Raw genomic sequence first — 72089 nt, 5'->3', positions numbered from 1 at the left:
AAACTGGCTGGTTCGTTCTGTCAGGGATTCTGAAACTTAGGACCCAGATGCAGGGTGAACAATGAAGACTTTATTAACACGACTCTAGACAGGGCACAACAAGGAAGTGACAAGGTGTGAGTTCAAACAGCAGGGCAGGGGACAGACACCACGATGACAGGCAGGGAGGACAACCACTGAGACCAGTCCAGGGAGACCATGAGCTTGCGGATGGCTTTGGAAGCAACACCAGGCAGGGCGATGGTGGGAAAACCCGGACAGGAACGCCAGGAACCTGAGACTTGATGTCCTCTCCCAGAATCAGCTCCAGTCTTGACTGCCCGGGATAAAGCGACAATGGCCAAGGGAGACTCAGGACACAGGGCAGGAACCAACACAAGACACACACACACGACAAGACAACAAAAGATAAACAAGAGCGAAAAATAAAACCTAAGAATAGGGAAACTGCAACTAAGTATCAGAAATCTAAAAAGGAAAACAAAAGAGATATAATAAACTATAACAAACAAGAGGAGCTAGATAAATACTAGAAATGAAAGACTGGAACTAGAATCAAAGAAAAGTAAAAAACCAAACAGCAACTATGCAGGAAACTAGAGAAAGAAAAATAAGATCACTAAACTAGAGAGAAAACAAAACCAAAGCTAGAGAAAACCAAAAAGTAAGGCTAGGGGAAAACAAAGCTAATAACTATAACTATGGCAAGAGTAACAGCAATCACAAGGACAAGATAAGCCAGACAACGAATGCACACAAACGCAACGAACCAGCAAGGACATGAGGGAAAGTAGCACAATATAAAGGGACCAGAGCACATGAGGATCAGGTGAGCACAATTAGTGAAACAAGGACTAGACAATGACTAAACAAGGGGGCGTGGTAAAGGGAAACAAGGAGGCAGGACGAGAGGAACACACAAACAAAGACACAGCCATGTGCTCAAGCACAAGACAAACAAAGAAACACTAAACAAGGACAAAACAGACAAGACTGTCAGGGCAGGATCCTGACATCTTCCACCTGTCAAACAGCAAAAACACAAATATTAAACATTATATATTATTTAAAGACTAAGCAGGGCTAAACATTAACGCTTGTCCGGGACAAGTGGATTTTTTGAAGGGGCAAGTGAAAGAGAATTAACATACACAGTTAAAATGACAAATTATGGAGTTTTGTATTTATATGATACAGTTAAGCAACATCACATGACCAAGAGTGCTGTTTTCCTGAATACCATCACGACTGAAAATGACACTGATTAATTTGACAGTTCCATAAACAATTAATGAACATTAAGTCACTTACATTTTAGATGTAATATTGACTGTTTTTGTTCTGTTTTAGCAGCGAAAATAGTTCCAAACAAAGATCACAGCAGAACCATAGCGCATCTCACAGCAACAGTGAAAGATATGCAGATTTAAATATGTCAAAGCTGATTGAACACTGTTGAGAATATTGCTTCAGAATAAATTTACAACACACAAAAAAACTATTTTTTACTCAGACAAGTGAATGACAAGCACGTGAATAGGCTTAATGTCGAGCCCTGCTAAGAATACATTCATTATGGTGAAAACAAATGTGAAAAGAATGGTTAACCTTCATTGCCATCACTTGTTCCAGAAGTCTATCTTCAGGAATTTCCACATTGGCCTTCTCAGATGATGTTAGTGATTTGTGTACCTTCTCCCACTCTGTGTTGTAGACCACATTTGAGTTCCTGGTTTGTGGCCCAATCCAGGGTGCCCATTTATTGTAGTCAGGCTGTACACTAAACAAGTTTGTTTCCTGATCTGTAAGTACGTAGGTAAAATAAAATAACATTAAATCAAAGTATACATTAATATTGTATGAAATCATGTTAAGTAATTTATGCCTTACTGAAGGTTTCTCTAAGTCCATCAGAAATGATTTCTGAAGAGACTGAAGTCCACAATTCTTCCATATCTACCATCCCAGTGTACTCTTATGGAGCAGGGATTTCACTTACTGTGAAAGACAGTTGCACCAAGTGTATAAATATACTATGATGATAATTCTTTCAGTAACACCTAAAATTAGTATGTAAAAAAATAATCCTCACCTGGCAGGTTGAAAACTCCCTTCTTATGCAGATCCATTACAACAATGGCTGGATTGGAGCCACATTTTACACACGAGTATGTGTATTCGTGTTCTGTCAAAGCTTCGAAATGCATGTATCCCCGCAGTATACGGCTGTGCGGCGGTAACTTCACATCTAATGCCAGTTCCATGGTCTCAAAAACCCTTCCTGCTGCTGTGTGAGTCTATAAAAGTAAAACATTAAAGATAATTGTCATATTAATAACATTGTTCTATTTATTAATTAAAATGTTTTAACAATATTTAATTAAAATGGACATAAAGATGATTTATGAAACAAGTTATATCACTGAATTGCAAAATTCAGAAATACTTAAAATTTTATTACAAGCAAGGACTACATAGTCCTACAACCTAACCTGGAGAGACGCCCGTAAATACAGACAGAAGAGAAGGCTAAGAATGACATGGTCATCATAGTTGTGTACACCATCAGCCCACTCTTGATATCGGTATATCATTCCACAATAGAAGCACTTTTTGTAGTATGTTGATATGCCTGGATATTTGATACAAATACATTATAAGAAAAAAGGATTATAGTTAAAATGTGTTTTTAATGCATGAATATTATAACAAGGAATTTGTTCTGTGCAGCTTTTTCCACTTAACTTCAAAGATACGCGTTAGTGTTACAAGTTTTGCACATTTTGATAAGAGAATGGGGTCACTAAGGACTCTTTGTCCACTGCATTCAGTGCAAAACATTTCAGATGGTATGAATTCTTTTGGGGGGTGTTGCTCAAATGATGGTGTCAATACATCCTTGGGAAGCTTGGCTGGCAACTTCTTGCATTTCTGGATGTATGTGAGAGTCCTTAACAGCTCTTTTCCAAGTGGATACTGTTGGCTATCACATGAAATCTCACCCTCTTCCAGATGATTGCCTGTGGTTTCCTCTGCTTGTTCTGTAGATTTCACAGATTTGAACAGATGCTGTTTGTTTTGGAACAAAAACCATTTGGCAATGTACTTATGTATACAGGATGCCCGTGGTTTAGCACAAGGACAATGCCAGCTGTTGAGTTGTAGGCCACCATCACTCGCCCTACACGACTATAGTACGACAGTTTTCGCTCTAAAACAGAAATATAGTGGATTGTGTCAGGTCCAATGTTGACAGACACAGCAAGTGGAGCAGAGCCAGCATTCTTAAGCCGTTCTAACCACATAGCTTTTTTTTCTACACCAAACCAATGTGCAGCTACCATTTCGTTCAATGTGTTTTCTTCCAGAGTGCAATAACTAGAAGGCACAGAACAGTAATCTAGTGAGCGCAGGTGGCAACATCGAAATGTCTGGTGTCCACTTCTGCCAGCAACTTCAGAGTACAGGCAACACTCTTCAAGCTCACACTCGATGTGCTGTTTTGGCCCCTGAATACTATGCTGGACATGAACAGGAACAGGAGGTCCACGAAATGCCTTTGCCACTGCATAAATGCCTAATTGTGGGTCTATAGGCTGACTCAGTAAGTGGTGTTCTTTTGTGATATCTGGGAACTTTGATGAATGCCTTCTTTGCATATGGCGCTTCAGATTTTTTAAATGCAATGACATATTGCAGTGAGGACAGTCCACAATTGTTGGACTTGATTTAATAGCTCTAACAGGCCGCCGGGTCACATATTCACAATTAATATTACCAGGCTGGTCCTTTACAAAGTGATGGCTGAAGAGGCTGCTGGGGCTCAACACAGAGAGGCTGCTGGGGCATGACATGGAGAGGCTGCTGGGGCTCAACACAGAGAGGCTGCTGGGGCATGACGTGGAGAGGCTGCTGGGGCTCAACACAGAGAGGCTGCTGGGGCATGACGTGGAGAGGCTGCTGGGGCTCAACACAGAGAGGCTGCTGGGGCATGACATGGAGAGGCTGCTGGGGCTCAACACAGAGAGGCTGCTGGGGCATGACGTGGAGAGGCTGCTGGGGCTCAACACAGAGAGGCTGCTGGGGCTCAACACAGAGAGGCTGCTGGGGCATGACGTGGAGAGGCTGCTGGGGCTCAACACAGAGAGGCTGCTGGGGCATGACGTGGAGAGGCTGCTGGGGCTCAACACAGAGAGGCTGCTGGGGCATGACATGGAGAGGCTGCTGGGGCTCAACACAGAGAGGCTGCTGGGGCATGACGTGGAGACACTGCTGGGGCTCAACACAGAGAGGCTGCTGGGGCATGACATGGAGAGGCTGCTGGGGCTCAACACAGAGAGGCTGCTGGGGCATGACGTGGAGACACTGCTGGGGCTCAACACAGAGAGGCTGCTGGGGCATGACGTGGAGAGGCTGCTGGGGCTCAACACAGAGAGGCTGCTGGGGCATGACATGGAGAGGCTGCTGGGGCATGACGTGGAGAGGCTGCTGGGGCTCAACACAGAGAGGCTGCTGGGGCATGACGTGGAGACATTGCTTTGGCTCGTCGTGAAGACGTTGCTGGGGCTCAGTGTGGAGGCAATGCCAGAGCAGTTTGGTAAATGACTTAAAAAATCTTTTCTCCTTATCCTTGTGTCTATACAGCCTGGGCAATGGAAATGGGGCGATACCCTGCAGTGTTGGTGGCATTTGTATATTCTGAAACCTAAAAAGTATTTTTACATAATAAAATAACATAATTAGTAGTACTTGTGGTGGTAATGATGTTTAAGGTTAAGTTTAATTGTCAACTAAAACATAAGAGTTTTGATATACTGTTGAATTTGTTCAATTGTCAAATGAGCTCTTACCTGTATAGTCCAAAAATGTATTTAAATGCACAATAATATGTGCTTTTCCCTCAGACTCAAGTCCTGTCTGGAAACGACAGACAGGACAGTGGAAGGATCCATGCTTATACTGTACGGAAAGTGTCTGCCCAGATGAAATGATTGATCCATGTACCTAATATAAAAATCAACATTAACACACACTAAATTATCACACTAATTAATCACTCACTATTAACAACACAAACTGCATACTGTACATTTCTTAAGCGTTAAAAGTTGAGGAAAAAACATGATAGAAACTCCATGAATCATGCTGTCTAAGAATCGTCGTTAGGATTCTATCTTTCCCTTAATATCAATGTCAACTACACACCAGAAAACAACGTTACGCTTACATTTGTCATTAAAACGAAAAAAATACATAAACTTTCAAACTAACGTTATATCAAACGATCTCGTATCGCATGATCGACTTACCTTCGGTGTCATTTTCTTTAGCGTAATCATGAATCATGCTATCTAAGAATAGTCGCTATCATTCTATATTTCCTTTAATATCAATGTCAACTACACACAAGAAAACAACATTACACTTACATTTGTCATTAAAACAAACAAAAATTACGTTAAAAATAACGTTATTTCAAACAATCTCGACTTACCTTCAGTGTCATTCTTTAGCGCGCTTTGAGTGTCGTATTTTCCTGTCAGTGGGAAGCCACGCCCCCTTTTGGAGCTCCCGCCCCGTTTTGGAGTTCCCGCCCCCATTTGGAGTTCTCCAAGCTGCAGACATACCTACTTGGAATTTTCAGCATCATTACACCAGTCTTCGGTGTCATATGATCCTTCAGAAATCATTATAATATGAGGATTTGCTGCTCAAGAAACATTTATGATTATTATAAATGTTGAAAACAGTTGTGCTGCTTAAAAATGTTGTGGAAGGTTTCTGTCCCCCTCACTTATGAAAAGACGGCTACGCCCCTGCAGGTGGCAACCATTACTTCCTGCTTACGGGAAATGTATAGAGAGAGAAAAATAGGAGGGGGGGAAAAAAACAAGGCAAAAACAAATATATCCTTGGACGTAACAGTGGAATTATGTTTGAATAAATCATTTGGAAGATTAATTTGTTCCTGGTTCGCCCTCAAACCCTTTTTTTGGATTTGAGGGCAAATCTTTTTTTTTTTACATTTAATTTTTCCAGCCTTTGAAAAAATCCTCTTCAAATTAGCAGGTACATACAAATGAAGGAAAATTACTGCTCTCTCTTTCCAATGAATTAATGGATCATGCGTTCTGGGCAAAAATGCATCTTTGAGGTACTTTTTCACTTCTATATCTCACCTATGAATCTATATCTATATAATTGTATATCTCTAATTTATGCTGTGCTATCTGTCACTATCTAACTTAGCCTATATGAATGTGTCACTATATCTATCCTAACTATCGGTCACTGTCTATACCTGTCAGTCAATATATCTAAATCTAGCCTAAATATAACTAACCAAAGCACACTATAAATCTCTCTTATATCACAAAATCTCTCTTCCTTCACAAAAACCCACAAGGTGAAGATTGATTAACTTCACTTTTAAACTGTGGGGACTTAGTTTCATACAGATGTGTGACTGTGTAGTTTATTCCCGCCCCTTTCAATCAAACGCAGTTTCGACAGGCGCCACCTGATGAAACACTTGAAGCTTCATTTAGCCATAGTCACGTGACATGGGTGTTTCGAATCACTGTTCGGAGCAGTGTTTCGAAACATCTGCGCTTCGGGATCTCGACAAAGCGTCGAAACATCAGTTTCGCGTCAACCATCCCTACTGTTTGTATAACTCCACTTGTGCTTGTGTCTTTCCAAGAACATAAGCGTTCCAGAGATTGACCATAGAAAAAATTATTTTTTAGATAAAAATGAGAAGCAAACCGTGAAGTCTCAGGCACTGCATCTATGTTGACGAGTACTGTTCTGAGCTGAATAGGACTGGCAGACCAGATGGGCTAGTGTTTGAACATCAGGTATGTGGAGTTCCACCTTGTTTCAACAAGTTCAATAAGTTTCAACAAGTTTATACTCCAGAATCTTAATATCCCACTGATCATTTAAAAGCATCTTCCTACGAACACAGCTGCTCTTAAAATGTCCAATGATTCTCCTCACCTTCCCTTACAAAACTAAAATATATTGCAGTATATTGGAAAATATCATGTAATAATTAGGCAATATATTCCCATATATGGGATTTAATATTTATAATTTCCAATATATTGCAATATGATATGATTTTTACCCAGCTGATACTGACAAGACATAATTTGTGGAATGTCGAACAACCACAAGAAGCCTACTAATGGATGCCCGTCGAACATGCTGTTGTTCTACAGTTAGCAGGCAAGTCGCTCTTTACACATGCTCACACTTATTTTACTTATTTCCTAACAGTTATTGTATTAGCAAATACAGCTACAGAATGTCTTGTTCTGTTTATCTGTCAAAATGTGTATCCCATATTTGACAATGGCTAATTTGCTCTCATTGTGTAACTACATCCCATGATGTTTGTATGTTTTACAATGGCAAGCATTACCCAAAGCTGCTTAGATAGTTTTTAACTAACTAACCCCCCCCCCCCATAACATGATCTTTGGGTATTAAAGGTAGGGTATTTGATTATTGTTTGGAAAGTTAAAACACTATATTCTGATAGTAATAATTGATAGAGTGTTTGTTCAGTAACATGACAGTAACATGAGTCTCCATGTCTCTCCAGCTCTATAATAAACATAAAATACTTCTTCAGGTTGGTGACTGTTACGACCCGCTCGTTTGAAGTCGCAACATAAAAGGGGGATCAGACAACAAAGTCTAATGAAAAGTGAAAAGTGTTTTATTAAATTGAAATAACATAACAAGGAATAATGAAAGATAAAGAGAAGTCTAGGGATAATAAGGGAATAAGTAAACGTACCACAAATAATGTATGTTACACAACATAAGAAATGCAAACAGAAGCAAATGAGAAATAAATCAGTAGAATATTACATACTGCTGGAGACACCTCTGGGAATGACTATCACAGAGAGAGTGCCTGCCTCAAATGATACACACCACTCTTATATACACTCTAATTAATCATCAATTAACAGAAGAACCAATCAGAAACTTCCTCCATCCTGCCCAATAGAAAAAACAGGAAGACTCAGGGTTGTCACAGTGACAAATGTCAGCCAATCAGGAAAGGGTACCCATTTATTAGCTTCAATTTTCTAATGTTTCAGTTCTAATTTTGTCAGCTCAATTCTTTGTGTCATCAATTCCAATTTAAATAGTTGAATCTGTATCCTGTGTAAATTCTCTCTCCTGGTTGGACAAAATTGGATATGAAACTAAACTGAAAATGTATTTTCTGTTTAATAAAGATCTAGAGAGACATGGAGACTCCTGTTACTGAACAAACACTCTAATGAACTCTAATGAACTAATAGAGCTATTTAACAATTATTTTAACAAAAGAAAATCACTTGCCCTACCTTCAATATTATGTACAAATAAGTTTGACTCATGAGCAAGATTGGTCTGTTTGGTCCCTCATTACATGTTATACCTAAACTAAGGTTAAAGGGATAGGTGTTACACCAGGATTACGGACTGTTCTTTTGGCAGTTTATTTCTTTGCTTTTCCACGGTTCCCAAAGCTCCTTGAAAGTTTATTATTTATTTATTCATTATTATTTGTGCATTTTGTTTATAAATATTTTATTTATATTTTATAACACAACTGCTGAAACTTTGAAATAGACATTGGTCATTGAAATTGCTTTAATTTATAATTTTTTATTTTGTATATTTTCTGTTCAATGGCATTCTTTAAAAAATTTGCACTGTTAAGAAATGTAATGTAGTGTCAATCACATTTCCTTTGTCTGGCCATATGCAAGGCCACTTGTGGTTTTTATAGGCCTGTGTGGCTCTCTACCTTAAATTAGGGTTTAGTATCTGTGCCTGATTAAAAGAAAATAAAGGTGGCTTTTGATAAATTAACCATTAGTCTGTGTTAATATGTGGTATAAAGGTTTGCACGTATATTGCAGGTTGCAATCGTTCTCGTCTCCTCGTTCTCGTCTCCTGTCTCCCTGGCTCCTGTGTTCCGTCCTCCTGGTTCTCTGGTTCTTATCTGCATAATCCTGCCATTCATCTCTCTGACTGCTCACCTGATCCACTCTGCCCTCTGGTCACTCAATAAACTGTTTATATCTTCATCTCCTGTTCTCCGTGTATCTGTATTGTAACATATACTGTATATATCACCATATATTTACATACATTGTATGTGCATGTTATGTATGTACACATATATTGTGCATGCATTATTACATGCATTTAAAATGTATTCCACAATATATTGAACATGTGACACTATATCTGCACATATATTAATACATTTTCCCATATAAATCGGAATACAATATGGCGGATATTTATAAATATAAAATTGCATATATTTTGAGATATATAAACACATATTTTTTTTTATTTATGTTCAATATATTGCAATTTAATGAAAGCGGCAATCATTTGTATATTTTACAATATATTACATGAATATATAATATATGTACCATCAATATATTATTCCATGTATTTCCAATATATAATATATTGGAAGATTATATATTACAATTTTGTATTGCTCATAATTTCAAGAGGAAAGGCAGATTCTTCTTCAAGAAAATGAGCATTTCTGCCCTCTCCTCCTAGCCTGTTCCTTCTTGCATCAACAATGTTGGACGCTGCACTGAACAGTCTCTCACTGTCAACACTGGTACAAGGAGCACAGAGAAACTTTGCAGCAGTGGAAGCCAGGGTGGGAAACCGAATTTGGTTGACTCCCCAGTACTGGAATTGGTTGTCTGAGCGTGGGACCGTTTGCTTTGTCAAATATGTCTGTATTTGAACTTGTGTGCTTGTGCTACTTGCCCCACGTTCCTCATCATGCTCCTGCAGGATTTCCTCAAACGGGCATTTCAAGCTGCTCTTTCTGCTGCTGCTGTCTGGCTGTGCTTCCATACGTGGGGCTTTATGGGGGCTTCCTGGCACGGTCTCTGGTCCCTCTGGTGTGGTCCTGCCCAGTAACGCCTCCATCTTCTCCACCTCTCGGGTCAGAGCATCCTTGGCGTGCTTGATGCTGTCTGCTCCTGTGAAGTATCTAAAAACAGCCTCTGGAAAGCTGAGGATGGCGATGATGACTGCTATAGACCAGAGAATTCCCTGGGAGAGAGAGCCCAAAATGGTGAGTCGACCACTGAGAAGTCAAGTGGCCAATCACGTCCGTCTGCATGGAATCCCCCTGTGAATCTGGACCATCTCACAAAAGCCCAGCAGGATGCTGTGAGAAAAGTATTGAGGGATGAGTGTCAGGCTTTTTCTTACAACGACAATGACATTGGTCGCATTCCATCCTTGAAGATGCACATCACACTTCATGACAAAAGGCCTGTGCAGAAAATGTACATGTCTGTCCCAAAGCCCTTGCATGAGGAGATCAAAGAGTATTTGCAAGATTTGCTGAACAGAGGTTGGGTGACTCCTTCCAGGTCGGCATACTCGTCTCCAGTAGTCTGTGTGAGGAAAAAAGACGGCAGTCTTCGATTATGCTGTGACTACCGGGAGTTAAATCAGAAGTCAGTGCCTGACCGCCACCCAATCCCTAGGATATGCTGAATGCATTGAGTGGAAGCACTTGGTTTTCGGTTTTGGACCAAGGGAAGGCCTATCTTCAGGGCTTCCTGGATGAGGAGAGTCAGCATTTATAACCCCATGGTGCTGTATCAATGGACACGCATCCCATTTGGGCTGAAGTCGGCACCAGCCGAGTTTCAAAGAAGTATGGAGAGCTGTTTGTTGGGCCTTAGGGACACAATATGTCATACCTACCTAGATGACAACTTGGTCCATAGCAACAGTTTCGAGGATCATTTGGCCCATGTGCGGCTGGTGCTACAGCGCTACCAAGAGCATGGTGTAAAGCTCACCCCGAAAAAATGTGAGCTATTCAAAAATAAAGTGAGGTTCCTGGGGAAGATGGTATCTGGTGAAGGATATACGATGGACCCAGCGGAGAATAGGAGGATGGTAGTAATAGCTTACGGGTCCAGAACACTGAGTGCCCCAGAGAAAAATTACCACATGCATTCTGGTAAGCTTGAATTTCTGGCGTTGAAGTGGGCTGTTTGTGAACGTTTTCGCCATTACTTGTACTATGCACCATCCTTTGTTGTCTACACGGATAACAATCCTCTTACCTATGTGCTTACCACCGCCAAACTGAACGCCACTGGGCACAGATGGGTTGCACAGCTTGCCGACTTTAACTTTTCCATAAAATATCGGCCGGGGAAAAGTATTGCATCGAAGACCGCTTCAAAAGTTGCAGCCTGTGGGAAAGCTCACCATGATCAGAAGACTCAGGGGAGAGATCTTCAGCCTGGTGACCGGGTTCTGATCCATAATTTGACTCCTAGGGGAGGTCCAGGAAAATACGGTCATACTGGGAAGATCAGGTGCATGTGGTCAAGGAGAGGAAACACGCTGAAAGTCCTGTATATGAGGTGAGACCTGAAAGCGGAAAGGGGAAAAGCCGTGTCCTTCACCGAAACCCTCTTCTGCTATGTGACTTTCTGCCCCTGGAAATGGAGAAACCTGATCGACCTCGCTCATGTAACACTCGGAGAATACCTAAAGAGGATAAGATGGACAGAGACAGCGAGAGACAGTTCCCTGTGAGTTCTTAGAGTGACTCAGAGGAGGAGTATGTACTGACCTGTCAGTGGAAAGAGCAGGATCGCATGCCTCTCAACCCAAAGCACCACCTTTCAAGCCTTGAGATGGAGCCCTTCAGAGAGAAGAGGATTTGCCCCTTCAAAATGGTGCGGTAGGAGAGGATTTGCCTCTTAACCGTGAAAAGAATGCGGGTCACGTCTCAAATAATGACAATGACATTGACAGTGACAATGCTAGGTCAGAAAGCGAGAGTGAGATGGATCCTTCAGAACCTCTGACTCGTTATCCAAAAAGACAGAGCCAGAAATCAGTGGTGTTCACTTATGATATGTTAGGCCAACCTTCTCTGGTTCAAAGGGACTGCTCGGTAGAATTAAAACAGTTACCTACCTCTAACGGTCATTTTTGGAGACCATGGAGCATTATGGAGAGTTGTTAAAGACTCCTGGTGAGAAACTAGCAAATATGTTAGTTGAAATGTCAGGAGACATTTGATTTTGTGGGGGAGAGTGTGGCACTATGTAAATTTATTGTCAAATTAGACATGAAAACAGTAGACCCCCATTTAAACGTTCTAAAACTGATACATTTAGTAATCTATCCAGAGTGTTTGTGTTCCATGATTTTGATAAGAGGTGAGCAGTAATAAGGCATTAATTTGTGTATAGAGCGTCATAATAGAGCCAGACCTAGGGGGAGCTCTCGCCAAGATCTGCTCGAATGTATGTAACGTTAGAGTTCGTGCAGAAATGACTAGAGAAATACGAAAACTGAGACGCTCCATTTATAATTGACACTATCTTTCATTCTTCTTTTCAGGTAAGATAAATCCTCCTATATTGCAAGTTAAAGAGTTCATGAACACTTTTCAGTGATGTTTTGAGTAGTTCTTGAGTATTAAAAGAGTGTTTTGACTCCCGTGAATGTAACGCAAGTGTAATGGAGAATGACTGTCGTGAGAGTTCACGCAGAGAACGGAGATCGCTATACTGTGTACTGTTTATACTGTGAATTGAGAGGAGTATATGTTGTAAAGAGAGTTAATTTGTTGCCCGTATAATGGTTACACGAATCAGTGACGAGTAATATGAGTTAAGTGAAGCACATGGAGTTCACTATTGTCTGCCATTTTGTGTGAATTGTGTCAGAAGACCGTAATGGAGTTAAGTGCAAATGAGTTACTATTCTTGTGTATGGGACAATAAGAGTGACAAATGCATCATGTGAGAACATGATAATTATCAGAACTGATTCAAAGAATGTCATTTATGCTTTAACTGAAAGTTTAATAGGCAAAATAATTGTTCAAGAGTACAAACTAAGTTACATTTTGTTACTTTTGTGTTTATTGAGCAAGTGGATGTTTATTGTGACACTGATTATAAGACATGTTTAAAGAAATGAGAGTTTGTGCAGAAATGACTAGAGAAATACGAAAACTGAGACGCTCCATTTATAATTGACACTGTATCTTTCATTCTTCTTTTCAGAAAAGAAACATTCTTCTTTTAAATGTGTTGCACTGGAAAGACGCCTGTTTCTTTGCAGACCTGTAACAGAAACACGCTCCGAACCAATAAGTGCCCATCACTAATGCACAGTCTATTGCTGTCCTAACACTTTTTTATTGTCTTTGTAATAAAAACTTACAACTTGAGTAAAACATGCAAATTTAAGGCAGTCTCTTTCCTCAAGATTTCTATGTAAACTCAACTAATTACGTTTAATTTACAGTGTATAACAGTAAATATATTGTATATTTATATTTAAGATATGGAAATAATTCAATTCTTTATGTATTATTCAATATAAAATATTAATGCAATATATTATTTCATTTATTTTTCAATATATTTAAACCATTTAATATACTGATCCTAAATATTAAATATGTTTTCTTTCCGTAAGGGTTAGCGCAACCCATCATGATTAATCCCAACATTCCCTTCTTAACTCCCTCTACATTTCAAGTCTCATCCATTCCTTAACCCTTTCATGCATGAATTATGGAAAACATTATCTAGATTTTTTTAAGATTATTTTTATTACTTTAATATGATGCTAAAATTGAAATCCATTTAAATTTTTACAAAATTCAGTTTTATTTAAAAATTATTTAACTGTCCACGTATGTGGACACCATGCAACAAAGCCGTAAAATGGGACAAAAAGCCACAGATGACAATATGGAATATTGTGCTTTTACTATATCATTTTATGCTATGCATAACAGCTCAGATATTTAAAACATTAATATTACAATATAACAACGATAAAACACATAGTGTAGGAACTATAATGCTAGTTACATATATGCGGAAACCTAATAGCAATATGGGCTGGGCTTTGCTGGCACACACTCCTCATCAGTACGGTCACTGTCACACACACTGGCCCTCATTTATCAATCTTGCATAGAAACGGACGTATATGTTGGCGTAAGATTATGCTTACACTCCTCTCACCGCCTGATTTATGAAGCTGTGCGCACCTCTGAAATCCAGGTGTACGCAAAACCTGCCCTTGATAAATGCTGCGGCTAAAAACGATCGTCATTAGAATAACACGCCCCTATATATTCAAGTCTCTGCCTCCCCCACGCCCTCATTTTACACCATGGACACTCGGAAGACGGCAAAGAAGCTAAACTTCTCTGACGTGGAGATCGAGACCATCACCAGGGAAGTGGAAAAAAAAACAAAATTGTTTTATTTGGGAGTTTAAAGAGTGGGATTAAAGGCGCCCACAAAAAGGTGTACGGTGGAAATCGAGTTTAAATAGCTGTTTGGATGAGAAATTACCTATCACAATTAATTATTTTACAGCATGTGTTTTGAAATAATTAGCATTTAATTTCGTATCACGTCACATGTATTGGGGTGTATAATAGTGATGATGATGTGATGTGGAGTACCATTCATTCACATTAATGATTGCATGACAATTTGTAAGATTCTTCTTCTAATTATTATGATTTGTATTATTAATGACGCTTATTGTTATTTAGAAGAAGAATGTCGTTATTATTATTATTTATTTTATTATTATTTATGATTATACTTTCACTTTAGAATGAGCGCCAATTTCAGAGTAAATTGCTTGAATGGTGTGATTAATATTATTCTTAATGAAAAACACAAAAACAGAACAGTACAATGACAACTCGTTTAAATGGGCGCTTTTACATTTAGCTTTGAAACTGAATCTTCCGCCGTATAGCCTATTGTTATTATTGCTCAGTTACGTTTTTAATTGCGTCTGTTCTCTAACTGAACGAAATTATTTTTATTACTATAAAACAATCAAAATGATATCGATACGATTGTTTATAATTTCATACAGCTATTTATAACGAAAAAACATTTTCAAGTCTTGACATCATATCTGGGAGATAAGTCAGTAAATTCAAGTAAAATCGCAGCTTATCCCGTGCGAATGCGCCACGCAAAATTCAGATGTGGGGGGAGTAATTTCTAAAACACACAAGGTCCCCAGATAATAGCCTACTTATCCCGTGCCAATAGGGCTTTAGTTGTTGTTGTTGTTGTTGTTGTTGTTGTTATTTTTCACAGTGGGTCATAATATAGCATATCTTTGTCAGTGCGTTTTGTGGTGTTAGGAATTGTTTTTCTGCGCATTTTCGCACTAACTCAAAACGTGCGTACACCACCTCCTGAGCTGGTGTAGGATTTGAGCGTGCCGTATGCCAATGTCCATATTGATAAATCTCAAAGTCACCATGTTTTGGGTGTACGCCAGGTGGACGCTAGAAATTTGGTGTACGCACTTTTGATAAATGAGGGCCACTGTCCTCTGGGATATTCTCTGTTATTCTGAACTGAGTGCTTGACCTGTGCTGTCCCTGTTTGGTAGGCAAAATGCAAATTTGTCTCGGTATGTATGTGTAAAGTTGCTATAGATATATTTGTTAAATGTCTGTTTTATTACAATATAAGACAATTCAAAACATATTTGCAAAAACAGAACAGATATACTAGCAGGGTACAGAAAGCAGACTTTATACAATCTGACTCCACTGTTGCATGATGTCCACATACGTGGACAGTTAGTATTTGGTGTATAAAAACAACATTTTACTCTAAAATTTAGTTTTTAAAATACTAACATATTCATCATACTTTACATACTTTTTTAGCTCAATTGACCTTATGTAAAAGTTTTTCACAGATATGCCTGGGGCATTTGGCACATGGCTATCGCTGTCAGCCATCTTGGATTAATGATGTCATCAAGCAATGAATATTTGGAATACAAGACAGAAGCCACTGTTAAAATATTGCTGTCAATCTACTGACACTGCCCTCAAGTGGTTTGGAGAGAATTACCAAGATAAATGAACCCTAAATGGAGTTAAATTAACTGTCCCCAAATGTGGACACCATGCATGAAAGGTTCTGATTATTGACTTCTGTTGTAAAAATAAAACAAAACCCAAACAGAAAATGTGCAAATGCAGTTCTAAAAAAGTACATTTTGCCGAGCGATGTTGCTGTGAGCACTTTCCCATTCAAAATGGGCAACACATTTATATCTGGATATTCAGACTTTCTTGCCCATTCTCAGTAGGAAAGTGCTCATAGCAACATTGCTCAAAAAGTTGCGCCATGTATCATCACCTTTAGGGTTATTAATATTGCATTTTAAAAGCAGAAATCCTGTGGAAGATGGCATTTCATATTTCTATGGTATGTCTTTCAAATCTGAGTCAGTTTTTTGTTTGTTTGTGAAATCTGAAAAAAACATTTAGAACACATTTTTTATACTTATTGTTTTGTTTATTAAGATATGTTGTAACAAAAATTACATATTCTGCATGAGGCATATGAACATTTAAAGTAATGGATCCTTACAGAAGAAACAGCTTTCTGAGCTCGACAAATAAAAATATAACAATAATAACAAATGCATAACTTTACAACTAGACAACTATGATTCAATACAGTGTAAATTCATTTATTTCCCTTCACCAGTTACACATTAAATAGTTTTTAGGATATTATTTTTAATAAAAAATTAAATCTTTATGATTATTCAGAGGAATCTGTAAAAAAAATATTTTTAAAAAGTTTTAAAAAAGACTAAATAAAATAGGTGTTACATCGAAAGTATTAACAGCTATAAAATAATATAACATGTTTTTACAAAGGAATGATCACCTAATATGTATGGCTTTCTGAGCTTGACAAAATAAAATATAATAATAATACATGCCTCCTATTTAAAAATTTTACTTTTATGCTACTATACAATAAAAAAATTCCATTTACCATGTAGGCATGGCAAGTACTTTTTATTTTTTGTTTTTTGAAAGCAATTATTCCATATTCTGATTTTATATTCAGTAAACAAAAACTATTAGAGTTTAGCCTGCAAACATAATTTTTCCCTCCACCAAAGAAAATAAATTGAGTGCTTAAATGAGTTATTTAATTTACATCAGTAGTATTACCAGCTGTAATATTAAGAAACGTATAACATGTTTTTATATTATTCGCAGAAAGAAGCTTAGACTGTAGGCCAATTCACACTGAAACAACAGATGACGACAGCAACTTTGTCGAGTTTGTCGGATCCGTGTGTTGCTCCTGTGGGCATTGGTCAGCTCTTGTTGTCACCAATTGTACCACCAAATGCTGCAGGGTGAATTGGCCATATGATATTTAACATCCAAAAACAATGATTCTGTTATTTCATATATCACCTAAATACCAATGGTCATTTTTATTTCCTGAACCACAGAATGCATAAAGGAGGTCAAATCAGCCCTGCATAAAAGAGGTCAAACTGACCCGTATTCATTTCCTGTGGAATTGTGACGCAACACAGTATTTTTTAGAATAAAGTTTTTTCAATAATAATATTTATTTTCTAGAAACTTTGGATTACTTAAAAACCTGTGGTGACTTCTTTGCTTAGACACCAACCCTGTGTGTGAATACACATATCTCCTTACTTTATAAATGAGTAATATGTACTGTATATGTCTGAATTCACAGTATTCATATAACATTAGACCAAAAACTAAAGTACCCAGATGACCTACAACTTCTACCAAGATTTTGGAATAGATATCCAATAGATATTTTACTATTCATATACAAGAAGGGAAACCACACAACACACCTTATAGCTCACATGATAATGATAAAATGGCATTCAAGAACCATTCATTTTTACCTTTCTTTATGCATCTGTGTATATATTTTGGTCCATGCGTTCTAGGTTTAACGTGATGTTGCAATGTTTTTCTTGGGACACTTTTGATGTTGTTGGGTTTGAGTCCACAGCAGAGACATCCGAAGCACTTCCTGTATTGCTTCTTGACCTGGACAAGAATGAGAAATTGAGGACTTCATGACATCAATTTAACCTCTGAAACTCATGAACCACACAGGAATTTGTTTATAAGAAACAGGTAAAAAAAAAAAAAAAAAAAAAAAAAAATGGGTGTTTTAAAATTGTGTGTGAAATTGTTGTCCTATAATAAAATGGCCAAAATCATTACTGAGGACAAAATTAAGAAAATATTTTAACATTTTATTGTGACAGCTGGGCCTAAAAGTTTAAGGAAGTTTTAAAAGCTTAGAGTTGGAAAGGACTTCAAAAACATGTTGTCTTGTTTGAATTTTTGACTTATTGAATTATTAGGAAATTATATGATTTTACTGAGAAGACATTACCTAATGAGACGTTTTTATAGCCTATCTGACGTCTCCCTTTATATTCTTAAAATGCATATTCACTGCATGAAAACGCTGAAATCCGGCAATATCCATCAAAATTTACTACCGACTGTTTATTACAGTAACAACTGTTTACTTATGCATTTTGCACTACCATACCGTAACTGGATTATGCTCATTTGCACTGCCGACTGTTTTTACAGTACCTACTGTTTACATTTGTATTTTGCACCGTACTTCTAACTGTAATATGCTATCACTTCCACTGCACTTTTACACTTTTTTTTCGGATAGCTTCTGTCCATAATTTATTGCACTACCTTAATCCACTGCCATATTCCTCATTTTAGCCTAACATATCATTGTATACCTCTATCTGTAAAATTCTGTTTATAGTAATAGCCATCTGTATATTATATTATATTCATAGTACATATCCACCTGTAAATTCTGTTTATAGTAAAAGCCATCTGTATATTATATTCATAGTACATATTCACCTGTAAATTCTGTTTATAGTAAAAGCCATCTGTATATTATATTCATAGTACATATTCACCTGTAAATTCTGTTTATAGTAATAGCCATCTGTATATTATATTATATTCATAGTACATATCCACCTGTAAATTCTGTTTATAGTATTAACCATCTGTATATTATTCACTGTACATATTCACCTGTAAATTCTGTTTATAGTAATAACCATCTCTCTATTTATAGATATATTTATATATACTCAGTACATATCCATGTCCTGCACTTATGCAAACGTTGTATATCCTGCACTTGCTGCTATTGCACTTCTGGTTAGACCTAAACTGCATTTCGTTGCCTTGTACTTGTACTTGTGTAATGACAATAAAGTTGAATCTAATCTAATCTAATCTAATATCCGGGCATGGTATACTCCTGTGTAATTTGATGTTTACCGGATGTATGTGGGAAAAAGCGGATCAGAGTAACACAGAACAGTATATTTCCAGAAAAACCCGGAAACCTCACATATGCGGACGTATACAGGAATCATTTCACGGACATATACAGCTGAAACACTGCTGGGTGTGCTAGGACTGAAGACTGTTAGGTGTAAAGAAGACCTTTCATATGTTAATGACTGACACTTGTGCTGGCTGTTCTCAGAGGGAGGGGTGGAAGGAATGAGAATTATCTCTGGTCTACTGTAGGCTACAGCAAACAAGCTTTTTGTACAGAAAAGTAAATTATTAAGGCCCTGAAACACTAAACCGAACTAGCAATGACTAAAGCCGACTGTGGGGTTGGTTCACGTTCATCAGAATGGTGTGTCAGGGCCTTAAAACCACTGCATGAAAAGAGTCTCTTAATCAAATATTTTTTTTATAAAAACAGTACAAAATAAACACCCTGTCTGAACTTATACGTTCACAAAAAAAATCTGAATATGTAATGAAATAAACAAAGGAATTTAATGGAATAAACAAAGGAAAATTAACCAAACATTTCAGACTATCCCCAAAAAATGAATGCAAAAGAATATAAAGTTTAATGTAATGTAATGTAAAGTTTGTTTTAAAAACACCAAAAACTGATATGCTCAAAATAAAAATATGGAATAAAAAAGAGGGGCGGGGGATTCACTTGCACACCACTTAGCAGAAACACAAGCAGATCTTTCAGCACTGCAACTATTAACAAAAAGTGTCACTCCAAAATTCTTAACTTTAACACGATGCAAAAAAAGCCAAATAAAAAACCAATAAGGTTACACTGTAAAACATAAAAAAACCCACCTAATTTTACGGAAAAAAACTCCTGTAAATTGTACATTTTATACAGTGTGGGTTTTGAATTATGTTTAAAACTATGTAAAATTGCTAAAAATATCTGCAAGTAAACAACTTGACTGTTATTTTAAGGATTATAGCCTATCATTAATGACAAATTAGCCTACAGTAATTCTATAGTAGTTTTTTTTATACAGGAACATCACTGTAGTATTTATACAATATTTTTCTGTTTTCATAAATAACATACAAATACATGTAAAATTACAAACAATATCTGTCAATTAAGAACTTTTATTAACAAATGTTATCATTAATGACAAATTACAGTAATTTTCTTTTTTTTTTATACAGGGAAATTACCCTATTATTTATACAGGATTTGTTATATTTTCATAAATTACATATAAATGTATGTAAAGTGACAGAAATAATCTGTGATAAAACATTTAGCTCATTAAAGCTGTATTAAAGGTTTATGTCCATAACATTATTCTTTGTAATTTTAAAGTAAATCTTATTAGTTTTATATTTACACTGTAAAAATAATAACCTAAAAAAATGGTCAAATGACTGGCAGCCAAACTGCTGCCAAACAAAAACCGTAAAATTAAAGTAAAATAAAGTTCAAAAACTTCACAGAAATTTACATTAAAAGTTTTAGAGAAAACACTGTTAGTTTACAGATTTTTTTTGTTTTACAGTGTAGTTGTATTTTTACATTCAAACTGTAAATCTGGATACAAATATAACAAACTATATTATAAACTATATAGCAAACTAAATATCCAACAATGATTGTTTTTAAAGAGCACAAATCTGCACTGCTCTCCAGGTTGAAACTTTCAGGCCTCTGCTCAAACCACAAAACACCATTTGACTAGAGATGTTCCGATACCCTTTTTCCCTTCCCGATACCGATACCGATACCTGGGCTCAGGGTATCGGCCGATACCGAGTACTGATCCGATACCTGGGTGTGTATCTGTATATACAGCTGTATAAACTACTAGCCCTGTATGAATTGCTAGAATTATTTTATGGTGTGCTTCAGACTTATCCCTTAATAAAACATGAACAAATACATACAGTGAACTACATTCATTACAGTATTTTCATTATCTGACATGCATTTGACAGTAATATTATTTATTTTTCTTAAGCGAAAAAGAACTTAAAATGCAGTCACAAATCTAGCACTGCAAACTGAAAAAGGTATTTTAGTTGTACAATATCACTGTATAAAAAACAGTGCAACAAATAAATGTAGGAATATAAAAATATATATTAATCAGAAAATAATCTCTTTACAACAAAACAAGTGAAAAATAAGCAACCATCTAGGCATTATTATTATTAGTAGAGACGTATTATTATTACATGGAGACGTAGCTAAATCTACTGTACAGTAGTAGCCTAATATATTCTGTCAATTTAAAATGTTTTAAACCGAACTTCTATTTTGACGGGTAGCCGTGAAGATATTTCAGTGTCTGTGTTCCTTATATGACAGTTTTCACAAATGAAACGGTAAATTCTCATGAAGTGACAGTTTTTGCGTTCGTGTCCTCATATAGTGACCATAGACTGTGAATATGGACGTAGACAAACTGGTGGAGTTTGATAGTGATAGTGACACACGGCAGAGATTATAAAGACAGTGGGCGAGTGTCACACGCGTGTGTGTGTGTGCGCTCGCGGGCGCCCGCCATCCACACAGAGACGAAATACTGCTAAACAGCCAGTAAACAGCGGACATAGCCTACTGCTAACACGTTTTCATTTCTTCTTCTTCGCTGCTCTAAACAGTAGTTCTTTGTGGCAACACAGCACAACTTCCTGTGTTTGCAATGCATTCTGAGCACCGAAGAAGAACCGCGCAGTGGTTAGGCAAAGCTCGCGGTCATAAATAGGTCTTGTTTATGAAAATGGTATCGGATCGGTACATGGGTTCAAGTACTCGCCGATACCGATGCCAGAATTTTTTGTGGTATCGGTGATATTTCCGATACTAGTATCGGAATCGGAACAACTCTACATTTGACCAATTAAATATAACAGCAAATAAAAATAAATATACACATTTGCTAAGTGTAGTTTAAAACAAGTTATTTCTATAGTTGCAAGGCTATTTGCTGTCTTTCCGTGTTCTTTTGAGTGTGATTGGTCAATCTGAACGTCATCCAGAAATCTGGCCAATGACAACTGTGCGCGCCTTCTACCAATCAAGTTTGAATATCGTGCCGTTGGAGTGGCTCGCGGGCACGGCTTCTAGTTCTAATCTGCAACAGGACTGCTTCGTCGGTCCATTAATGGCATTATATGGATCCTTTTACATCTGTTAAAATCTTATTTTGGACGAATTTTGATTGTGGGATGTCGACTGAGAACGAAAAAACATGAATACGAACAGACTAAGTTACCAATGGCGGACAACAGACGGCAGAAGGTAACGTTAAATCCCTTTATATTTTTTCTACTGTCACATCGAGATATAACGTTAGTGCATTAAAGTCATATGCTAATCGCGATTAATTTACATATTCTGTTTCTGTGTTTTGTTATGTTGTAATACTGTTAAGCTAGGGCTGGGTGCTATGACGATCATACTGACTATTGTTAGCGATTTTGCAGTAAACGTTACCTTTTTATATCGCGGAATGTGAATATATATATACTGAATATATACTGTATTACTATACTACTTAAAGTTTTTGACATTTTGACAAAGAAACATGCATGAATGTAGAATAATGAGTGGGACATGCATGTGTTAAAATAATCCGCCTCTCTCAGACAGCATGCGATCCCAAAATCAATTATCTTTCTGTAAAATGCACACAATTATCTCAGAATCCCTGTCATGTGATGTATTCACTTGATTACAACAGTCAGTTATGTCTGAAGTGGAGTTAAGCAGTTTTATTTTGTAGTATTTTAATAAAATATCTATCAAAATAAAATAAATATATTGTTATTGTGAAATAAAATTTCTCATGTATGTAGAATAATATGGTCATAATGCCCATCCTTACTGTCAGCTAGTTTTAAGATCATAAAAAGTAAAGGAGCTTTGGAATGAGTAATCTGAGATCATGTTCACTCATTCAGCAGAGAGGACAGGAAACCACCATCCATGTTTTGCAAGTCCATGTCTCTGTCAGTACCAGGCACGTGCAGAGGGGGGGGCTTTGGGTGCTCGAGCCCCTGCCCTTTTTCAAAATGAATCAAAAGTGCCCCTCTCAGACAAATATCAATGATAATATCGTGGTCAATAAAACTAAATAAATGTGATTTATTATAACATGACAATGTATACAATAGTAACGAACGGCTCAAAAGTCGGACAATTTCTGTTGAGGCGTTGCTATCGGTCACGTGCGTTTTGATTGACTGCTGATTTTCCACTGCTCGGAAACGGCTCGCGAGACAAATATGGTCCTTTCAGAGAGTGTGTGGCCTTACGGGAAAAAAGTAAACCAATATTTTTTTTTTTTCATCCATAATCAGAGCTAATGTGTTGATTTAATTACAAATCTATACATTATATATTTTAAAGTATTACACAATTCACCAATGCCCGTTTGTCATGTATATACACCAACCAATCGTGATCTGGCAAAGCAAGTTCAAAAATTCCATTGGGCGACGTGAAGTGGAGCGGTAATTTTCTGTTCTTATTCATAAATCTTTTGGAAATTACATGGACAGACGAACTAACGTTTGTGGAACGATTTCCTGCGGTTTGTCTCATTTAATAAATTGCATCACTAACTAAATGGATTTTAACTGACAACAAACAAATCACTGCACAAAACCACAGCAGCAGCAAAAGTCGCATTAATGGTAAGTGTTAAATTCACTTGTATTTATGTATATTGATACATCATTTACTATTTCATGAAACTATCAAAGTTAACAAAACCCAAGTGCTACCGGCTCCTACAGGCCTATTATATGAAGTGTAGGCTGGCGAAATGGTTACGTGAAAGGACTTTATTATATTAACTTACCATTTTTGAATATTATGCAGCATTATGAAAGAAGTCTCTTATGTTCATCACGCCTGCATTTATTTGATAAAAAACAGCAATATTGTGAAATATTATTAAAATAATGGTTTTCTATTTTCTATTTTTTTTAAATATAATTTATTCCTGTGATCACAGCTGGATTTTCAGCATCATTACTCCACTCTTCAGTGTCACATGATCATTCAGAAATCATTCTAATATGAGGATTTTATGTCAATGATGGAAACTGTGATACTCTTTTCAAGATTCTTTGATTAATGAAAAGTTAAAAAGAACATAATGTAATAATATTTCACAATATTAGGCTACTGTTTTTTTCTGTATTTTTGATTTCATAAATGCAGGCTTGATGAGCATAAGGATATATATATATATATTTACATAGTGCCCCTTTTTTACATTTGAGCCCCTGCCCCTGAAGAACTCTCTGCACGGCCCTGGTCAGTACACTGTAAAAAATGATTGATTTTAACGGTATTTTACTGTAAAAATGCTACGGTGAAAAACAGTTAATTGGTTAACAGAAAGTTTCATTACTATATACGGTGAATAACTGTAATAGATCTAACCTTACATTTAATTTAATTTTATAGTAAAATACCGTCAAATTTACAGTTTTTGAATGTGAAAAAGAACAAGTAATTGTGTAATTTACAGTGAAAACCTGTAAATTGACATTCCCAGAATTCCCTGCGTGACACTTCGCCTTTGATGTATTTTCATTGCAATACCTATGTTTCTTCTTTGTTTTTTTCTAATCACTTATGTACATTAGGGTTTTATGTTACATCTGATGTTGTTAAATTAATGTTTATTGCATTTTTTAATCCAAAGTTTTGTGTATTACCATGATGGTGTTTAGTGTTTGTGTGAATGACACAGAGCACCTACTATATATTAGTATTGTCCTCCTAAAAGCTGCTTGTGATGATCTTTGATTCATCACGTGATTCTCATCACCACTGTGATTGGTGGTTGTCCGTATATTAAAGGTACATAACCGATATTAGTATTTCAATAGGTTGGTAAATTAACATTATTTCAGTTAATGAAATATGTTTTTTTACCGTAAATTGATTACAGTGTAAACATAATCATTACAATATAAACCTTTAAATTATATGGTGCTGTCCCTAAAAACCTAAAACGTTACTGCCGTATTTTCTACGTGTAAAGTTCTGGCAACCACAGCTGCTGGTTTTTTACCGTAAATTTTACGGGGATTTTTTTTACAGTGTAAGTTGATAATTAATATGAATTTGGGTGTGTGTGTGTGTGTGTGTGTGTATGTGCACATGTTTCTTCCCCCCTCATGATCCAGAAGTTTTGGGATCCATGATCCTGAAGAATTAAGGACAACCTTTACAGAATGTGTAAAGGGTAATCTTAAAAATGTTGTAATTATTTTAATGTCCTCTGTTTTACTTTCTTTAATTGGCATTGCATATATTATTCATGATTTATTTGGCAGGTTGCAAGATGTATTTTGTGAGAAAGTTTGCTTTGCTGAGGAAGTATTCTTTGGCTCAGTCTGAAAAGGCCCAGAAAAGAAACACTATGAAGAACATCACACAGAACCGTCAGAGAAAGAGACGGGTAAGTTAAGAAACCGGTTAAGCAGTTTTCCCCCCAGAATGTTACTATACTCCTCTCCGAGTTTTAGTGGTTAAATTACTGTCATGTTTTGCAGTTGCTGGAGACCAGGTCCAGGGTTGCACAAACCAACACAGAACCTGTGGAAGACTGCAACTATAGACCTGATGTCTGATGAAGATGATGCTGTTGTTAATGGATGGACAGTGTGGATGGTTAGGCTAGGTACTACAAACCAGACTAGGCTGACCCACGCTACGCATCACATCACCAGCCCATCACAGCAGTTTGAAAAAAATTTCAAAACTCAATCAACATTGTGTTAGAGTTGGTCACAATTCCTTTATATTTCTAATTATAATTTTAATATTCAATTATTCCATTTTATATTTTCTTTATTCATATGTTTATATTCTTATACTTTTATTGGTTCCCATATATAGAATATTTACATATATTTTATATACAGTGGCATGAAAAAGTATGTGAACCGCTTGCAGAATCTGTGAAAATGGGAATTATTTTAACTAAATAAGAGGGATCATACAAAATGCATGTTATTTTTTATTTAGTACTGTCCTGAATAAGATATTTTGCATAAAAAATGTTTACAATAGTCCACAAGACAAAAAAAATAGCTGAATTTATTAAAATAATATAATATAAGCAACCAAGTAAAGTCAGCGTATCTTACAGTGGCATCTGCTGGTGAAAATAAAACAAACGGGACTGTCCCCGGAAAACATGTGGTGAAACACCGCCTCAACAGAAGAATAAGTATGCCTGATTCTGTAGCCCCGCCCACCGACTCGTGGAGCTAAACGGATCGCGCTACCGAGTAATAAACATGCAGAATATTGCGCTGTGCCTGGAACACAGTTGCTGCATAAGCTTTCTTCGGATTCTAATATTAGGAATGTGTGGTTGAACTTTATTTTTAATGAAGATCCAGATCACGTGGGGAAGACGTTGCACGTTTGTTTGCTTCATTTCACCACGGAATCGTTTGTAAACAAGACAGGTCGAGACTGTATTTGCAGACATATTGAGATTATAACAATGCTGTGCCTTCTATATTGGATCCGACAGGAATGGTGCAACACTTATGTGAGTACATTGACAGTATTGCATTGTTACAGATCGTTTGATATCTATTGATTATGTTGCGGAAGTTTTGAACATGTTGATTTGTGTGCAGTGAAGCTTTGCTGATGCACCTACTTGGCTTGTGTGTGTGTGTGTGTGTGTGTGTGTGTGTGTGTGTGTGTGTGTGTGTGTGTGTGTGTGTGTGTGTGTGTGTGTGTGTGTGTGTGTGTGTGTGTGTGTGTGTGAGATGCATTGTTCGCGCTTATATCCACCGATCGGGTGGGCCAAGTAATAAAAAAACAACATTCATATTAGCGGTTGCCGTTTCTCCACATTGGAAGTTTTCAAAACAATTCCCTACATGCACTGACGGGGGAGCCAAAACTCATTATTATGCAAAACTGTTATCCAATCATTGCAGTGGGCGTTTACTTCCATTCCAGGTCTTCAATGCGGCACGCCCATAAAAACAGAGCATTTCAGGAGAGAGGCTCAAAACCAGGAGAGAAAATAGTCTATTACTTATTCATTATGATGTTTTTAATGTAAAAAAACACGCAAACGTAATACGTTGACCTCAGACAACTGTATACAAAATTTAAAAAGCCAGTTCATGACCCCTTTAATAGAATATAGTGCAATTTAAGTAACAGAGGCTTGCATATTTAATATTATTTAATAATATGTATTGTATATTTGAATCTATTTCTGCAACTAAACCCGCATACAGGTGCTGGTCATATAATTAGAATATCATCAAAAAGTTGATTGATTTCACTAATTCCATTCAAAAAGTGAAACTCATTATAAACTTATATATAAATTATATATTATATTAATTCATTACACACAGACTGATATATTTCAAATGTTTATTTATTTTAATTTTGATGATTAGAACTGACAACTAAGGAAAATCCCAAATTCAGTATCTCAGAAAATTAGAATATTGTGAAAAGGTTGAATATTGAAGACACCTGGTGCCACACTCTAATCAGCTAATTAACTCAAAACACCTGCAAAGGCCTTTAAATGGTCTCAGTCTAGTTCTGTAGGCTACACAATCATGGGGAAGACTGCTGACTTGACAGTTGTCCAATAGACGACCACTGACACCTTGCACAAGGAGGGCAAGACACAAAAGGTCATTGCAAAAGAGGCTGGCTGTTCACAGAGCTGTGTGTCCAAGCACATTAATAGAGAGGCGAAGGGAAGGAAGAGATTTGTTAGAAAAAAAGTGTACAAGCAATAGGGATAACCGCACCCTGGAGAGGATTGTAAAACAAAACCCATTCAAAAATGTGGGGGAGATTCACAAAGAGTGGTCTGCAGCTGGAGTCAGTGCTTCAAGAACCACTACGCACAGACGTATGCAAGACATGGGTTTCAGCTGTCGCATTCCTTGTGTAAAGCCACTCTTGAACAACAAACAGCGTCAGAAGCGTCTCGCCTGGGCTAAAGACAAAAAGGACTGGACTGCTGCTGAGTGGTCCAAAGTTATGTTTGTTGATGAAAGTAAATTTTGCATTTCCTTTGGAAAGCAGGGTCCCAGATTCTAGAGGAAGAGAGGAGAGGCACACAATCCACGTTGCTTGAGGTCCAGTGTAAAGTTTCCACAGTCAGTGATGGTTTGGGGTGCCATGTCATCTGCTGGTGTTGGGCCGCTGTGTTTTCTGAGGTCAACGCAGCCGTATACCAGGAAGTTTTAGAGCACTTCATGCTTCCTGCTGCTGACCAACTTTATGGAGATGCAGATTTAATTTTCCAACAGGACTTGGCACCTGCACACTGTGCCAAAGCAACCAGTAGCTGGTTTAAGGACCATGGTATCTCTGTTCTTAATTGGCCAGCAAACTCGCCTGACCTTAACCCCGTAGAAAATATATGTGGTATTGTGAAGAGGAAGATGCGATATGCCAGACCCAACAATGCAGAAGAGCTGAAGGCCCCTATCAGAGCAACCTGGGCTCTCATAACACCTGAGCAGTGCCAGAGACTGATCTCCTTATGCCACGCCGCATTGCTGCAGTAATTCAGGCAAAAGGAGCCCCAACTAAGTATTGAGTGCTGTACATGCTCATACTTTTCATGTTCATACTTTTCAGTTGGCCAAGATTTATAAAAATCCTTTCTTTGTGTTGGTCTTAAGTAATATTCTAATTTTATGAGATACTGATTTTGGGATTTTCCTTTGTTGTCAGTTATAATCATCAAAATTAAAAGAAATAAACATTTGAAATATATCAGTCTATGTGTAATGAATGAATGTAATATACAAGTTTCACTTTTTGAATGGAATTAGTGAAATAAATCAACTTTCTGATGATATTCTAATTATATGACCAGCACCTGTATTTACATGTTTAATATTTCCTGCAAAATTACGTACATAAAAGCAATATATTTTTATGTTTAGTCATTTACCTGTGTCAGCAGTGTGCAGCAGACACACCCACATTAACGATTTCAATATATGACTTATCCTCTCTGAAAAGGCCATTAACATTACAGATAAACTGTAGTACAGTCAGATGAAGTAACAATTAATTCACATACATATATACATTACAACTAGTCCTGTAAGACCGAGACGCTGCAAATCGGGTGATTTTAGGTCAATGTTTTGGCTGTAAGTCAATGATGCCCTCTGCTGGTAGGGAATAGTAAGATGGCCGCTCGAACACTTACAGTGGCTTCACTGCCTGGTGGCAGTTTAGAACGCAATGCACAATCCAGTAAATACATTGCATCTTTATCAGACAGCAGAAATAGCCTGAAGCTGTTTTATCTCCTTTTAAACACATTTAAAACAATGAATAAATAAATACAACTTAAACAAATTACTCACAGTTCCCTGACATAGCCTTCAGGAACCAGCCTGACACCAGAGTGCCCACATATCCAATCGCGCTTACGACTCCACCAACAAAGGGCAAAGATCAACAGGGCCACACTGAAGAACACCACTCCCACGATCACAAACACCAAAGTCAACTTGTCCAGCGGTGGATTTCTCTGAGAAAACATGTCAGAGTACATAAGGGCCAAATCTGTGCTGTTCTTGAATGGCCACTATGAATGTTGACCATCCACTGTAGATTGCATTTGAATTCTGCTAGTCTGTTCAATGCTTAAATCTTTAAAGGAGGTTTAACTTGTTCTCTTTCGTACCTCGGATGGGCGGCTTCTAGTTTGTATGAGAGCGAATGTCGACAGATGAACACAGGAACACACAGTGTATCCGCTGTTGGTCTTTAAAACAGAACATCCATCTACAATCCACTCGCTGACATTCCAGTACACACAGGAGAGAGATCCGCTGGGGTCGAACTCCTGCAAAAAGAAGAAAGAACATGCAGAAAGTATTACAACACTGAATATTAGATGTTTTCAGATGTTCATCAGATCACAGGTTGGTCTCTCACTCTGATGTGTTTGAGGGTGAAGTTGACTGGTTTGGTGAGTTTAGTGTTGGTGGTTCTGGGAAGAGTAGCTGAGATCACAGTGGACATCATGGTTTTATTCGTGTCATTTGATGTGTTGAAGAAGTCGGGCTTAAGTAGATTCTCCATTGTGGTATAACTCATGAAAGCCACAGCAGCTGATCCTGTGTGACAGAAACAGTAGCTTCCATGTCAAGTCAAGTCAACTTTATTTATATAGCTCTTTTAACAATGCAGATTGTTTCAAAGCAGCTTTACAGTGTTAAACAGGAAAATAATGCAACAGAATTGTATTCAGCCATATAGCCATTCCGGAGAAAATGGTGATGTCATCAGTTAATTTCAATTATCAAACAGTGACAGTGTGGGCTTTAGATCAGTAATTAGATCAGTAATTTAGTTTATATGGTTAATTTAGTTTAATAATTAGATTTATTTGGATATTTAGTTGAACATTTTTTAATACGGTGTTAAAACAACAACAATGTAAAAAGTAAGTAAATGAGGTTTAGTGGTAATGGTATGACATCTCTTTACACATTTTTTTTATTTAATCAAACTAAAATATTTCACATACTTTTATTGTTGTTTTGGGCGATCCCAATGAGATCGATGTCCACAGAAGAACTTGTCGTGACAAGTCGAGGGATTTTATCCAAGGTGACATTTGGTCCAACCATAAAGATTTGTCCCTCTGATTATAAACAAACAAGCAGTTATGGGCTATACTAATTTATTTGCAACATTAATTTTTTTAAAGTCCAATTTACAGATAATGACAAACAAATATAATAATTATTCACTATTGTTGGGATTTCATTTCTGATGTTGTTTGAACTAAAATGTCCTTAAAATCAAACCATGTAATTGATTATTACTATAAAGTGATCAGTCAGGCATGTTCAACGTTACGTCAGAACTGAACTGACTAATTATTATCCCTACAAAAACGTCACTATTTCTGCACTCCTAGCGAGCGAGTGAGAGTGGTGGGAACCTTGGGTATCAGGGCTGGAGTCTCAGGATTATGTGAGAGTTGACCGGTCCGAACTCCAGGTACGATTCGTTGACCGAAAATGATTGCTGGTCCCCTACCCTCTTAATGGAAACCAGTGCATTCAGAAGCGCCATCTTAACCCCTAGGAGTCTGAGCTGTTCTGGGACCCTTTAGAAGTTGACATGCTCTGACATTTGTGCTTTTTTCAGTTGCTTATTAAACATATTAATGGCAAAAGTGCAATTACACTGTATTTAGCACAAACTGGGCTACCATAATATGTGAGCAACATGTATGTACATGCTTGTATTTTTGAGAGAAACGTTTATGCATGTTTTTTGAAAAAAAAAAAAAAAAAAAATTTAAATTAAGGCCTCAAAACACACAATAGATAGGTGTCCACAAGACTTTTGACTAATGGGTGTTGTTGCCTAGAGTTTTTGCTTTAAGCTGATGTGAAAATGAGCCTACTCATTCACATAAAACAATACACTGATTTAAGATTTGTAAGAGTTTTTTTTCACAAAGACAGTATGCGAGGAGGCGTGATAGCTAATGAATAATGATGGGTATCACCTGAGAGGACAAAATAACATAATACCCAGCTTAATGACATGGTATGTGACTGAGAGCAAAAATGCTCTTCTTATTTAGGTGAAATTGTACTTATCTAGTAAATGCATCTTGATTTAAGAATGTTTAAATATTTAGACTAGAAACAAGACAAATTATTAAGAAGACATTTTTTGTACTATTTTTTATGTTTTTGAAAGTAGTCTCATGCTATAAAAATTAAATAATAAATAATTAAAATTAAGATACAATTTATACAAAACGAAATTCACTTTTTAAAGAATGAAATTCACTTTCTACAAAAAAAAAAATCACTTTCTACAAAACAAAATTCAAGAATCATTTATTTAGAATGTAGTCAACAAAGGCCTATTATATTTTAAATGATCAAAAGATTTGACTACACTTAAAAAAATGCTCTTCTTATTTCGTTGAAAACTGTACTTATCTAGTAAATGCCTCTTGATTTAAGAATGTTTAAATATTTAGACTAGAAACAAGACAAAAATTACTAAGAGCATTTTTTTCTAAATTCTTTGTTTTTAAAAAGTAGTCTCAGGCAAAAAAAATTAATAATAATTAAAATGAAGTACAATTTATACAAAATGAAATTAATTTAAATAAAGCAATTCACTTTCTACAAAACAAAACTCCAGAATCATTTCTGACTAACTTTGATATTAAAAAATAAATAAATAAATAAATAAACATTAGGATATAATATTTAAACATCAATAAACACTGGTGCTATATTTATCCCATCTGAGCAGACATTTGTGAATAAAAGCTTTATTGATTTGACATAGGCTCTTTTACAATAAACACGTTATAATCTGTCCAAAACAGGCCAAATAAATCTTGTCTAAACAGTCTTGCGTGTATGGCATTTTATATTGCAGCAGGATTCATATTTAAACGGTCTTTTTGCGTTTAATATTCACAAATGCTAACAGAATAAATTTAGCCTACCACAATCAGCCCTGAAACCTTTGCTCTCAGAAATGAACAGCTTTTCATGAGGTGAATTATTCCTCAACACGTCTCAAAACGATGTAGCTGAAGTAACGTTACAGCGCTTCACTAGATGTGTTTGTATGAGTTGATGTGTGGGCGTCGACTCTGGATCGTCAGTATTTGAATCTGAAAGAGCGCGCTCCGTGGGTGTGGTCGCATTACCGGATGATGAAGTGGCTCGCGGGTGACTGACATGCATCTCTTTTCAAACAGATAACATACACAGCAAATTTGTTTTTTCGATTTGGTTTACAATATTTAAAACCTGACATTTCAGCGTTTCTTTAGACACATGTCTCATGTTTGGGAGACAAGTATTCACTAAGCTAGAGTTCCTTTTTTGAAGACTATCTGAATGAATGTCTTTGAGAGAGAGGCTGCAGATCGCGCATCGTGTGTTTTCTTTATTTTGCAAAAAGCAAAACATTGTTTTTATTGTGACTGTCCACAAAAGAAGTTGAAACTTAACAGATTACAATGATGTATAACACTTGCCTGAATGATAAAAAATGACAAGATAAGAAAAATAGAGAGCCGGCGCGACGTCTGACTCGAGGGGGTTAAGAGACTGAAGTGAAGGGAAACAGCCTTCACTCCAGCCCTTCTTGCAGGAAGGAAAGCAGAGCTCTGATTGGTCATCTCTTCCTAAGTAGGAAGAGTTGAGATAGTAATTCATGCTTTTATTTCATCACGGCTTGATTACTGCAATTCGCTGTATCACGGGCTGCCTGTTTCTTCAACTGGTCTAAAATGCTGCTGTCGAGCGGGCAGTCGAAAAAGGGACCACATTACGCCTATTTTACATTCATTGCACTGGCTACCAATCAATATTGTATTGAATTTAAAATGTTATTGTTTGTCTACACAGCCTTACAATCTCGCTCCTCAGTACCTGTCAGAGTTGTTTACTGCGCATAATCCACTCAGAGCACTCAGATCACAGACTAGTCACCTATTACGGGTACCCAGATATAGACTGCGATGCAGGGGGGAAGGAGCCCTGGCTGTAGCTGGCCCAAAGTTGTGGAACAAACTGCCTTTATCTATCAAAATTGCACCCACAGTGTCCGAGTTCAAAAGTCTGTTGATCTGTTTTCCTGTGCGTTTAATGTCTTGTGAATGTCTATTTAAAATTTTTGGTGATGGACATAGGTAACTTTGTACAGCACTTTGGTCAACCAAGGTTGTTTTTAAATGTGCTTTATAAATAAAATAAAATTGAAACTTGAACGCTACTCTCCCCAAAGAGGCAATGCAGACAGGCTTCACCCACGGAAGACTCTAGCTCTAGCTAGAACCATGAGAAGGACCAGCAATCTCATCTGGAAGCTCCACAGCTTGTGATGCACTAGAGCAGTGGTTCCCAACCACGTTCCAGAAGGACCCCCAACAGTTCACATTTTGGATGTGTCCTTTGTCTGACACACCCACATCAGGTCTTGGAGTAGCTACTAATGAGCTGATAACCTGAATCAGGTGTGTTTGATTGAGGAGACATGCAAAATGTGCACTGTTGGGGGTGTTCCCCCACAAGCCGACACAGACCGGGCACTGAAGGAACTGTATAGGTCAGTGAGTGAGCAGGAAACCGTGCATCCTGAGGCTGCGTTTATTGTGACCGGGGACTTTAACAAAGCCAACTTCAAGCGCATCGCACCCAAATACCACCAACATGTTAGCTTCAACACACGAGGGAACCGAGTTCTGGATCATTGTTACTCTCCCTTCAAGGATGGTTACAAATCACTCCCGCGCCCACCATTTGGCAAATCGGATCACGCTTCCATCATCCTTCTGCCCGCTTACAGGCAGAGACTGAAACAGGAAGCACCCGCCCTCAGAACCATCCAGTGCTGGTCGGACCAATCGCACTCTATGCTACAAGACTGTTTTGATCACGCGGACTGGGAGATGTTCCGGTCGGCCTCTGATGACGACATCGAGGTCTACGCCGATAGCGTAACGTGTTTCATCAGGAAGTGCGTAGAAGACGTTGTTCCGACCAAAACAATACGGCTGTACCCCAATCAGAAGCCGTGGCTAAATGTGGATGTTCGCGCGGCACTCAATGCGCGGACCTTCGCCTTTAACTCCGGTAATGCGGAGGAGCATAAACAAGCAAGTTATGCCCTCCGGAAAACCATCAGAGCAGCAAAAACGCCAGTACAGGGACAAGATTGAAGGACAGTTCAACACCACCGACTCCAGAAGCATGTGGAGGGGAATTAACACCATCACGGACTACAAAGGGAACACAAACTCCACCGTGAACACCGCTGCCTCTCTCCCGGACGAGCTAAACACCTTCTATGCTCGCTTTGAGGGAACTAACACCGCCCTCGCGGAGAGAGAGCTCGTGGCTGAAGATACAGAGGTTAGTGCACTCTCCGTATCTGTAGCGGATGTTACCCGATCCTTCCGGCGGGTGAACGTCCGTAAAGCCGCGGGTCCAGACGGCATTCCGGGCCGCGTCATCAGAGCGTGCGCGCGCCAACTGGCTGGAGTTTTCACGGACATTTTTAACCTGTCCCTCTCCCTGTCTGTGGTCCCCACATGCTTCAAAACGTCCACCATTGTTCCTGTACCGAAGCAAGCAAAAACCACCTGCTTAAACGACTGGCGTCCTGTTGCTCTGACCCCCATCATCAGCAAATGCTTTGAGAGACTAGTCAGAAACCACATCTGCTCTGTTCTCCCCCCCTCACTGGACCCACTGCAGTTTGCATACCGCAAAAACCGCTCCACTGATGATGCCATTTCATCCACTATTCACACTGCTCTCTCCCACCTGGAAAAGAGGAACACATATGTGAGAATGCTGTTTGTAGACTACAGCTCAGCATTCAACACCATTGTGCCCTCCATACTTGACATGAAACTCCGGGCTCTCGGCTTAAACAGCCTGTTATGCAGCTGGATCCTGGACTTCCTGTCAAACAGACGCCAGGTGGTCAGAATGGGCAGTAACATCTCCTCACCACTGACTCTCAACACTGGAGCCCCTCAGGGCTGTGTTCTCAGCCCACTCCTGTACTCTTTGTACACACACGACTGTGTGGCAACCCACAGCTCCAACACCATCATCAAGTTTGCTGACGATACGACGGTGGTAGGTCTCATCACTGACAATGATGAAACGGCCTACAGAGAGGAGGTGCACACTCTGACACGGTGGTGTCAGGAGCACAACCTCTCCCTCAACGTCAGCAAGACCAAGGAGCTGGTGGTCGACTTCAGGAGGAATGAGAGAGAACACCGCCCCATCACCATCGATGGAGCACCGGTGGAGAGAGTCAGCAGCTTCAAGTTCCTCGGTGTCCACATCACAGAGGAACTCTCATGGTCCGTCCACACCGAGGCCGTTGTGAAGAAGGCTCATCAGCGCTTTTTCTTCCTGCGACGGCTGAGGAGGTTTGGAATGAACCGCCACATCCTCACACGGTTCTACACCAGCACTACAGATAGCCTGCTGACTGGCTGCATCACCACCTGGTACGGCAACAGTACCGCCCGCAGCCGCAAAGCCCTGCAAAGGGTAGTGCGCACGGCCAGCTGCATCATCGGAGGTGAGCTTCCCTCCCTCCAGGACATTTACGCCAGGCGATGTGTGAAGAGAGCTCAGAGGATCATCAGAGACTCTAGCCACCCGAGCCATGGGCTGCTCTCACTGCTGCCATCAGGCAGACGGTACCGCAGCATCAGAACACGCACCAGCCGACTCCAGAACAGCTTCTTCCCACAAGCAATTAGACTCCTGAACTCTTGATCCATCAGGATCATAACACACACTGGACAGAATATCACTCAGCACAACCCACTGTCGATACACACACATTATATACACATTTATATAATTTATTATTTATCATATAGCACCTATTGCACATTGGATCTCTACTGTGAATAATAATGTATACTGTACATTGTATACTATTATTATTATTATTATAGCGTAATGTATATTGTTTAATGTATATTGTTTAATGTATGTTTTAGTGTGTATATTGTTTAAAGTATATTGTTTAAAGTATATTGTTTAAAGTATATGTATATTGTAAGTATGTGTATATTGGTTAAAGCTGTGAGAACCACACTCACATTGTGTAAATTATTTATTGTTTATTGTAGAGTTTACTGTGCTGTGAGTAATTGTGGGCGCATCAGTGTAATCTGATGCTGCTCTAAATGTTGTACATGTCATGTCGTGACTACTATGTTGCTCGGAACTGCACCAAGAATTTCACCTGCTGTTGCACTTGTGTACATGGCTGTGTGACAATAAAGTGATTTGATTGATTTGATTTGATTTCCTCCAGGAACGTGGTTGGGAACCACTGAACTAGAGGAGTGGGGGGATGCCCCCACTGTGTTCCTCAGGTCACCCTGGCTATTCACCGAAGTAGCTAGATTGGGGAATAACAGAGGGGACTCTTTGGTTATATTGGAATTGCAACCGCAGCAACACAATGGTCATCTTCCCGCAGTGGGTACTTCTGTTTTAACTACAGACATGTGAGGCAACGATTGTGACAGTCAGACGAAGACAGGAATAGACCGCATCCAGAAACACACTTAGATGCACTGCAGTAAGCAGTAGGGGTGTAACAGTACACGTATTCGTATCGAACCATTTCAGTACAGGGCTTTCGGTTCGGTCCACTCATGTACCGAACGGTTCCGAATGCAATCTTTAACCGTAAACTTGTTTTAAGCGCGGAACACACTTCAATCCGAGTTCCCACACAAACATATTAAGTATTCAGTCCATTTTATCACGAAATTCAAAGGATAAATGCCATTTTGATGCTCTTTAATGTGACGTGACTGTATAGACGCATCAGTTCAACTTCAAGCGGTGCGCGAGTGAACGCGATCATCTCTTCCTAAAGAATAAGCATAAATGAATATCTCTTAAGGTATGCCGAGGATACATTACAACTTACTGAAATGTATCATATGTTGTGTAATCACTCAATCGGTGTTTCAACCGCAGAAAGACAATAAAACAGCTTGTAAACAATGTCACGTAGCATCACATTTAACGGTTACCTCAGAAGTCATTCAGTGTCCACCGCTGTTAGTTCACTAGAGAGATAGATATATCTCTATGCACTATATTAGCCTATATATTCATTATATTCTACTTAACCTGTTAGTGATGTCTTGTTTATTTAATGTATGTTTAAATAAATATGTCATTAAAATGACAGCCACTGTGTATAAATGATTCTACTTCATTAACAAATTGTAGAAAAATTATATAATTAGATTTAGTTAATGCTAAAACTGCCTTATGTGAAGCTTATGATGATGTGTTGATTATTATTACTAAATCTAAAAATAAATAGCAACTGAATTTAGGCTAATAGATTGGGTTCTGTTAGCCTGGATGCCAGCCGAATTTAGCCCCGCCCACAAAATGTTTTGCTCGGGCAATTCGGTCTGGACTCGCTCCATAGAGTAGGAATTATGCCCGAACAGAAACTGTTCGGACCAATGAAATTGTCAGGGCGGGCTTTAGACGATGATGGACAGATGATCAACAGTAACGTAATCATCCACGTCATCGAAGGCTCTTGGGTTGAATTTGCTCTTATCCTCAACGGAGAACTTGTTCGTATATGCATTCACCTTCACTATTTCTCTCAGAAACGATGATCGTGTTGGCAAGTACTCTGTGTATTCTTAAATTATTTTATTACTGGCAAAGATCGTTTACACTCATTTTTTTCTTGTAACGTTATTTAATCCAGCGTGCGTGCAGACAGGGTTTCCAAGTGTTTTTGCAATGTCGCGCACAATTGCTACCCAAAACTATAGCCCAAAACTATAACTTTCCGGGGGGTTCTCCAGAAAAAAATGGCGTTTGGTTGGCAAAATATGTTATTTTGGCAAGGTTGCCTGCTAAAATTCGCATTCCTGGGTTTATATAATCACATAATTGGGGTCGCTTCAACCCGCGGACATGGAGAAAAACACGGACTTGGTTACAGTGCAGTTGAGTTCTGTTGACATTTGACAACTAACGTTACGCGTCGCTCCGTTGCTCTGATTGGTTGTGGGTCTATCCAATTGAGGTCTTTCCTGGCTCGGTTGAAACACGCCCCATAATCAAAGCTCAATGGAGCGGTACCAGACTCATATTCTGACTAGAATTGAGTATGGCCACGCCAGGCTAGGGTTCTGTTGTAAACCTTTAATATTTTATTGTGCAAGTAAGGGCTCCCTATATAGTTTACAGAATTATCTTTAAGAAACTTATTTTTAGTTATAATTGAATTAAAGCATAGACAAATTGTTTTCAGTAAAACACTGTTGAATACTAATAAATAAAAAGCAATTTTGTAAGACTGCTGTACCGAACCGTGACTTCAAAAACGAGGTACGTACCGAACCGTCAGTTTTGTGTACCGTTACACCCCTAGTAAGCAGTAGAAAACAAACTTTAGATCGCGATCACCACTGGCATGCTATCACAACAACACTGCTTGAAGAGTTGCACACTATTTTGTGATTGCAGAGCAGAAACAACAAGGCGCAGCTGGGATTGCACACATGCTTCCTTATATACTCACTTTGCAGGGCGTGGCACTTTATGCAATCTCGTGTATTGTGCATTGGCTTATTTAGTTTACACTCAAAGGTGATTGGGCTCTGAGGCAAGATTCCAATTCATCAGTTCAGTTCTGAGGTAATGTTGAACGTGACTGAAAGGCAATCTCAGTTTCATCTTCAATAAGAACTGGTTCTCACTTACCTACAGTAGCAAGAGTAAAACTGATATAGTCACTCGTGTTTGTTGACTTCACCAAGGTAGATATGAGTTTCTCTGTAGTTTGTAACACACGGTTTCCATAGGAGGCTAGTTCAGTTGGGCTGACTGATGATGAGGACTCTAAAATCCTCTCCGAAGCATTTAAGGCCATACTCAAAATTCTGATCACAGCCTAATTTATTGATCAGAGAAATACAGTTATTGTACTTGTAAATGTTAAGAAAGGCAATAAGACAGAACTATCAATCATTATATAACTGACATAGATTTAATTATTATCTTATTTTCAAAAGACTTACATGCAAAGGAAGCTCTTGAGCTGTAATGTTCTCCATCTGGTCAAGAGGATTTTGAAAACATCCTCCAGAGTTCTGAAATCACAACTGAGCTTTATGGCATAAACTGTGCACTGTGTAAATATTCTGTCACGAATGGTATGGTGAAGATGAGGACTCAATGCAGGAGAACATGAATTTATTAACAAAAGAAACAAACACAAAGCAAAAACACACAAGGGGGGGGGGGGGGGGGGGGACAAACAATCAAACATTAAACCGAGACAGACCAGGATTAGGGACTGGAATCAGGAACAGGTAACATCCACACATAACCGCACAAGACTGAAAACAGAAGGAGACTAAATAGTAGACAAATAAGACAGGTAACAAGGGACAAGAGGTGGGGGAAATTAACTAATAATCAGATAACAAGAGGGGTGGGGCCAAGACAGAAGACAGGAGCACACATGACACAGAAACACCACGTGTGCTAACACAGACCAGACAGATGTGTGACATATTCAGCTTACGTTGCATTGATCTGACAGTATGTTTATCAGACCTGTAATGAGAGAATTATATAAATAAATCAAAATCAAACACTAGATTTCAGTCTAGAAACATGCTTACCTGTAGTAGTTGGAGTGAGTGTGGTTGGAGTAGAGATATTATACTCGCAGAAGCAGGAGGAGGCGGTACGACTGGAGCAGGTACAGGTGTCATTATTACCAAAGCAGGCACAGTTATCCCAGTTATTATCCCAGTTATTATTCCAGCATTGGTATTCATACTGGTTTTGGTTCTGATATCTCCGGTAGTTGAAATAATGCATTCTTGTGTTGCAGTACATGCGATACTGAGCACCAGTGCAGATGTATGTGTCATTAAAAAACACACATTGAGAGAGTCCCAATGGACTAACTGCTGTAGGCATAGTGATGCTATTGTTGTAAGTCTCACAAAAGCAGGAAGATAGAGTGCTACTGTAGCATGTACAGGTGTCCTTAAAACCTACACAGATGCAGTCATTACTTATGCACAGGTATTCGTCTTGGTCTTGGTTTTGGTACTGATATCTCCAGTAGTAGAAATTGTGCATTCTTGTGTTGCAGTACATGCGATACTGAGCACCAGTGCAGATGTACGTGTCGTTATAAAGCCCACAGCCATAAGCTGGACTAACTGCTCTACTGAGGGCAGTGATAGTACCGTAAGTCTCACAGAAGCAGGAGGACAAAGAGCTACTAGAGCAGGTGCAGGTGTCCTTATTTCCAACACAGTCACAGTTATTATTCCAGCATTTGTACTGGTATTCGTTTGGGTTCCTATATCTCTGGTAGTTGAAACTATGCATTTTTGTGTTGCAGTACATGCGATACTGAGCACCAGTGCAGATGTATGTGTCATTATAAAGCTCACAGTCATAGACTGGGCGAACTGCTGTGGGGATAGTGATGCTATTGTTGTAATTTGTACAGAAGCAGGAGGATGACATATTGTGGTAGCACATACACGTGTCCTTATTACCAATGCAGTCACAGTTAGCACTCAAACAATGGTAATGATATTTATTGTAATGGAAATCATGCACACTTGTGTTGCAGTACATGCGGTACTGAGCACCAGTGCAGATGTATGACGTGTTGTTATAAAGCCCACAGTCATAGACTGGCCTAACTGCTCTCGTGAGAGCAATGTAATTGCTGTTAGTCTCACAGAAGCAGGAGGACAAAGAACTATAGTAGCATGTGCAGGTGTCCTTATTAGCAACACAGATACAGTTATTATTCATGCACAGGTAATGGTCTTGGTATCTATATCTCCAGTAGTAGAAATCATGCACACTTGTGTTGCAGTGCATGCGGTACTGAGCACCAGAGCAGATGTATGTGTCTTTAAAAAACACACATTGAGAGGCTCTCAATGGACTAACTGATGTAGGGATAGTGATGCTATTGTTGTAAGTCTCACAGAAGCAGGAGGACAAAGAGCTACTAGAGCAGGTACAGGTGTCCTTATGACCCACACAGTCACAGTTACTACTCCAGCATTCGTAGTGGTATTGTTTTAGGTTTCTATGTCTCCAGTAGTAGAAAGCATGCACACTTGTATTACAGTACATGCGATACTGAGCACCAGTGCAGATGTACGTGTCATTGTGAAGCTCACAGCCATAAGCTGGACTAACTGCTCTACTGAGGGCAGTGATAGTACCGTAAGGCTCACAGAAGCAGGAGGACAAAGTGCTACTAGAGCAGGTACAGGTGTCCTTATTACCAACACAGTCACAGTTATTATTTAAACAATGGTAATGATTCATACTGTAATGGAAGTCATGTAATCTTGTGTTGCAGTACATGCGGTATTGAGCACCAGTGCAGATGTACGTGTCATTATAAAGCCCAATGGCATAGACTGGACGAACTGCTGCGGGGATAGTGATGCTATTGTTGTAATTTGTACAGAAGCAGGAGGATGACATATTGTGGTAGCACATACACGTGTCCTTATTACCAATGCAGTCACAGTTAGCACTCAAACAATGGTAATGATATTTATTGTAATGGAAATCATGCACACTTGTGTTGCAGTACATGTGGTACTGAGCACCAGTGCAGATGTATGACGTGTTGTTATAAAGCCCACAGTCATAGACTGGCCTAACTGCTGTCGTGAGAGCAATGTAATTGCTGTTAGTCTCACAGAAGCAGGAGGACAAAGAACTATAGTAGCATGTGCAGGTGTCCTTATTAGCAACACAGATACAGTTATTATTCATGCACAGGTAATGGTCTTGGTATCTATATCTCCAGTAGTAGAAATCATGCACACTTGTGTTGCAGTGCATGCGGTACTGAGCACCAGAGCAGATGTATGTGTCATTAAAAAACACACATTGAGAGGCTCTCAATGGACTAACTGATGTAGGGATAGTGATGCTATTGTTGTAAGTCTCACAGAAGCAGGAGGACAAAGAGCTACTAGAGCAGGTACAGGTGTCCTTATGACCCACACAGTCACAGTTACTACTCCAGCATTCGTAGTGGTATTGTTTTAGGTTTCTATGTCTCCAGTAGTAGAAAGCATGCACACTTGTATTACAGTACATGCGATACTGAGCACCAGTGCAGATGTACGTGTCATTGTGAAGCTCACAGCCATAAGCTGGACTAACTGCTCTACTGAGGGCAGTGATAGTACCGTAAGGCTCACAGAAGCAGGAGGACAAAGTGCTACTAGAGCAGGTACAGGTGTCCTTATTACCAACACAGTCACAGTTATTATTTAAACAGTGGTAATGATTCATACTGTAATGGAAGTCATGTAATCTTGTGTTGCAGTACATGCGGTACTGAGCACCAGTGCAGATGTACGTGTCATTATAAAGCCCAATGGCATAGACTGGACGAACTGCTGCGGGGATAGTGATGCTATTGTTGTAATTTGTACAGAAGCAGGAGGATGACATATTGTGGTAGCACACACAGGTGTCCTTATAACCAATGCAGCTACAGTTAGCACTCAAACAGTGATGATGGTATATATCGTAATGGAAATCATGCACACTTGTGTTGCAGTACATGTGGTACTGAGCACCAGTGCAGATGTATGACGTGTCGTCATAAAGCACACAGCCATAAGCTGGAGTAACTGCTGTCGTGAGAGCAATGTAATTGCTGTTAGTCTCACAGAAGCAGGAAGACAAAGTGCTACTAGAGCACGTACAGGTGTCCTTATTACCAACACAGTCACAGTCATTATTCCAGCATTCGTACTGGTATTCGTCTGGGTTTTGATATAGGTAGTAAAAATAATGCATTCTTGTGTTGCAGTGCATGCGATACTGAGCCCCAGTGCAGATGTAAGTGTCATTAAAAAACACACATTGAGAAAGTCTCAATGGACTAACTGCTGTAGGGATAGTGATGCTATTGTCATAAGTCTCACAGAAGCAGGAGGACAAAGTGCTACTGTAGCATGTACAGGTGTCCTTATGACCAACACAGATGCAGTCATTACTTATGCAGAGGTATTCGTTTTGATACTGATATCTCAGGTAGTAGAAATTGTGCCTTCTTGTGTTGCAGTACATGCGGTACTGAGCACCAGTGCAGATGTACGTGTCGTTATAAAGCACACAGCCATAAGCTGGACTAACTGCTCTACTGAGGGCAGTGATAGTACCGTAAGTCTCACAGAAGCAGGAAGACAAAGTGCTACTGTAGCATGTACAGGTGTCTTTATGACCAACACAGATGCAGTCATTGCTTATGCACAGGTATTGGTTTTGGTACTGATATCTCCAGTAATAGAAATTATGCATTCTTGTGTTGCAGTACATGCGGTATTGAGCTCCAGTGCAGATGTATGTGTCATTATAAAGCCCACAGTCATAGACTGGACGAACTGCTGCGGGGATAGTGATGCTATTGTTGTAATTTGTACAGAAGCAGGAGGATGACATATTGTGGTAGCACACACAGGTGTCCTTATTACCAATGCAGTCACAGTTAGCACTCAAACAGTGGTAATGATATTTATTATAATGGAAATCATGTACACTTGTGTTGCAGTACATGTGGTACTGAGCACCAGTGCAGATGTATGACGTGTCGTTATAAAGCACACAGCCATAGACTGGACGAACTGCTGTCGTGAGAGCAATGTAATTGCTGTTAGTCTCACAGAAGCAGGAGGACAAAGAGCTACTAGAGCATGTGCAGGTATCCTTATTTCCAACACAGTCACAGCCATTGTTCACACACTGGTACTGATACTGGAACTGATATTTTTGGTAGGAGAAATCATGCATTTGTGTGTTGCAGTGCATGCGGTACTGAGCACCAGTGCAGATGTACGTGTTGTTTTGTAGCACACAGTCAGGGTCTGCGACTGGACTGACTGATGTAGGGATAGTGATGCTATTGCCATAAGTCTCACAGAAGCAGGAGGACAAAGTGCTATGAGAGCAGGTACAGGTGTCTTTATAACCAACACAGTCACAGTTACTATTCCAGCATTTGTACTGGTATTGGTTTGGGTATCTGTATCTCTGGTAGTTGAAACTATGCAATCTTGTGTTGCAGTACATGCGGTATTGAGCACCAGTGCAGATGTACGTGTCGTTATAAAGCCCACAGTCATAGACTGGACGAACTGCTGTAGGGATAGTGATGCTATTGTCGCTAGTCTCACAGAAGCAGGAGGACAAAGTGCTACTAGAGCATGTACAGGTGTCCTTATTACCAATGCAGCTACAGTTATTATTTAAACAGTGGTAATGGTACACACTGTAATGAAAGTCATGTACACTTGTGTTGCAGTACATGCGGTACTGAGCACCAGTGCAGATGTACGTGTCGTTATAAAGCCCACAGTCATAGACTGGCCTAACTTCTGTAGGGAGAGTGATGTTATTGCTAAAATTCTCACAGAAGCAGGATGAAGTATTATAGTAGCATGCACAGGTGTCCTTATCACCAACACAGATACAGTCATTACTCATGCACTGGTATTGGTTTTGGTATTGGTATCTCTGGTAGGAGAAACGGTGCTTTGTTGTGTTGCAGTACATTCGGTACTGAGCACCAGTGCAGATGTGCGTGTCATTATCAAGCTCACAGTCCGAAACTGAACTAACTACTGATCCTGTTTTAGCGGCAGTGGTGGATATTATACCTGAGGATGAGAAAGATATGATCAAAGTAAGCGCAAATACCAAACCAGGTAAATTTCCAGCATGTTTAGCACACTTAATTTGTATATAATGATATAATGCTTGAAATTTCTTACTGCAGACAATTAGAATCTGGTGACATGTATTTCAGGGGTCTATTTATGGTCTTGGTGACACACTTACATTACATCACCTGACCATTCTGTCAGCCATTAAAATTTGGCAATGACCAAGTACTAAGAAATTAATGTAACCAAGTATTTAAAATAAAATGTAATACCGTTCACAGGGTCAACAGGCATTTGTTTAAAGAAAACAATACTGGCTTACACTTACAGAGGATTAAAGAGATGACAGTCAACAGTGACCATTCAACACCTGGTGTGAAAAAAAGACAAATATTAAAACGTTTAATGTTTTTCTACTGTTATGCATGTCTGCCCACAGAAAAAATAATTTTAAACAAAATTACCAACTGATTACAAACACACAACTACTGATCGACGATGTTGCTGTCATGGTTTGAGTTTGTTCCCTTTCGAAAGGGACCAAACGGAACCAGTGCCGGCGCAATAGTTCCCCGCCCCCTAGGGCGCGCTAAGTAACACCTTGTCCCTTCCTTCACCTTCTTCTCCTCAGGCACTTTTACATCAGGCCGGGCTGGGCCCATGATGAACGGATGTGAGATTCTGACGGCCCGCCTGGCTTGGTCCGAGAGAGAGCCCCCCTCAGGCTAGTGGTGCACCTAAGCATACATGTTGTGAATAAAGTATATTGGTGTTCAACCTACAGCATGGTTTACCTACCAGGCGGGATAAGGGGATAAGATAAGGGATAAGACCCTCCTGGAGGGTCATCTATGAGCTTGCACCCGCCTGAGACTGTTCAGACGGTCGCAGGGCCCTCTCGGGGCCTTCCAGTTAGATCAGCTCTTAGGCCTGTCTGGCCTCCTGAGCACTTTGAGATAAGTGCTTGGTAGATCCTAGGATCGAGCAGTTAATCTTCACTCGCTGGCAAGGGTTAGAAAGTGCTACGCTGAGTGCTGCTCTCTGGGATAACCCTTCTCTGAGATCCGGTTAATTACATTCATTTCTTAGTACTTGATCACTGCCAGTTTGCAGTCCCTCAGTTTAGATGCCTCCCCGCGAGGCACGTGTCCAGAGGCTCTGTTTTTCAGCAGACAGGAACGGCCAAGCCGAAGCGTCACACATAAATGATGCCAGGTCAGGCCACCCCCTTGTGGCATTTGGTGAAGTTTCCCGAATAGTGACTGGCTGGGGGTCCCTTGGGTCCCCTAGCCACTATCCCTTAAAGGAACCCCTTCTGTTGAATGGGTTGGTTCCAGGCCTTTGAGCGGCCGGGATAGGACTTCTCTAGTGTATGAAAGTTCCTACTCAGGCTTATAACTTGGGCTATGACCGTAGGGAGCGCTGTCACTGACAGCCAAGTGTGACCAGAGGGGGAGTGGTTCAGGCATTTCAGTTGAATTTGCTTGTCCTGACAGTTGTCACTGCCAGTGGGCATGCACTCCCCTCGGCATGGCGGCGTGGGTATATCGTTCCCCGTAGCGTCAGCTGACGCAGGGCGAGTTCCTTTTCAAAAGGGAACGTCTCAGGTTACATATGTAACCTCTGTTCCCTGAGAACAGGGAACGAGATGCTGCATCTTGTTGCCATGCCTCGGGGCCTGCCTGCCAAACAGTCCCTTCAGATAAAGAGGATAATGTGATGTGTGCATGGCGCCCTTATATACTTCCTGATCGCACGACGAGGACGTCATAGGCTGTCGCCGGTCAATAGGATTGACGTGATTTGATACTAATTCAGACACCTGTCACGCTGGAGGCGTTCCCCGTAGCGTCAGCTGACGCAACGTCTCGTTCCCACAGAGGTTACATACGTGACCTGAGACGTTTTTCACCTTTTGAGTTTAGTTTTGACCTTTTCTGGTCATGTTGGTATCTCAAGTCTTGTGTTTTGCTGTCAGTGTGTTTATTGGTTCTGTTATCCTCAGTCTCCCCTGCCTGTTTTTCCCTATGGTTACCTATTGATTTGGCGTTTCAGTTTAGGTGTGTCCCATTAATTAGTCTCATTAGTTCTTCTGTTTGCTGTCTATTTATACCCTGTGTTTGGATCTGTTCAGTTGTCAGTTCTATGTTGCTTTATGTTGGTTGTTCTGTTCTTGGTCCTCGTCTTCCTGAGTGTTTTGTAAAATTTTGAGTTTATTTCTAAATAAAGCTGCTGCAATTTGATCCTGCTTCAGTTCTGCTGCAAACATCAGTGACAGAAGAACTGACCAACATTTTGGGACTAGCAACAGTAAGGATTTACAATGATGCCTTCTTCGGCTCTAGAAAAACAGCTTTTCTTGTGCTCTGTTTACCAACACGTTCGGAATATTGAAGAGTATGTGAGCCTGCTCCTGAATGTTTGACACAGAAATCCACCAGTCTGTTCCTGTGAGAGAAGAGTCTCGTCCCGTCATGGCCGCCTTTCCAGAGTCAAGCCTTCAGCCAAGATAACTGCCAAGCCTGAGTCTTTAGCCCGTAACTATCGTGGGATGACTAATCTCTCATGGATTTCTGGATTGGATAAAACCATCACCTTTTACAACTGATACCACCAGGCAACCATACCAATATCTAGACTGGGTGGATTTGTGGCTCTCCCTTTTTTAGTTGGAAGAACAACAATGCCGCTACACAGCTATTCTCCGGTAGCCTATCCCTTCCCATGCATCAGTTCTCATCCATAACCAAACTGGTAATAACCATCAGAGCCCAACCACCATCTCATCAGGACAAGTCGGCCAAGCACAGTCCAGTGTCGGCTCCAGCCCCTGAGCACCGTCCAGTGTTGGCTCCAGCCATTGAGCACAGTCCAATGTTGGCTCCAGCCCCTGAGCACAGTTCAGTGTTAGTTTCAGAGAGTGAAAATCTTGAATCTGTTCCAATGAATGAAATCCCTGAGTCCGTTCCAGAGAGTGAAAACCCTGAGTCTGTTCCAGTGAGTGAAATCCCTGAGTCCTTTCTAGAGAAAGCAGTTCCAGAGCCTGCTCCCGAGAAAGCTGTATCAGAGCTTGTTTGTCTATTCTATTCAACAAATAGTTCTCTATTTGCCCTGGCATGATCGAAGAGGTGGTCCTTTCTTTGTATGTAGCTGTTACTATCTGTGTCTGGGCCACACACACATCCCTCAGCCTTCCACCCAGGAGCCCGCTCCAGCCCCAGAGCTCCGTCATGAGCCCACTCCAGTTCACAACCCCATAGCACCTCCCAAGAAATGTTTTTGGGGGGAGGGGGCATAGTGGCCGAGGCTACCTCCCGTGTCAAGGGTTTTAGGGTTTAAGGGTTTTTGTAGTCCGATTTAACTACAACTACGATTTAACATTGTAGTTTCCTTCACTCTTCCCTTTGAAACTCTGGTCCTCTTACCTCAACCTGCCGCCCAAACTCCGGCCCAATCACAGACCAATCAGCATCAGGCAAAACTTTAACTAGCCAATCAAAATTGGGTTACAAATAAAACATCAAATACAGCATTACCACAAAATAACTGCTGATTTTCAGGACCCTAACAACTTTTTTTAGGGCTGCTTACCAAGCTAATTAAAATATAATTTTAATTAAAATCATAATATATTACTTGAAGATATTTTTTGCTGTGTTTTATGTGTTTTTACATGTTTTGGGTGAAGACGAGTGAATATTATGTGGAATTTGAATATTACGCGGATTGAGTTAATGGACAATGAATCACCTTGCATCCACTGACTTGTTTATACTAGAGATCACTTGTTTGCATTGCGAAAATCTTCTGCGGTGTTTGGACAAAGAGTGGAAATTCCTGGTGAGGAATTTTCTGTAGAGTAAATCTCCTCTCTAAAAGAGCTACACATGGCATGTCTTTTTCACGATGTCTCGCCCGTGTGTTTCTAGGTGCGGTCGGCTGGTTAGTCCGTCTGACGGGCATGATCGCTGTTTGGCGTGCTTGGGCTTCGTGCACGCCGAGTGCACGTTCATGGATGAGTCATGTTCCCAGTGTTGCAATCGAGAGGGAGGGTTTCCTCTACTACACCCCAATTTATCTCCTCCACAAGAGTGGATACTTTGGCTGGTGGTCAGGATGATCTGAGGGTCACGGTGTGGGCAAACCCGACGAACATTCCTCGGGCCACACCCCGTCTCATTCGGAGCACCTGCGGATGACACCACATCACAAGGTGGGCTGGATTCCTCCAGAGATGAGGATTCTGCTGTGCTGCCTCCCTCGGGAGTCCTAGCATTGCCTGAGTTTGATCCGGGGCTCACAGCCATGCTTGCCCGGGCAGCTGAGAGCATCGGGCTTGAGTGGAACTCTCCGCCATGCCCCGAGCACTCAAGGCTGGATGATTGGTATCTGGGGGCAGCCCGTGCTGAAAGCGCCCTTCACTGCTCTCGACGGCGCCGCGGTGAAAGGGTACACTGGGGTTCCCCCTGTTGAACGTTCTGTTGCGATGCAACTGTGTCCTCAGAACATGGCGTGGTGACCCAAAGCACTCATCCAAGGCCTGTAGGTTTACGTCTACTTTGGTGGTGAAGACCTATAGAGCTGCGGGTTAGGCCGTGTCTGTCTTGCATGCTATGGCTATCCTTCAAGTCCATCAGGCGAAGGTACTCAGAAACATGCACAAGGGTGATCCTGCTCTCATGCAGAAGTTGCATGCGGCGACCGACCTCGACCTACGGGTGACAAAGGTTACTGCACGCTCTCTCGGTCAGGTGATGTCCACTGCTGTGGTCCAGGAACATCATCTATGGCTCACCCTGGTAGATATATGCGGGAGGCTAAGCGAACACGTTTCCTCAACTCCCCTATCTCCCAGGCTGGGCTATTTGGCGGGGTGGTCCAGTTCTCGGCCGCACAGAAGCAGACTGAGGCAATTAAACATATTCTGCCCCTGCTGCCTCCAACCAGCCGCCAGCACAGATGCCTAAGCCTGCTCCCCATTGAGGCCGCAGGAAGGCCGCCCAGCCTCTAAGCCGGCCAAATGGCGGGCCAAGCGGCGCTCCTGAGACAGGCCGCTCTGAGGTGAACTCAGCTCTTCCCTAGGAGATGGTAACAGGACCACTACTTCCTTGGTTTTTCCCTTCTGCTGCTGGCCTCACGGCCGGTGGTACCCTATACTTGGTTAAAGAAAGAACTGACAAATTCACCTCCCTGCCCCAAGAGGGCAAGGTTTACAGTGTGCAACGCACAGCCTCGCCACTCTCAGCCCCCTCTGTCACCAGACCCCTGTCAGAGGAAGCCCCAGTGGAACACTGGTCCTTCCCTGGTCTCCTCTGTCAGGGCATGGAACACGACCCCGGACACACCTCGGGACGCTCCAATGCCTCCCATGTCTGGGCCTGTCTTTCCTCTTCGCTGCCCCATCGTGGGTACGCCTGTCGTTCGCATGACACCGCTGGTTCAGTGTTTGGGAGCCTGGCTAGAGCTTCCCAATCTGACCAGGACTTTTATTCCTGCAGTGATTAGTCTATACAACTGCACCCTGATTTGAAGTATGTGCAGAATAGATTTGAAATTGTATATATGTGGGTCAAAGACGAAACAGGGGTTTTCAAGCATCAAAAAAATAAATGTGTAATACGGCTTTAAATTTAGTTTTTTCCTGTACATTAGAATGTGTCCTGTTTAATTTTATATTTTCTTAGCAAAAAATAATGACTATCACACATTTTTTACCATGATTTACAGAAGACACCCACTAAAATGTCATTCAGTGTAACAATATTGATGTATCAGAAAATCTTATTAGGCATATTTAAAACAGGAATCATTTGATGGCATATTAAAATACTCTATTTAAGTATCAAAGTCCAGCCCACAAATACTAATTAATTGTAATTTTTAAATCTTTATACTTTGCCACTATCCTTCAAACCACTAGGTTTACCTATTTGCCAGCAAGAAGTTTTTGTAAGGAAGTGAAAATCATTTAAAATATAATAAAATTTTGTATGATCACATTATTTTATATATTTTAATGATTACAGGTTAGAATAAGTATATTGTTTAATTTTTTACATAAATATATCTGTTACACTGAATGAAAAAGCATTACCCTGAATGACGAAATTCTACTTCAGCTTATATTGCAGGCCATAAGCTGGCCATCTATATCAAAAAGTGAGCTTGACCAGTAAAGTTAATCACAATTATTCACAACATCTACTTATTTTTTAAAAATTCTAACAATATAAATGTTTTTTTGGCATTTCACTGAATGACGTGCGGTTTTGTAACTTAGGATCCCACACCATGAAAAGGTGGAATTATCAAATATTTAAGAGCAATGAATTCACTTTTCTGCTGCACCACATGGTCTTCAGGGGTCCTTTTGATTATGTCACAGACTGTCGAATGACTATCTGTTTTTTATATGATTTCAGAATGGCTTCTTGATCCTGTTACACTGAATGATCTCTTACAAACTGGATTTTCGGGACAACAGTCCCCTGGTTATTTAAATACTTAAAAAAATAAGTAAGACATAGTCCTTTTAATATAACACAGCCAACACATATTTGAAAATGCCAAGAAAACAAATATTTTTTTTACTTGTTATTTTATACATTTATTTAAAGATGTAATGGCAAAATCAAAGTCCGGACCATTACGCTGAATGACAATTTTACACTTTGGAACATTATTTCCCCTAAATGTTGACATTTTATTTTGACAAAAGTTATTTGAAATAGTAAAGTAGACAGTTTACTTGCATTTAACATGTTTTTTATGTATATAAAATGACTTTTGTAAACATAATTTGATGCGGACACCAAAATTGTGACGTCTCGTCTTTGACCCATGTACACATTTATATGGATAGGTGTGTGTTTATGTATTTAGGTGTGTATGTATAGGTTTATATGTATATGGGTATGTATGTGTATATCTATGTATGCATGTATATGCATAGGGATGTACACTGATAAGGCATAACATTATGACCATGAAGGTGAAGTGAATAACTCCAAAAATGGGCAAGCATAAGGATTTGAGCAAGTTTGACAAGGGCCAAATTGTGATGGCTAGAGGACTGGGTCAGAGCTCCAAAACTGCAGCTCTTGTGGGGTGTTCCTGGTCTGCAGTGGTCAGTATCTATCAAAAGTAGTTAGGCTTGCTGCGATAGTCTGTGTTACCGGTGTTACAAGGTGTTCAGGCATAACACTGGTTACATCACTTGCCCACCATGGAACGCCCCCACAGTCATTTTGATTTTTTTATAGTAATAAAATAATTGAATTCAGTTAGAAAACAGAGAAGATTTGCATTCACGGCCACACAGAATGCGCATTTACGACCAAACTGTCATTCACGGTGTGTGTGCACTGTGCACTTTTTAGTTAATTGCAATGGAAGCTTAACATTCATAGGAATTCATTGAAACCACTCACTTTGCTCTGCTCCGTTATGAATGCCTGAGTGGCCGTGTGCATGTTACTTTTGGTTTAGATAGAATTAGTGATTTAAAAACCCAGTCGATTACCGGTGTTGTCACACGTCGATTAACCGGTGGGAAAATATCCTCACCGTCATAGCCCTAAAAGTGGTCCAAGGAAGGAACAGTTGTGAACCGGTGACAGGGTCATGAGCGGCCAAGGCTCATTGATGCACGTGGGCAGCGAAGGTTGGCCCGTGTGGTCCGATCAAACAGACGAGCTACTGGAGCTCAAATTGCTCAAGAAGTTAATGCTGGTTCAGATAGAAAGGTGTTAGAATACACAGAGCATCTCAGTTTGTTGTGTATTGGGCCGCATAGCCGCTGACCAGAGGTGGACAAAGTACACAACTCCATTACTTTAGTAAAAGTAAAAGTACTATTGGTTAAATATTACTCCATTACAAGTGAAAGTTGTAAAGATAGATTTTTACTTAAGTAAAAGTACAGAAGTACTTGTTTTTAAAAGTACTTAAGTATCAAAAGTAAAAGTAAACGCATTATTTTATTATTGTTGCATTGTTTTATGAACGCACGCTTTTCCATCATGGTGGTTTAAGCTTTGACATGTACCACCTACCTAAGCATTGTTGAGACCATGTCCAGCCTTTCATGGAAACGGTATTCCCTGTTGGCTGTGGCTCTTTCAGCAGATAATGCACTGACACAAAGCACAAATGCTTCAGGAATGGTTTGAGGAGCACAACAACGAGTTTGAGGTGTTGACTTGGCCTCCAAATTCCCCAGATCTCAATCCAATTGAGCATCTTTGGGATGTGCTGAACAAACAAAGGGCTGAGTCGATCCATGGAGGCCCCACCTCGCAACTAACAGGATTTAAAGAATCTGCTACTAACATCTTGGTGCCAGATACCACAGCACACCTTCAGGGGTCTAGTGGAGTCCATGCCTCGACATGTCAGGGCTGTTTTGGCAGCAAAAGGGGGACCAACACAATATTAGGAAGGTGGTCATAATGTTATGCCTGATCGTTGTATATGGGTATGTATGGCATGCGTATTTGTGTATATGTACTTATGTAGATACATGAACAGACACTGTTTATTTTATATATTTACTTAGTTTTTAGTTATATTATTGTAATGACTTATTTTAAATAATACATTGAATATTTTGCTTGGACTAAGGGATTGAGTGGCATTGTTTTGATGGTACAATATGTAACTCTGAGAGTATTGAGTGTGTAAGAGAATGGAGGTGTTTTTCAGTTTATTATTAATTACGCTGTTTTATGATATTTTTGTAGTTAATATCCCGATTATTGTGATTATTGACTGACTGTATTATCTATTTTTGTCTTGTTTTTCTTCTGCCGCTGTAACACCTTAATTTCTCCTCGCGGATCAATAAAGTCTAAGATGTATTTTGAATATTACTTTTAGAAAAATAGTCAAAGACAGCAAAAACAATAGTAACATGACCGCAACAAAAGTGCAATTTTATTATTATATATTTTTTAATAATATGTCTTTTAATGTAAATTTGAATTTATATGTTTTTAATATAAAGTCCATAAAGGATATTTTTGCTGCCGTCTATACCATTTAGAGACACAGGTGGTGCCATTTCAATTATTTCTTGCTTTTGCTTGTTAAAAGAGAAAAACTGTTTTGTTTTGTGGTTACAGTTTTCAGGAAATGTCTTTCCTGGAATTGGAAAAACACGTTACTGATAAATGATTGTATTATGTTGAAGTTTAGCTTGCTGAGGATGATAGAGTAATGACCGTCCATGACATTTAGATGCAATTGTAATAAACTATAAATTGTAATTAAATAACATTCATATAGTTTTAACAAAAATAAATATGTGAGCTAAACTATAAATGTACATAAAATACACATCAGTTATTGTTAACACTGCAAAAAATGCTTTTCATATTTAGTATTTTTGTCTTGCTTCCAGTCTAAATATCTAAAAATTCTTAAATCAAGATGCATTTACTAGATAAGTAAAATGACATGAGATGTTTTTTCTTGTTTTCTTGAAAATAAAATCAAAATGAAGTGAGTTTTTGCTTAAAACAAGAAAAATTATCCACCAATGTGGTCTGAAAAATAATCTTGTTTCTGTCCCAAACAGAGACTTAAACAGACAAAACCAGATTATTTTTCTGACCACATTGGCGGATAATTTAAAACGCCCAGAAAACTAGAAAAAATATATAATTTTACTTATCTAGTCAAATCATCTTGATTTAAGAATTTTTGGACTGGAAACAAGTAAAAAATACTAAGTAAGAAAATATTTTTTTTTTACTGTTCTTTTAGCCAAAGCTTTGAAAACCCTTTGAAACCCTGAAGCTTCAATTGTCATATATTTAATTCTCAGTCTGTCGCCTTATCAAAATGTGCAATAAATTTTTTTCTAAATCAAAACAGGAAAAGAAAAATACTTACTTTTAAAACCAGTGAACACCATTGTGGAATCGGATCGTCCACTGTGTTAACATTTATTTAGCAAACCATATCATGCATTGATTTTCTGAAATAAATTAAGAGACAAAACCAAAATGAGCTAAATTAGAAAATAGGTAGCAAGTAACAAATTGAATTCAGTTCTATTATACCTTGCTCTTCTGTCTGTAAACCCTTCAGCCATCTCTTGCAACATTGAACAGCCCTTTGATTTTTTTAATGCCCTCATTACTAATAATAAATCACACCTCAGTAGGCTACACATGCATTTTTGTTTTGAAAATGCTAATAGTTCATCCTCATGATACAAATCATAGATTTAGATTATATAAACATGTTTAGTAAGTTTAATTACAGATTTTAATGTTTAGCCTAAATAGCATGAAACGTGTACAGTATCACAAACAGCTTTTAAAGACAAAAAGTATTAAAGTATTTAAATCTCATTCAAGCAGGGAAAAGGCCAGGAGGGACTCACCTGATATGAGTTTAAATGTAGTGATCTTCACCCAACTAGACTGACTATATTTTGTGTCAGATGTTTATATGATAGTTATCTGTTCATCTGATGATGAAACATATGTAACATATTCTTGCCTCTTCCAGCTAAAATTCAAATTTATATTCAAATTTACTTACACAGACAGAACACAGATGCATTTACAACAACATATCAAAATAATACAAATATTACATTTCAAATATATTTATACACATTTACATACATATTTCTAAAAACTTTTTGAAGCACAAATGCAATTTCTCCTTGTTATCATCTTCATATTTGTCATGGCACATATTTTCGGTGTTGTACCATCCACGCCCATCCGTGGTTGAGTATACTTTGAAAGCTGTGCGGACACGACTGAAAAATTGAAGTATACCTGGGGCATTTGATGCTTTTGATGAAATCAACGGAAGATAAAAGGAGACATTAAATCTCTCAAGATCTTAGCAGAGGATTATTAACCTCCCAAACAGCAGTTTAGTTTGAAGTCAGTGTTTGCTTTCAGTTTGGTGTAACTGTGTTTGTTAAAGCAAGAAAAGCCAGATAAAATGTGATAAGATGATGTTGGCTACTTATTGATGATAAAGATGATATCATCATGTAATAGTCATTCACTAATCTCATTCTGATTAATGCCACGATGCATGCAGGTATCAATAAGTTTATATTATGGTGTCTCCCAGCATGCATTGCAGCATGAAGCATGTCACCATTGTTTAAATTCACATGCTGATTCTTGATGCCTGTGTGTCCAAATGAAGCAGCATTTCTTAAAAAGAGAACTTTTTAATATGCTTTAGATTATCGCAACACTGTTTAATATTAAGATGTGTAGTCACAAAGCTGCTATCATTAATTTAACACAGTCTCACTACTTTACGTGTTTAAAAATGAATACATAAAAAGATTTTACTGTCATCCCCACCCTAAAAAATTGTCAAACATTAATAATAATGAAGTAAAAATGAGGCAAGGAACATAAATAGTAAAAGACAAACAAAAGCACAATAGGTTTGCATCAAATTGGGCTCAAATTGATAAGGTAAAATCGATGCCATCGTTTCTGTCTTTACAGTGTGTACAATCTTACATGGATTGATAAACCTCAGAACGTTTAGTTTCCGACATGCGCTGTACGCGGTAGAATCACAACAAACTAGGCCATCTGACCAGTAACAGTACGCTGATGGAAAGAAGAATGGATTTAACAGTCATATTAATTTGTGACAAAAAATTATTTTAACTAAGTAATTTGAACAAGCAGCATTTTTTCAGTGTGGTTGAACTAAGAAAAATTTGGTTGGTACTTTGGTATTGAAAATTAAAGTCAGTTCACCTCACTTTCATAAAGTTATTTCAAATAAACATTATAAGTTCCAATAACTTTACATTTGTCAAGCAGAAAGTACTTTATATGCTAAGTAACTGAGAAAGTGCAAAAAGGTAACTCAAAAAGTTAATTGAATAAAAATGTTTTTACAGTGCATGTCCTATCTAAAGGCATTTATTGTGCTGTCCAGAAAACAACATAAAAACTCATGGAAAATTGACTGTTGAAATATTACAGTGTATATATGTGTGACTCTGTGAGCTGTATTTTTATCTCATGTCACAAAATCCCCACGCTGTTTTATTTCCTTCTAATCAAATTGGTTTAAAACAACAACAACAACAACAACAACAACAACAACTCATTGTTCACTGCCACAGTAGTCAGGCACGCCCACCACAACCACAGCAACGCGTATACAATAACACAGGAATGCATTGGTAGGCACCTCTCTTTTTTGGAGTCAATCTGTGATAGGTTCTTTACACAGATGAAGAGCAGCATAGCTTCAATGAACATCCACACTAAGCCAAAGAGAAAGAGAAAGTGGAGAAGGCCTGATATCATGGCACACAACACCTAGGCAGTAGGTACCTGGATAAGGCCACGGAGGCCACACCGCTGTGGTCCCTTGAACTTCCTACGCCTCCATGGCTTCCTGAACTACAATAAAACTAAATATGTCATAAAACACCACTCTGCCTGTTTTCATTTTCATTTAAAAAAATCTTAAACATATTAATAGCCACATAAATGTGGTTCAGGCAACACATACCTTGATTATCTTCACTGCATGTATATTTATAACAAAACTAAATATAAAACACAACCATGCCTCTTTTTGTTTACAAAAAAAAGAAAAGAAAAAAAGATTAATATTAATTATGTGGTTCAGACAATAAGTGTGCATCTATATGGTTATCACTGTAATAAAATTAAATATGACATAAAACACAACCCAGTCTCTTTTTGTTAAATGTCAGTTTATGTGTGATCAATAATAGCCATTATAAAAGTATAAATAAAAGGTATAAGAAGCTATACAATAAATAAAGCAAACAATTCAGTCAAACAGAGTCAGCGCTAGTAGGCTACAACGGTAAAGTTAAATAGCCTAATAATATAAAGTTATGAAACTTCTCTTTGCCCTCAGCCAAAATTATTTGCCAGGGAACAAATTATAGATTCATGAGACCAAAGACCGCCCGTTAGGTCTACACAAGATGAATTATATCTCATGTTTAACCACTTCAGAGACGTCAGAGGCAGAGGCAGACATCAGAAGGACTAGCAGAGGAAAGGCTGCTCTCGCCGGGGTTAATGAGTCCTGAGCGCCACTGATCCACTGGATCTCGCAACTACGAAAACGCAAGATCAAATTTTCAGATAGGCGCTATATTTATAAATAAACCACAGTTATGAGCTTTAAACAATTACATTATCGCCTGAAAAACTCTTAAAACTACATTTTGTGACACATTAACAGCTTTTTTTATACTGTTGTCTGAGGTCAACTTATGACATTCGAGTGGTTTTTAAATTCAAAAACATCATAATGAATAAGTAATAAGCTATTTTCTACCCTGGTTTTGATGCTCTCTCCTGGTACGCTCTGTTTTTATGGGCGTGCAACATTGAAGACTTTAGAACTAAACGCCCACTGCTATGATTGGATAACAGTTTTGCATTTTATAATGAGCTTCGGCTCCCTTACACATGAGGAATCGTTTTGAAAACTTCCAATGTGGAGAAACGGCAACCGGAATGATTCGCCCACAGGGCTGTTCTTTGAAACGACAGAGGGCGACTCGGGGTAATTGTTCTATCAGGAAACAGCGGCAAGAAGAACATATGTGACAATGTTTACTTCAGTAAACTTGACCAAACCACACTACGAAAAGCCTAAACAAGGCTTCAGATGGCACTGGTGCCCCGAGAATACAGAGATAACGCCTCGCTAGAGTGGCCAGCGCCTTTCATCTGCTTTCCACCAGTCAGGATCTTGTACTACTGCTGTATTTTAATACCACGTAGCATATTATGCAAGTAATTTCGTTGCCCTTTCTGTCGAAATTGTAAGAGTGGACTCCTGTAGATGGTTCAATCTACAGGGTTGCCATTAGACTAAAAAACGTTATCAGAAAGATGGAAGAAAACTGTACATTTCTCGTCTATTTCCACCCACTGCAACTCATACCAACGACGGAGATAAGCGCAGTTACAATAGCAAAATATGTGGGAGAGCGTTGCTATAATGTGACTATATTGTATTGCAATAGGGAGCACTTCAAAGTCAATACTAAATCAAAACTAGTTAGCACAGTATTTGTAATAGAAAGGATTTAATGACAAAATCTGGTTATGGTTACACTTAAAATAGTTTAAAAAATGGATGAATGAGATGATAAACTTATACCATTAATCGTACACAGCATGAATACAATGTTACCTGAGAGAGAGAAAGAGAGAGAGAGAGAGAGAGAGAGAGAGAGAGAGAGAGAGAGAGAGAGAGAGAGAGAGAGAGAGAGAAAGAGAGCGAGAGAAGAGAAGCCCAGATGACTTCAAGAGCCAGAGGAAAAGAGAAGAGAAAGAGCAATAGTTCCATCTGCTTTTATCTATTCCTTGACCATGTGACTGAAACCAAATGTATTCTTTTCAAACTGACCAATCAAACCAAACTCAAACCTGACACTCAAACCAAACTTCCCCCGCAAGGTGTGACCCACATGTGGCCTACAGGCCTCTCTATTGTCTTCCAGGTCGCCCTTCTGATAAGCAAATGGTGGGGGTGACAACATTAAAGCAAATCTCTTTGTTGGATTTCAAATATCAAATATCTTTGATTATTTTCAATTCCTTCAGTCCCCCCTTGGCACGTTTGGCCACATTCATAAAGTGTCCAGAGGTGACACCATCAACAAAGACATGCTTTCAGTTGTGTGTAGATGTAATCTTCAGACTTGTCGTCCAGGCATGTTGCAAAGGCAGTTTGTCAGTCTTCGTTCTCCTTGCAGCCCTGCTTGAGAACTTCATCAAATGGTGTGGTGCAAACATCATTGATATGCAAATCGTCCATTGAATCCTTCACACCTCAAGAACAGTCACTGAAGATGAGAACAAACGCTTGTCTCTCTTTCTGAGGCAGAACACAGGAGGTGAATTCGAGCAGCAGGAATCTGTAACAAATAGCCCAACAAACAGCAAAATAGCATACACTTTTGTCATTTGGTCAGAAGTTTGATATGGTCAGATTAAAATATTCTCTGGCAATAAGCCTTTAAATCGATGTACTTAATAAAGTGGACAAGGTTTAGAATAAAAAGAAGATCTCACAAGCTCTTACATTATTTCTAGAAACATTTAAATAATCTGCATCATAACAAAACAACAATCACATTGTTGGGTTTACACCCCTCTTTCATTAAGAGTATCAGCAAAATATTGTGTAACCAAATACAGAAACTCAATTGAATTCATGTCCAAAACCATTGTTACATTGTAAAATGGACAAAATACAAAAACTCAGAACTCAAAATCAAAATCAACAAAATTCAAAATCAAATGCATTTTTACAATACACTGATAAAATAATATTTTTCACTAGGTAAGGATGAGAAATACCCTTTTGATATTTAAATTGGTGAGACAAATAATACCTGATTTAGTAAATCAAAAGAAAGAAACAAAACAAACAATAACTTGAAGAAATTCACAGTTGGAATACAGTCTAGATGTAAAGACATTTTGTGAGGCAGATGGAGATTTGACTTTGTCTGAAAATCAAATTTATGTGACTGAATTTAGCTGTGGCTATGTGTAAATCATGTCCAAACATGGTGAGGAGGTTTACAATTGTGATGCAAATTTAGCCCTGTTGTAAAACAGGCAGCCAGTATGTGAATGTGAGTATGAGATGTGACCTGGCTCAAAATTCCTCTCACACCAATGTTTTTGTTAAGGAGCATGATAAAATGCAAAGTTTGGAGTTCTTGAATCCTGCGCTGTGATGAAAACATTCTCATGGTTAATGCAATTGTAATTCACACTGTAGCCACATGGCAATTCTGTGCTCCTGTACTTGGTTTAACTGCAGCTATATCGGGAATAGCAGAGTTTCCAATTCGGAGACTAACAAATTCAACATAGACACACATGCAACTTGAAATTGCTGTACAATTCCAGTATTAAAGTTATTCCAATTTACACAAGATACATGGCCTAGAATGCACAGCATCTACAGCCTTTATCCTAAGTGTTTCATCACTTACAGTAAAGCAATCATGTGTTTTAAAGAATAAACTTGACTAGTCTATGTGTATCTTGTAACACAAACAACCATACTGTGTAATCAATGCGCACAATGTGTTATACAATTACAAATTAGAAAATACAAACAGGATCATTGCAATCTGAATGTTTTACAATTAAACTCCTTGCTAAGAGGCTGCTAGCCCGCTCGCAAGTGAAGTTAATAGCTGAAGGCCTTGCATGAACACCGCAGTTAGCTCACTGAGAGTCTTACCTGCAAATGAGCGCTGATCTTTTCCTTTAGAAAGTAATTTCCTATTTTCCAGAAAATACGGAGGAGGCCGACCTCGACCCTGCGACCAGCATTTTAAATCGCCATGACCAATTTTCTGACAGGATCCGCAAAACCTGTTCTCTTTGTCATGGGATGGTTTGCTAGGTTCTCCAGGAGTATGAGGATAATGACCTTCTAATGCTTGCAAACCATGCGTACTGGTACACGACACTGCGCTATTCTGTTGCTGCACCCGCTTAAGAACTGAAATAGGCACACTTTCTTGCGCATTTTCTGAACTAAACGTTTCAGATTCATTAGAGCAAGTCACCTCATCTATGAAGTGAACATGCTTTTTAATCCCATCGCTGTTAAGCATTATGGGAGGCATGCGCTTTTTAGCATTTAGCTTAGCCTTGAGATCTGCAATGGTTTCTTTGTGCTTTTTACACTTTTCAGTCAGGGCTAACTGCTCAGCTAGTAAGTTATCTAGCTGCGTTTGAAGATCTTGAATCTTTGCCTCAGACTTTTCTGCTTCTTCATTTTTAGAATACACTTCTTTACATTTCGCATCTATACTTGAAAATAGATGTGTTGTCACATCACGTAGCCTTTTACAACTTATGAAGTTTAACGCCTCAATTATTTCACCATGTTTTGATTTCTTTTGATGTCTGCCATTTAATTCCCAATATCTGAACATTTCATCATCTGAACTTTTAATTCCAATATACTCTTTCTTGAGTTTAGACATGGTAGGCTCAACTTTTTCACTCCATAAAGCAAACAATATGTCACTAGAAATTTTCCCTTCCATCCCGAGGAGATTATCTGAATATTCACTGATTGTACAGTAATGGCACTATTAAAGCTATTTAAAACCTTCTAAATTCTGTTTCATGCAATTCCTTCAACCATTAAACAATGAAAACAGACTTACCCAAAGAAGGCCAGCTTTAATCCATTCACAAGATCAACTGTGAAAAAATGTCCTCATTCTTACACAGATCAAAGTAAATTTCAGAAAATTCACTGCAAGGGATCCCGGGTTTCGGCACCATCTGTAAGAGTGGACTCCTGTAGATGGTTCAATCTACAGGGTTGCCATTAGACTAAAAAACGTTATCAGAAAGATGGAAGAAAACTGTACATTTCTCGTCTATTTCCACCCACTGCAACTCATACCAACGACGGAGATAAGCGCAGTTACAATAGCAAAATATGTGGGAGAGCGTTGCTATAATGTGACTATATTGTATTGCAATAGGGAGCACTTCAAAGTCAATACTAAATCAAAACTAGTTAGCACAGTATTTGTAATAGAAAGGATTTAATGACAAAATCTGGTTATGGTTACACTTAAAATAGTTTCAAAATGGATGAATGAGATGATAAACTTATACCATTAATCGTACACAGCATGAATACAATGTTACCTGAGAGAGAGAGAGAAAGAGAGAGAGAGAGAGAGAGAGAGAGAAAGAGAGAGAGAGAAGAGAAGCCCAGATGACTTCAAGAGCCAGAGGAAAAGAGAAGAGAAAGAGCAATAGTTCCATCTGCTTTTATCTATTCCTTGACCATGTGACTGAAACCAAATGTATTCTTTTCAAACTGACCAATCAAACCAAACTCAAACCTGACACTCAAACCAAACTTCCCCCGCAAGGTGTGACCCACATGTGGCCTACAGGCCTCTCTATTGTCTTCCAGGTCGCCCTTCTGATAAGCAAATGGTGGGGGTGACAACAGTAAAGCAAATCTCTTTGTTGGATTTCAAATATCAAATATCTTTGATTATTTTCAATTCCTTCAAAATGGTCCCACACAGTAGGCTTCTTCTTTCCCATTGCTTCATTTTGAGAAATATGTCTGTGAGTGAACAACTACAGCATAGATATTTTTCTTTAAAGGGGTGATGAATTGAGAAATCAACTTTCCTTTGAGCCTTTGATATATAAAAGTTCATCGTGATATAACAATATCCTGTAAGTTTCGGAGCTGAAAACTTCCTTGTTAGTCAGAGAAAAGCTTTTATTGACACCAGGCCCAGAAAATGAGCGATCTCAGAATATGTCGACCATTGACGTCATAGAATGCAGAAGCGGCGTCTCAAGCCCGCCCACCGACTCGTGGAGCTAAACAGGTCGTGCTACCAAGCAATAAACATGCCGGTTCCAGCTCACGTGCGTAAGACATTGCGTGTTTGTTTGTTTCATTTTACCGTGGAATCGATTATAAACAAGATACAGGTTGAGACTGGATTTGCAGACATATTGAGATTAAAACACAATGCTGTTCCTTCTATATTGGATCCGACAGGAACGGTGCAACACACATTTATGTGAGTAAAACATGTTTTTTATATGTGTTAGAATTGCATTGTTACAGATCGTTTGATATGTATTGATTACATACCTTAGCACGCTGTCACAGGCTGGAGAATCCTTTATTTGATGTGTTATTGGTTCATTCGTGATCAGACTCGGACTTGTAACGTTATGGGCCAGGGCTCGCAAAGCCCAACGTCCCGGGCCTATGTGTTTTTCAGACGGGCTACTAAAACGTATCACCGGCCTGCCGATGGGCTATCTTAAATAGTGAAATAACATTCCTTTCTTGCACGCGTGTGTGTGTGTGTGTACTGTTCGCAGTTATATTCACTGATCGGGCCGGCCAAGTGATAAAAAAATAACATTCCAATCAACCGCGGGTGGATGAGAGATGAATCATTGTGTTTGTTTGATAAAGGCATTTTGCGAGCCCTCTGAGCGTTTCCCCAGACGCTTTCAAAATAATCCCCACATATACTGAGGGGAGCTGAAGCTCATTAAATATGCAAATCTTATCCAATCCTAGCCGTCGGCGTTTACTTTCAAGTCAAAACTGAGCATTTCTTCAGAGAGCCTCAAAACCAGGGTAGAAAATAGCCTATTACTTATTCATTATGATGTTTTTGAAATGTAAAAACCACGCGAACGTCATAAGTTGACCTCAGACGAGATAGTATAAAAAAATTCAAAAAGCCAGTTCATGACCCCTTTAACCATGCAGCAAACAAACAAACAAAAAAAAACCTGTTAAAATCTTTCATCAAAGTTCTTACTAAACGGTCAATATGAGCATCCCTACACTGCTGTGGACGTTGTTTACTTCATTAATGTTTACTGTGATAATGGACTGAGGATGGGAGTAGGATTCAGTATTCGGATTCGGCAGAATCTTAACCAGTGGATTCGATATTCGGTCGAATCCCAAAAATCTTGATTCGGTGCATCCCTAATTTTAACTAAGTAATTTGAAAAAGCAGCATTTTTTCAGTGTGGTTGAACTAAGAAAAATGTGGTTGATACTTTGGTATTGAAAAATAAAGTAAGTTCACCTCACTTTCATAAAGTTATTTCAAATAAACATTATAAGTTCCAATAACTTTACATTTGTCAAGCTGAACATACTTTATATGCTAAGAAACTGAGAAAGTGCAAAAAGGTAACTCAAAAAGTTAAGTGAATAAACTTTTTTTTTACAGTGCATGTCCTATCAAACGGCATGTATTGTGCTGTGGTTTGTTTTTTACTGTATAATCATGGAATGGATTACTTAAAGAGTAGCATGGGAAAATGTCCGAACTCATTATTGAGAATAGATCAGAGAGATGAAGGTTCCCAGCTGGCAGTTAAAGATCAGGAAGAGGATCTCCAGCTCCTTCCTGCCATTCGTGAAGAAACTCAGAATCCAGGACCAACCAGGAACCACAAACTGAGCCAGTTGTTTAAATGCCTTTAGAGAAACTGAGAAAGAGTTGTCTAGCCTTCAACAGCCCAGGTGAAGAACATTTATAACTAGAACTTACTGCTAGCATGACACAAACAGGACCCAGAAAACTACAGATGAAACCTTTATCCTCTTTAATCAAGCAGCTGTTTAGAAGAAAACACAACATAAAAACGAATGGAAAATTGACTGTTGAAGTATTACAGTGTATGTGTGACTCTGTGAGCTGTATATTATCTCATGTCACAAAATCCCCAAGCTGTTTTATTTCCTTCTAATTAAATTAGATTAAAACAACACCACCAACAACAACTCATTGTTCACTGCCACATCAGTCAGGCACGGCCACCACAACCACAGCAACTGCGTATACAATAACACAGGAATCTATTGATAGACACCTCTCTTTTTTGGAGTCAATCTGTGATAGGTTCTTTACACAGATGAAGAGCAGCATAGCTTCAATGAACATCCACACTAAGCCAGAGAGAAAGAGAAAGTGGAGAAGGCCTGATATCATGGCACACAACACCTAGGCAGTAGGTACCTGGATAAGGCTGTAAGAGTCGGTTTTGGTGCTAAGACAAAAGCTGAGATACATACCTCAGCAATTGAACAATAAAAGTCACTAATCTTGAGGAAAAGATCTCACAGAAACTGTGACAACACCCTGACAAACATTCCTCCCCCCTCCCCATTTTGCCCTCTCCTTGTCCTGGTTTCAAGTCACCAAATGCAGATATATCAGTGATGATGTTATTTGTAAATGTATTGTTTTATCCTTTTCATGTTTGATGTCTTTTTAAAGGTCTCAGTGCGAATGGTAAAATGGTCTCAGTTTCACTACAGTCACTGGTAGTATTAGAAAGATTGGAAAACTAATGAGAATTCAGTTCTCCTTTGAGTAGTCTCTTCAAAGATATCTGATCCACTCCCCCAAAACCAGGTGGGGGTGTTGAAAATATTTACAGCCCTTTTGTTCTGGTTGGAGTATTTAAGGCTGGATGTCCTAACTCTCTGGGGGAATATTCTGTAATCAGACCCCCCGTGCAAACTGCATGTAGATGTGCCAGACATGATGACTCTTTTAAATTATTTTCATATTGCTTTGCAATTGTGTTTTATGTTTTTACGCTGATCAGTTGTGTACCATGGATTCTTGTTTAAGTATTTACTTTTCCTGTCTGGCCAAAATAAATGTTAATCTTGATTTATTCTGTATCTTTCTGAAATCATTATTTTATTCATGTCCATGCGGAGTTTTGTAGGAGTTACCGCAGATCTCTCTGTCAGGGCAGGTCATACTGGGAACCCCATAGCGGGAGCATTGAGCCATGCATGAGGGAAAACCTGATTTCTGACCTGCCACTGTTATTATAAGTTGCAGTTTTCGTGACTATCACTAAAATTACATGTTTTATTATGAGTGCACATGTGTGACTCACTTAGAGGTAAGATAGTTCACCCTGCAATCCTCTGTAATATCAGAACTGACTAATCTGTGACCGTTAGAGCAAGTGAAAATCCGGACACTTAGCCTATTTGAGATTCCGTGTCCCATGGAGGATATTAATATTTGAAAATAAGTGATACTACGAAAAATCATTGATCTAAATTAAATCGCAACTAATCTTCAAATCAGCTGATAAACTCTAAATGTAACACACTTTATGGAGTCAGATAGAATTGGAGTCAGATAAAATTATTAATGGAGTCAGATTTAAAATAAGATATCAATAAATTAAAAGAACTTCACCGAAAGGCTGAAAAGGCTTACACGCAGAATTCCTTTTGACCACGTCATTAGTTTTCGGTTTTTGGGCTAATGGATGGAATTTTACAGGTGTGACCTCGACGTGATCTCCCGGTGGCGAGTGTCTTTTCAGCTAAATATTGGGATGCCACAAGCGAGAGGTTTGATCTTCTTCTCTTTCTTCAGCTGTTATGGTAAGTCCATTCTTATTTGCCTTTTATAAATGTTGGGAGTGTATAGTACTGAATACTGTATAAATCTGATGGGGCGTGAAAAGAAGACAACCATATTGCTTATCAGGGACATGAAAGCAACAGCGTAGAGTAGAAATGATATCCCTTGCTTTAAAATTCTCCTTGTTTGCACACGCAGCAAGAGAGGAAATTTTATTTCTGTACTCAAGAGAGCTCTGTAAATTAAAACATTGAATTCTGAGGAAAATGTCCAGTTACATTTGTTAATTTGCTTTGCTGCAACAACGCGACAAAGAAAAAGAACAAATGGTCACGTTAACTTGTGAATGAAATCTTGTGAGTAGATGAGCTAAAATAACATTGAAACGATCTCACTGGAATCCTTTGTGTGTAAAATGTGAAGGTGGACAAAACTGGTTCAGGTCTGATGTCACAATTATAAATGTCTTATAAAATATAACGTTTTACTATGGTCTTACTTCAGACTTTGCAATCACTGCACTTGTGTGTTTATTAATGTCTCAGAAGAGACTGAGAAGGTTAACAGACCAAAGATAATCTTTGGCTTTCTCCATCAGACCTGTGTTTGTCAAACCTTCCTTTTCATATGCAAATAGATTCTCCAAAGAATGCAATTGATAACTTCTCAGCCTAAAACAAGAACATTGTGCCCAATTCTATATTGTGTAGTCACAAAAATCTTTGAATTGAGCAATGATTTGATCTGTGCTCTCAGTGTTTGCAGTTTATTGAGCGTTCACAGCAACTAAGTTTATAACTGGCTTCCAGTTTGGTCTTATTGCTGTGCACCCAATGATCAGGCCAGCACAGCAGCAGCTACAGGTCAATCTAACGATCAGTGAGATGATAACAGATTATTCTGGACAAATGACTCAGCAGAGATCCTCTTGAGACCAGCAAATAAAATTATTATTTAATTCATACTATTTTAATATAATATGATTTATATTATGATTATAATGTAAATTATATTATAAATGCCAGAAATGGTTTTAATCTCAAGATAATTCAGCATTATTTAGAAGAGGAAAGAAGGTTGGGAAAGTATGAGAAGGATTAGAATGTAGAAAGATGGGATGTGCAAGTAGGGAGGCAAGAGCATTATTAGTGTTGAAATGATGGGAAGGAGAATATAAATGGTTAAGGAAAGAATTGTGAAGGAAGAAACTGAAGAGGGAAAAAACCTAAAGAGAAAGAACTTCTGTACCTTCTATTTGTGCAATAATTTAAATGAGAAAAATTACAATGCCCAGTTAAATGAGTAACCTGATTGTTGTAACTTGAATAGGTTGAATTCAGGCAAGGCCTAACAATTTACATTTCATTGATCTCAACCCAATGAGAAAGGGGAGGTACAAGTTTTCCATTGCAAAGAAACTCGCAAGTGTTAGCGAATTCCTCTCTGGGAACAGCAGATTACATGGGACCTGATTGGGGAAGTCATTTTACTGGGAATGTGATGAAAGTTGTGTGTTATGTTAACTTGAGGCATTCACTCTACAGGGGTCACACATCACAGAGATCCAAAGGGTCAAGAGTTCAAATGACACCATAAACACCTGGTGACGAAAGCTCTAAACAACAGATCTGACTTGTATAAACAGCATCATTTAATGAGATTGCCCCAGGGGACCTGGGTGTGATAAAAGCACAATGCAGCAGATTGTGTAAACACAACTGCAACAGCAACTTAAGGTGCAACTGGTCTGACTGCATTTACACACAGTCAGATCTGACCATTATAAATCAGTTTATCTAACCTTTTTCTTTACAGAAACATGATCATGATTATGATACATGTATTTGTAAACTACAACAAATTTTCTCCTAATGGCATAAAACCGTAACAGGTTAAAGCCATCTACAACAATCTATCTGGCTAAAGACCAGTAAAGAAAAATAAGATAGCCTCATCTATCTTAAGTAAATTTGTGTAAAGGTTCAAGATTAAACTGTATTTCGCTCTGTGCTTGTTTTCCTTTCAGGTGAATGGCTGCCACCCTTCAGATCCAGATTCCACTGGGTCTGAAGTCAGGACACACACACACAACTTAACATCTAGGAGATGGGAGGGAAGAGACTTCATGAAGCCATTCACACTTCACAGCACACATAGTTAAATGGCTTCCCAGTATAAAAACTGGAATAAAATTATACAACACAGATTATGGTAGGATAGACACCACCCATCTCCTATACACATCCATACACAACACACATCCTTAATTCTATCACCGCACAACACATTTTTCCTGGCATAGATCATGGGACTATCCAGGCCAAAATCATACACATAATGCAAATTTATCATACACTATTAATCTTCATACATACAGGACAAAATGAATTATTTTTCATAATTCCCTTTTTATTTGGTTTGAACAATTTTATTTTCATAATTACCTTTTATTTGGTTTGAATAATTTTTCGGCTTACAGCCATGTCAACTTCCTGTATGTAAACACTGCAAGATGCATAAAACATGTGCATGGCTTTGTCACACATTAATTAATGGACAATTAATTGATCAGTAAACTGATGGACAAAATGTTTAATATGTCCAGTCCTTAGCATTGTTGAAAACTGGAAGGGCCCCTAGTTTCCAACATATGGCTAATGACAATAAAATATATCTAAAGACTTAGATCTGGGATGCAGGCATTTCTATCAATTAAGTAAACAATTCTCAGTCAGACCTGCATCATTGAGTGTGACTCCGCCTGTACATCAAATGCGCAGAAGATGAGTGCCAAAGTTTAACTAAAGATTTTAAATCTCTTTTTCTGTAAATCTCATGCTCTAAGTAATCTGATTGAAACATAATAATTCAATAATGATTTGCATTCAAAACAACTGATACAAACAATTTTATAATGGCAATTATCCTTTTCATTTTCATGTTTAATTATGTGATATGTTTTAATTATGCATACTGCTGGTAAACCTACTGTTCTATTGACGGTTTTGATACCCTTCCTTAAAATTCATCCAGACCATGTTTAAATTCCGCTTCAATATCACTAGTGGTATTGAAGAATCTGGCGGGCAAATGAGACTTGCTCACTAAATATATGACACTGAGAAATGAGACCGGTTTTACCACTCGCACTTCTGACAAGAGTTTATCATGTGTTGTTATTTTGATGTTCTTGTGATTATCCAACAACTCTCTTTTTCCATCTCACAATAACCACAAAGTCATCAGTGTTCAATTATTGCATGGTTATTCAGAATTTGTTCAGGTGTCTAGCACACGATGATTCCTTCACCCATGGAGATCTGACCTGCCCGGCAAACCAAACCTTCTGCTTGAAGGTGACCGAGGATATCTCTAAGGGTCAGCTATTGATAAGAATCCTGGGGAGGACACAGATGTTTCCTCAAAGTGTAAAGACACTTTCCACTGACACTTTCTGCTCATGCTTACTAACGCAACTGACTTGGGACAACAAGTCATTCTACAGACTGAAAATCATCACAATCATCGGCAGGTGGAAACAAACCTGACCAACGGGATAACAGATATCCTGCCTAATTGCTTCAGCATCCAATCAGCACAGTACGCCTACACCTAAAGGGACTGTGCCGCTGAGGTGTATTTCAGCAGTGTTTTCATCTTCATGTTCAGCCTGTCTTAATGTTGTTATTTCAGGTGACTGCTTGAATCCGGCACCCATTGATTTGTGTTGTTAACTCCAGGATAAGCACCATGAACACTTCGGAAATTACATCCAAAATATGGAAACAAGGAATGTCCAAGTATGTCCCCTTGGGAACTAATCTGAATTTGTCCCAATGGGCCAGGGGCCGTCTGTAAGAGTCGGTTTTGGTGCTAAGACAAAAGCTGAGATACATACCTCAGCAATTGAACAATAAAAGTCACTAATCTTGAGGAAAAGATCTCACAGAAACTGTGACAACACCCTGACAAACATTCCTCCCCCCTCCCCATTTTGCCCTCTCCTTGTCCTGGTTTCAAGTCACCAAATGCAGATATATCAGTGATGATGTTATTTGTAAATGTATTGTTTTATCCTTTTCATGTTTGATGTCTTTTTAAAGGTCTCAGTGCGAATGGTAAAATGGTCTCAGTTTCACTACAGTCACTGGTAGTATTAGAAAGATTGGAAAACTAATGAGAATTCAGTTCTCCTTTGAGTAGTCTCTTCAAAGATATCTGATCCACTCCCCCAAAACCAGGTGGGGGTGTTGAAAATATTTACAGCCCTTTTGTTCTGGTTGGAGTATTTAAGGCTGGATGTCCTAACTCTCTGGGGGAATATTCTGTAGTCAGACCCCCCGTGCAAACTGCATGTAGATGTGCCAGACATGATGACTCTTTTAAATTATTTTCATATTGCTTTGCAATTGTGTTTTATGTTTTTACGCTGATCAGTTGTGTACCATGGATTCTTGTTTAAGTATTTACTTTTCCTGTCTGGCCAAAATAAATGTTAATCTTGATTTATTCTGTATCTTTCTGAAATCATTATTTTATTCATGTCCAT

General features: G+C 38.8%; 1 protein-coding gene across 1 annotated transcript; it reads right to left on the bottom strand.

Annotated features, from left to right (window-relative positions):
• Positions 1–16423: 16423 nt before the first annotated feature.
• Positions 16424–56002, bottom strand: LOC307127080 (uncharacterized protein). Its single transcript, XM_079818068.1, has 13 exons — positions 55961–56002; positions 55465–55549; positions 45899–45940; positions 40516–45564; positions 40416–40447; positions 39907–39978; positions 39590–39779; positions 30826–30942; positions 30231–30412; positions 29977–30138; positions 29654–29820; positions 17821–17968; positions 16424–17276 (listed from the first exon to the last, which is right to left on the bottom strand). Exons 2-12 carry the CDS (start codon positions 55484–55486, stop codon positions 17827–17829), a joined length of 6177 nt encoding a protein of 2058 aa, XP_079674194.1. The 5' UTR covers positions 55487–55549; positions 55961–56002; the 3' UTR covers positions 16424–17276; positions 17821–17826.
• Between the last annotated feature and the right edge of the window lie 16087 nt (positions 56003–72089).

This window comes from Gobio gobio (genome assembly GCF_949357685.1).
Source record: "Gobio gobio genome assembly, chromosome: 5".
Lineage (NCBI taxonomy): Eukaryota > Metazoa > Chordata > Actinopteri > Cypriniformes > Gobionidae > Gobio > Gobio gobio.
Note: the sequence above shows the minus strand (reverse complement) of the source record. Positions and strands in the feature narration are given on the sequence as shown.

Bases quoted from the DNA above. Each gene is read 5' to 3' on its own strand.
- LOC307127080 (XM_079818068.1), bottom strand. From the start codon at position 55,486: ATGGTGTTCACTGGTTTTAAAA. The intron at 45,565-45,898 runs GTAAGTGTAAGC...TCTCATCCTCAG, and splicing joins TGTCATCTCTTTAATCCTCT to GTATAATATCCACCACTGCC. The intron at 17,969-29,653 runs GTGAGTAATTTG...ATTCTTGTCCAG, and splicing joins GAAGGCTATGTCAGGGAACT to GTCAAGAAGCAATACAGGAA.